The 61,303-nt window shown below is 37.1% G+C and overlaps 2 protein-coding genes across 3 annotated transcripts in view; both read left to right on the top strand.

Annotated features, from left to right (window-relative positions):
- The first annotated feature begins 5,169 nt into the window (after positions 1-5,169).
- gse1a (Gse1 coiled-coil protein a) lies at positions 5,170-38,466 on the top strand. 2 transcript variants are annotated; one of them, XM_079810108.1, is made up of 14 exons: positions 5,170-5,334; positions 11,548-11,711; positions 11,797-11,997; positions 15,366-15,533; positions 17,921-18,249; positions 23,220-23,529; positions 23,757-24,238; positions 25,554-25,666; positions 26,119-26,392; positions 30,990-31,103; positions 31,756-32,076; positions 32,190-32,453; positions 35,597-35,700; positions 35,966-38,466. In XM_079810108.1, the coding sequence occupies exons 1-14, from the start codon at positions 5,236-5,238 to the stop codon at positions 36,101-36,103; spliced, it is 3,081 nt and encodes a 1,026-aa protein (XP_079666234.1). In that variant the 5' UTR covers positions 5,170-5,235; the 3' UTR covers positions 36,104-38,466. The 2 variants fall into 2 exon arrangements, with proteins under 2 accessions (XP_079666234.1, XP_079666235.1); XM_079810109.1 differs by lacking the exon at positions 30,990-31,103 and having other exon boundaries at positions 35,966-38,465.
- An 8,633-nt stretch (positions 38,467-47,099) lies between these two features.
- sigirr (single immunoglobulin and toll-interleukin 1 receptor (TIR) domain) overlaps positions 47,100-61,303 on the top strand; it is a 15,213-nt gene continuing 1,009 nt past the window's right edge. Inside the window, exons 1-8 of the mRNA XM_079810107.1 lie at positions 47,100-47,754; positions 50,967-51,171; positions 56,215-56,342; positions 56,425-56,565; positions 56,658-56,801; positions 58,296-58,398; positions 59,292-59,442; positions 59,523-59,700. Of these exons, the coding sequence (XP_079666233.1) occupies positions 47,697-47,754; positions 50,967-51,171; positions 56,215-56,342; positions 56,425-56,565; positions 56,658-56,801; positions 58,296-58,398; positions 59,292-59,442; positions 59,523-59,700 (1,108 nt within the window). The 5' untranslated portion in view covers positions 47,100-47,696. The remainder of the gene's footprint in view (positions 47,755-50,966; positions 51,172-56,214; positions 56,343-56,424; positions 56,566-56,657; positions 56,802-58,295; positions 58,399-59,291; positions 59,443-59,522; positions 59,701-61,303) is intronic.

Here is a 61,303-nt window from a genome sequence, read left to right as displayed (position 1 = left end):
GTGTACATGGTCTGCAACAATGCTTCGGTAGGTGGTAAGTGTCAAAGTAACATCCACATGGATGGCAGGACCCAAGGTTTCCCAGCAGAACATTGCCCAAAGCATCACACTGCCTCCGCCGGCTTGCCTTTTACCCATAGTGCATCCTGGTGCCATGTGTTCCCCAGGTAAGCGACGCACACACACCCGGCCATCCATGTGATGTAAAATAAAACATGATTCGGCAGACCAGGCCACCTTCTTCCATTGCTCCGTGGTCCAGTTCTGATTAGCGTGACCACCATCAAACAAACCAAATGTGGGACAATTACTAAGTTTGTGTGGGACAATGTGGGACATGTTACCGACACTAAAACATAACCTGAAACCGTTACACAATGTCTATCTAACTTAATAAAAACATATGTATTCTGCCTTTCAGATGATAAAAATACTTTGTTCTTTAGTCCCTTCCAGAAAACACCATTACATCACAATGTAATATTTTACATGTCATTTAAATTCAACATCACTGAGCCCAAAAGCAGCAGGCATCAGATCTGACCAAGTCCAATAATGAACAAATAAAATATAAAGCAACATGAAATTAGTTCATTGAAAGTCTTATATATTATATTATATATTAAGAATATAACCATTTTACCGAATTATCCATTCGTTTTCTAAATGGAACGAATCCGCTCCACATTTTGATTGACAGCCGTCACAACCTACTAGTGACCGTGTTTACTCCTTTCTTTTCAACCATTGGATAGGATTTTGAAAACGGCTGTTGTTGTACTTGTGAAAGGCGGGATGTTACGTTTGACGAAGCGCTGTTAAATATGTCTAGGTGAAAAACGATGCCGCAAAAAGAATAAATGAAATGCTTTCTTAAAAAGGCAAAAGAACGCATGCATGTTTTCTTATGATAATTAAAAACCAACAGACTGATGAAAATGCGGGACATTTTCAAAGCGGGACGGGTGGTCACCCTAGTTCTGATGCTCATGTGCCCACTGTTGGTGCTTTCGGCAGTGGACAGCATGGGCACCCTGACTGGTCTGAAAAACTGTGACTGTGTATTCTGACACCTTTCTATCAGAACCAGCATTAACTTCTTGAGCAATTTGAGCTACAGTAGCTCGTCTGTTTGATCGCACCACATGGGACAGCCTTCGGTCCCCAAGTGCATCAATGAGCCTTGGCCGCCTATGACCCTGTCGCCGGTTCACCACTGTTCCTTCCTTGGCCCACTTTAGATGACACTGACCACTGCAGACCGGCAACACCCCACAAGAGCTGCAGTTTTGGAGATGCTCTGACCCAGTCATCTAGCCATCACAATTGGGCCCTTGTCAAACTTGTTCAAATCCTTACGCTTGCCCATTTTTCCTGCTTCTAACACATCAACTTTGAGGACAAAATGTTCACTTGCTGCCTAATATATCCCACTCACTAACAGGTGCCGTGATGAAGAGATAATCAGTGTTATTCACTTCACACGTCATAATGGTCACGAGTCACACTTTCAATGTAAGTTTTGGGTATTTTTCACCTGTTTTATATTGCTTACAAAGTAAACAATGTGGATTTTTGAGCTACAAGAAGTCCACGATATGAGGTATCATACATCTCTGTAGCATAAACTGTGTCTTAACCATAAGTTTTGGCAATAGTAAAAGCGGCGTTTCCCTTTGTATAAACCATTTATTATTAGTTGTCAGTGCTTTCTAGGTATAAATCTACATGTATGTAAAAGAGTAAAGTAAAATTTAACACAAAAGGAGCGAAGTACTACAAAACCAGGAGTATTGACTTCTTATCAGCTCTCTGGCAGACACAAGCGCTCTGAGGAGGGCTGACCTACTTTACTCTTTGTGTTGGGTGTCTTATATAGATACTGCTTTTAGCGGCAATGGGTTTTTTCTGTGCTTGTGTGGTTTTTCAAGCCTTGTGTAGGTTTCTGTCTTAATGAGGAAAGTCATTTCTCACACACACTCGCTGCAATCGAAACCACAAGAAGTGCATATTGTGGAAGGGATCATGTACAGTCAGCCGTTCATTATTGCAAGGGTGACCAGATCTTGTATCGTACTGTACATTATTATCCTGCTTATTAGACTGCTATAGTTGCCATTGCCAAATAGATAAAAATACATGGATTTTAACTATTGAGTTGAGCTTAAATTATTTAATTATCTACCTCCTCACTTTTAAAATCCCAATTTAACCATCATTACAATGCAAGAAGTAATCTGCCTAGCAACAATATTGAAAGTGACTTTTTTGTTTGATTGCTTCTAGTCATCTCTCAAAAGTTCATCTCATGAAATAAATACCGGAGTCCTCCAGGGCTGTTTTTACTGCAGCAATTAATTATATAACTTGATTTGTTATGGAAATAGACTGTAGAATGATATGAGAGATATTAAAGTAAACGTACCATGCAGTATGTTGCCATTGAAACACTTTGGAAATATTATTTAGCAGACATTATACAAACGTATTTGATTGCTCAATGCTGATATTGACCAATCAGAATTGATGTAAAGTTTCTCTCTTTATACATTTTGTTGTGAGACACAAAGAATGTCTTTGTTTTGGATTTTGGCGTGTCTTAGACCACTCAGATATATGTATGTGTGCATGCTTACACACACACACACACACACACACAAAATGTCTTTGATCACAGTAAAGCGCTGCATTACCACGGTGGGGGTTTAGAGGAATGAGTGCATGTTCATGTGTGTTTACCGCAGGGAGATGGCAGTGTTTGTTTCTTTATCTCTTTAAACTGGCATCTGATCTGACAGCCCAACGGGACTTTGATAGCGGCGAGGTTGGCACTCAGGGAAGTGATGATGTATGTTCACTTCATCTGACAAGTTGTTAGTTCTGTCTGGCATGCACACACATACAAATACATCCCCCTTTCTTCGCCTCTTCTACTTGTCTAGATAGCCTGTTGTTGCCTCTGATGTTATTATACAGTACGTCTCTCTCAGTTCGCAGAACGTCGCACTTTAGTCAGAAACTTGCGTTATTGAGCTGTGGAAGATTCAGGATTGTTTAATTTAAATTATGAAAGTAATTTATTTATTTAATAAATGAATTGTATTTTATAATGTATCAATATAAAGTTTGGTTTTGTTTGTGTGTGTAATACATATGCATATCCATGCATGCATACATACATACATGCATACATTTACAAACTATTATGTTATGCAATTAATTGTGATTATTCCATTTGACAGCACTAATATATAATCATAACTGACAAAAAATTGTACACACACACACACACACACACACACACACACACACACACACACACACACACGCATACACACACATTTATAATATATTTACAAACTTTTATGTTAGATGTGATTAATTGTGATTAATCTATTTGAAGGCACTAATATATAATCATAACTGACATAAAAAAATTGTACACACACACACACACACACATTTATAATATATTTACAAACTTTTATGTGAGATGCGATTAATCGATTTGACAGCACTAATATATAATCACACATAACATAAAAGTTTGTACGCATACATATAGATATATATATTTATTATATATTTACAAACTTATGTTAGATGCGATTAATCGTGATTAATCTATTTGACAGCACTAATATATAATCATAACTGACATTTTACACACACAAAAACATTTTACACACACACACACACACACACACACACACACACACACACACACACACACACACACACACACACACACACACACACACACACACACACACACACACACACACACACACACACACACACACACACACACACACACACACACACACACACACACACACACACACACACACACACACACACACACACACACACACACACACACACACACACACACACACACACACACACACACACACACACACACACACACACACACACACACACACACACATATATATTTATAATATATTTGCAAACTTTTATGTTAGATGTGATTAATCGATTTGACAGCCATAATATATAATCACACCTAACAAAAGTTTGTAGACGCACACATTTTTAACAGATTTTTATGTTAGATGCGATTAATCACGATTATCGATTTGACAGCACTAATATATAATCATAACTAACATAAAAATTTGTACACACACACACACACACACTTATATATTTACAGACTTTTATGTTAGATGCGATTAATCGCGATTAATCAATTTGACAGCACTAATATATAATCACACCTAACATAAGTTTACACACACACACACACACACACACACACACACACACACACGCGCACACACGCGCACACACGCGCACACACGCGCACACACGCGCACACACGCGCACACACTCACTCTCACAAACTCACACACACACACACACACAAGTAACCTATTTTACAGCTCTAATATATAATCACACCCATGGGTGTCGGAACCATTGTATGTGGGTGGGACAAGACCCTCCCACTTTTTACGATCAATGATATTGGACCTACTCACTTTAATGGTCTCTAATTCAGCACATGTCTGTTTACCTATCCCTAACTGATAAACATTTCTTATTAAACACATAGACGCTTTATTTCCACTTTTCTAATATTTTCTAAATAAATAAATGCCTTTCCGATCCGATATGTGATGGGAAAAGGGAGTAGAGTGAGTTCGGCAAAAGGCGGATTCGAACCTTGCGTCAACTTGATGCCGTGCGTCTTACCCTTACACTATTGACGCTCTCAATGAAACAGTGATTTCCGTAATTTTGTCTTGCCCAACCAGACGTTTAGCAAACAAGGCAGGATATTTGTACTTAATGTAAATGGCATCTACTCCAGTAAAATGTTTCTGAGACAGGACCCACCCACATGTTTTTTTGCTCCGACGCCCATGATCACACCTAACAAAAGTTTGTACACACACACATATATTTTTTAACAGACTTTTATGTTTGATTGGATTAATCTTGATTTATCTGTTTGAAAGCACTAATATATAATCACACCTAACATAAAAGTAAATATTCAACGTATTCAAATATGCAAATCAAATATTCAAATTATATTAAAATAAGATTTTAAAAAAATCCCTATATGTTATATATTTAATGCTATATCTCAAGAATCTCTCATCTGCCTTCTCTTTTTCAGGTTCTATTAGTGGCGAGTCATCGCATGTTTCCTCCCCGGTGACCAATCACATTTCTCCGGTCAGTACGCCTAAGCGAGTTGCCATGGGTACCAACCTGGGCCCGCCCACAGGCACCCCGCCTGTGGTCACCATCGCCCCAACTAAAACAGTCAATGGATTCTGGAGGTCTGAAGGACGTCAGGTATGACGGAATTAAGTTTTTGTGAAAAATATAATTTTAGTCCATGTCTGTTAGCTCTGAGTTCCTCTGTATATGCCAGTGTATTCCTAAAAGTTGACAAAACAAACTGAAATACCCCTTGAAAATTTCACACAGAAACCCGAAAATTATACAGTTAATGTGGATTATTTGCACAAGTTACGTTGGGATATGCAAAAAAGAGGTAGAACTATGAAATTGTCCGGCAAGTCCATTTTATTTCGACCAAAACTGATGATGAAAAAGGCTTTCATACGTATTCAAATCTTCTGAGATTTTCAGGTGTCCAAAAATCTTAGAATTGATGTTTTGTGCTTTTATTCATGTTTTATTTTCATTCAAATAAACTATTATCTGACATGAGCACAAAAGAACTGTAACTAGTCCAGCACGAGTGAGGTCATTCATTTGGTTGTGAAAATTAGAACCGTATGTTTATGACGGCGACTTTTTCTTTCCCTTCTTTCCCTTTATCCTTGCCAATCAATACAAACAGAAACATCTCTCCAGACCTCTTGATCCACAGGGCTGATATTATGTTTGTGTGGTCAGGAGGGCTTGACCGCAGGCTTCCGCTCTGAAGAGGGATTGAGGTCCTGATGGGGTCGCAGGGTTTAAATTGGGCTGGATTAGTGCAAATGGGCTGATCTGTGGGTGTCCTACATGTCCATTATTTCGGTGACTCTCAGGCGCGACCGCAAGATCAGGCCAGAATGTGTGTGTGTGTGTGTGGATTCGGATGGAAGGTTTGTTCAGCTCTCGTTCTGTGTGGCTTTGAGTTTATTTAGCACTACAGTCAGGGGACATCAGGAGAGACAATAGGCACTTTCCCCTGATCAAACTACCCTCTCTCTGTTTACACAAAGAGTCTTCTGTAGCTCTGCCCGGAGAGAGAGAGAGAGAGAGAGAGAGAGACAGGATAGAGGGACCAATGCTCTGGATCCTCAGTCAGCTTTAAGCCATGCTGTCTCTCTTCTTTGTGCCTGTCTCGACCACACACACACACTTGCTGTTTCATCTATAGACTCTATATTTGGCACTATTTGAAATTGAATTGAGTTGCTTGTAAAATAAATACATACTATGTTTATATACAGTGCATCCGGAAAGTATTCACAGCGCTTCACTTTTTCCACATTTTATGCTACAGCCTTATTCCAAAATGGATTAAATTAACCCCCCCCCCCCCCACCCCCATACCCCTTAATGTCAATGTGAAAGAAGTTTGTTTGAAATCTTTGCAAATTTATTAAAAATAAAAAACAAAAAAGATCCCTAATATATCTGCTGATAGATGCCTGCTTTCAAACGCTCCCGTTTATGCGCATCTTGAAGTTTTCATCCAGAGTTTTTTGTGCAACATCCCAAAATTGGCATAAGAATAGGTGGATGGAAACATAGCTAATGAAGTGAATGAAATGAAGGGAAAAAAATCTAGTAAAAGATATAAATATAATTTTTATTTATTTATTTATTTTTTATGAAAAAATAAGGATTATATAATTTAAAAGAGTTTGTCAACATGCAGGACAAAAAAAAACATGGATATGATGGAATGTTTCCTAAAAATGTCAGATCATTTTTATGACATGGCAAAGTTAGTTCAGGATGAAAATTAAAACCTTTTTTGAAAATAATGATCAAGATGTGCATATTCGCATGTATTCTAGTTTTTCAAAACCGTATTAAACCAACATGAATACAAAAGTAACGTTTCTAAGAAATTTGAAAAAATAGTTTTCTTTTCTTTATCTTGGACACTCTTATTTGTCATTCACTCAAATGCACAATTCAGTCCCAAACACTGACTGTGTGAATGCAGTCGTATATCCATTTACATTAATTCTCACTTTGCCCAGCAATACATAGCACCTTATATATTAAATCAGTATGGCTACAGCATATGTGATATGTGTTCAGTATTTACTAATGCAGATCTGCTGTATACTGACAGTTTTTTTTTTTACTTGCTAATTGAATTATTTTTTTTAACTTACTAATTGAAATCATTAATTTTTATAAAATAAGTCAATAACACCAAAAAGTGTTGCAAAGGAAAAGGACTCTGATACTTTGTGTATGCACCGAAACAAATATTATCTCACTCACTTACTCACTCACTCACTTACTCACTCACTCACTCACTCACTCACTCACTCACTTACTCACTTACTCACTCACTCACTCACTCACTCACTCACTCACTCACTCACTCACTCACTCACTCACTCACTCACTAACTTAAAACTCACTCACTCACTCACTTATTCACTTACTCACTACTCACTCACTTACTTATTCACTCACTCACTTATTCACTAACTTAAAAATTACTCACTCACTCACTTATCTACTTACTCACTCACTCACTCACTCACTCACTCACTCACTCACTCACTCACTTTCTCACTTATTTACTCACTCACTACTCACTCACTTACTTATTCATTCACTCACTCACTCACCTTCTCACTCACTCACTCACTCACTCACTCACTCACTCACTCACTCACTCACTCACTCACTCACTCACTCACTCACTCACTCACTCACTCACTCACTTATTCACTAACTTAAAACTCATTCACTCACTCACTCACTTATGCACTTACTCACTCACTTACTTATTCACTCACTCACTACGCACTCACTTATTCACTAACTTAAAAATCACTCACTCACTCATTCACTTACTCACTACTCACTCACTCACTCACTCACTCACTACTCACTCACTCACTCACTCACTCACTCACTCACTCACTCACTCACTCACTCACTCACTCACTCACTCACTCACTCACTCACTCACTTTCTCACTTTTCAATTCAATTCAATTCAAATTTGCTTTATTAGCATGACTGTGTATCACAATGTTGCCAAAGCATTAACATATTATATATAGATAATAAAAACAAACAAACATATATATACTATATATGTACAGATCATGTCACATGCAGCACAGTAAACTTACACACACACTTACTCACTACTCACTCACTTACTTATTCACTCACTCACTCACTTTCTCACTTATTTACTTATTTACTCACTCACTCACTACTCAATTCAATTCATTTCAATTTTGCTTTATTGGCATGACATACGTGGGTACATAATGCCAAAGCATTTCACAAAGCAAAACAAAAACATACATAAAACACATTCACATTTATATTTATACATACATATATTAATAATATTACTAATCTGGACGTGTTCACTCAGTACATCTTAATTTGTGGCATTTATAGATATGCACTCACTTATTTACTCACTCACTTGCTTACTTATTCACTCAGTCACTGTCACTCACTCACTCACTCGGTCACTCACTCACTCACTCACTCACTCACTCACTCACTCACTCACTCACTCACTTATTCACTAACTTAAAACTCACTCACTCACTCACTCACTTATGCACTTACTCACTCACTTACTTATTCACTCACTCACTACGCACTCACTTATTCACTAACTTAAAAATCACTCACTCACTCATTCACTTACTCACTACTCACTCACTCACTCACTACTCACTCACTCACTCACTCACTCACTCACTCACTCACTCACTCACTCACTCACTCACTCACTCACTCACTCACTCACTCACTTTCTCACTTTTCAATTCAATTCAATTCAAATTTGCTTTATTAGCATGACTGTGTATCACAATGTTGCCAAAGCATTAACATATTATATATAGATAATAAAAACAAACAAACATATATATACTATATATGTACAGATCATGTCACATGCAGCACAGTAAACTTACACACACACTTACTCACTACTCACTCACTTACTTATTCACTCACTCACTCACTTTCTCACTTATTTACTTATTTACTCACTCACTCACTACTCAATTCAATTCATTTCAATTTTGCTTTATTGGCATGACATACGTGGGTACATAATGCCAAAGCATTTCACAAAGCAAAACAAAAACATACATAAAACACATTCACATTTATATTTATACATACATATATTAATAATATTACTAATCTGGACGTGTTCACTCAGTACATCTTAATTTGTGGCATTTATAGATATGCACTCACTTATTTACTCACTCACTTGCTTACTTATTCACTCAGTCACTGTCACTCACTCACTCACTCGGTCACTCACTCACTCACTCACTCACTCACTCACTCACTCACTCACTCACTCACTCACTCACTCACTCACTCACTCACTCACTCACTTATTCACTCATCCACTCACTCACTCACTCATTCACTCACTTTCTCACTTATTTACTCACTCACTCACTCACGCACTTATTTACTCACTCACTCACTTTCTCACTTATTTACTCATCCACTCACTCACTCACTTATTTACTCACTCGCTCACTCACTCGCTCACTCACTCGCTCACTCGCTCACTCACTCACTCACTCACTCACTCACTCACTCACTCACTCACTCACTTACTCACTACTCACTCACTTATTTACTCTTACTCACTCACTCACTCACTCACTCACTCACTCACTCACTCACTCACTCACTCACTCACTCACTCACTCACTCACTCACTCACTCACTCACTCACTTACTTACTCACTTATTAACTCACTTACTCACTCACTCACTCACTACTCACTCACTTATTTACTCACTCACTTTCTCACTTATTCACTCACTCACTCACTCACTCACTCACTCACTCACTCACTCACTCACTCACTCACTCACTCACTCACTCACTTATTTCCTCACAACTCACTCACTTATTCACTCACTTATTCACTCACTTATTCACTCACTCACTCACTCACTCACTCACTCACTTACTTACTCACTTATTTACTCACTTACTCACTCACTCACTACTCACTCACTTATTTACTCACTCACTTTCTCACTTATTCACTCACTTACTTACTCACTCACTCACTCACTCACTTATTTACTCACAACTCACTCACTTATTCACTCACTCACTCACTCACTCACTCACTCACTCACTCACTCACTTATTTACTCACAACTCACTCACTTATTCACTCACTCACTCACTCACTCACTCACTCACTCACTCACTCACTCACTCACTCACTCACTCACACCTACTTATTCACTCACTTATTCACTCACTTATTCACTCACTCACTCACTCACTCACTCACTCACTCACTCACTCACTCACTCACTCCCTCACTCACTCCCTCAGATGATTATGAAATTGCAAAGGCTGTGATAATTTGTTTATGTGCAGTTTGTCAGTGCAGGACAGCTCTGTGATCAGTAGTAAATGCTGCTCCATCTGAAATCACTGCGAGTTTGAGTCTCTTATAACGTGCTTTTGAAAAAGCAACACACGACAAACATGACAAGCATTTAGTCATGTTTAATCAATCAAAGCGTTTCAAACTTCTGTTTATTCAGCTCACCGCTAGTATAATGTTCATAGGGATTTCCTGGAATGATGCAGGCTATTGTACTTCTGCGGCACATATTTGGAGTACCTTGTGCGAGAGCGCCCTCTGACGTGCAGATGGAGCAGCATTTACTACTGATCACAGCCGAGCTTCACTGAGAAGCTGCGCATTAAATAATCGCAGCCTTTGCCAAACCGCATGCGGTTTAATTGTGATTTAATTGCTCACTTTTTCGCTCACTCGCTACTCACTCCCTTATTCACTCACTTACTCACTCACTCACTCACGCACTACTCACTCGCTCACGCACTACTCAGTTACTCCCTTGTTCAATCACTTACTCACTCCTCACTCACTCACGCACTACTCACTCCTCACTCACTCACGCACTACTCACTCGCTCCCTTACTACTCACTTACTCCCTTGTTCAATCACTTACTCACTCGCTCACTTACTACTCACTCCCTTGTTCACTCACTCACACCCTTATTCACTCCCGTATTGACTCACTTGCTACTCACTCGCTCACTCACTTGCTACTCATCATTCACTCACTTACTAACTTACTCACTCATTCACCATAGGGAATTATATAGTTAATAAAACGTATAGCAGCTAAACCGGCCTATTTAATTTTTCTGTTCAGTGAGAGGGTGGAAAATGGTCATATACCTTTACATTATGCAGCATAAACGCATACAATTATTGATTTGTGTACAATGGAATTAATATATCTGCAAGAAAATTCCCATGGTGCCCTAACCATTAATGTTTTTTCCCCTTTTAGGCTGATGCAGCATTGAGAGTGTCCGGCCAAGAGCGTTTGGCCCCGGATCGGCCTTTACCATCCCAGGAGAAGACCTCCCTCTCTCTCCCTCCGTACCTCGGCCCATCCCACCCTTTCAGCATGAACCCTAGTGCTCTCATTCAAGACCCTCGTCTTCAAACGCAGTCAGTACCTCACACTTTCTCACGCACCTGCACATCTTACAGCTTTCAGTCTTTTTTTTCTCATTTGCTGTTCTTTCTCTCTCAGCCTGTCCAGGCAGATTCCTAATATGCTGCTGGCAGGGGCTCCACAGGAGGAGTATCTTCGCGATGGCTTTCGTCCGTACGCCTCCGCTGAAGAAATGCGCATGCCTTTGCTCCCTCTAGGGCTCAGTCCAGGAAACGCAGCCGACACTCTTGCGTACTTTCACTCAGGATATTTGCCCCACCACTCACTTGCTTCATACAGGTGTGTGGTGTATTTTTCATGGTTCTTTTAAATATATAGTACCTTCCTATATTAGGCCCAAAAAACCTTGCTGATTTTCATTAGTTCTTAAAGGGTCAGTTCACCCAAAAATGAAAATGATGTCCCCATTACTCACACATATGTCATTCCAAACCCATAAGTCTTTCATCTTCGAAACACAAATGATACTATTTTTCATGAAATCTGAGCCTCCACTGAAAGACTTCAAAATGTTCATAAAGAGATCATAAAATAAATCCACATGAATTGAGAGGTTTAATCCAAGTCTGCTGAAGAGACACAGTCGCGTTTTATGATGAACCGATTTAATTTAGGCTTTTATTCACGTATAAACATTGATCAGCGAACATAAACAGAATGTATAGACTTTCAATGGAGGGACCGAAATCTCTCAGATTTTATTAAAAATATTGTGAAGATGAAGTCTTATGGGTTTGGAATGACATGAAGGTGAGTAATTGATGACAGAATTTAAATTTTGGGGTGAAGTGGTGAACTATCCCTTTACTATCCCAAATATTCATGCTATGCTAAATTACGTCCACTGTATGCATACCCATGCCAAATTAGCCTATACTTTGGGCTTTAGTAGCTTTGGTTGGGTCATGGGCCTTAATGTCACCTCATACAGGCCATTTGTTTCTCCAGAATCCAGTTTATGCTGATTTAATAACCAATATTACTCTATATTCACACAAATAAAGGTTTACACGATGAAATGCACCTCAAAAACATACAGTATTTGGCTGCTGTGAGTTCGCCAAGGTCCTTCCCAGAGTTAAAAATGTGTACCTTGAATGCAATGTAAGTCACTGTGGCTAAAAGTTTCTGTAAATGTTTATCTCAATAACTATATTTCTATTTGTCCTCTGATCTGGTAGTTGCTTATATTACAGCCCAATTATTACATTGCTGATAGATGATTCAAATGTTTGGTTACCAGCCCAGTTTTTTCTTTTCTTTGCTAATGCTCATCTCCTCTCCTCTCGACACGTAGTTTATTTGAACCACCAGATTATAATGAAATTGCATGAAGTATTAAAAATGTTATTAATATATTTGTTGAATATGAACCATTAGATCAGCTCGGCTGTTCTCTATGTGAATGTTTGGCATATTTTCTTTTTTGTCTCCTGAACATGATTTAATGGCTTTAATGAGGGAAGTGAACCTCAGGCTTAGACGCACACACACGTTTGGTTTTATGGGGACATTTCGTAGACATAATGATTTTTATACTGTACAAACTGTACTTTCTATTCCCTAACCCTACCCATCAAAGTACACTTTCTGCATTTTTACATTTTCAAAAAACATCGCTTAGTATGATTTATAGGCTATCAAAAGATTTCAGATATTCCCATCTTTGTGTGGACATTTTGTCCCTATTAGTGTAGGGTTTACCTGAACCACACACACATCTGAACACAGACACATATGCTGTATCGCATGTGCAAATAGTTTATTAAATATAATAAATTATATTAATTCTGTATTTATACCTGTTTTTTATTAATTTATGATTCATTTTAATAAATGTTTATATATATAATATAGCAGCCTATTCATTATTTTTAACCCTATATATATTAAATATAATATAATTAATATATTTATTCTATATAACAAATGTAAGTTTTTTTATTTGCTATTAAATTATGTGATGCATTTGAATAATTGTAAATAATTTTGTATGTGAATTAAATTAAATTAAATTAATTGCATATAATTATTCAATAATTTGCATATTACCTGACCATGTACCTAAGAATGAAATGGGCTGTCTAATCAGCATCTTACCAGTGAGGTGGATGGATTATCTCGGCAAAGGAGAAGTGCTCACTAACACAGATTTAGTCAGATTTGAAGTAGGCCTTTTGTGGACATAGAAAAAGTCTTAGATCTTTGAGTTCAGCTCATGAAAAATGGGGGCAAAAACAAAGGTGTTGCGTTTATAATTTTGTTCAGTGTATATGTATGTGTGTGTGTGTGTGTGTGTGTGTGTGTGTGTGTGTGTGTGTGTGTGTGTGTGTGTGTGTGTGTGTGTGTGTGTGTGTGTGTGTGTGTGTGTGTGTGTGTGTGTATATGAATTTCTATATATGACCATTTTCCACTCTCTCACTGAACCTATTAACTAGCTGATTTTGTTAGTGTACCTTTTAAATCTTAAAGGGTTAGTTCACCCAAAAATGAAAATTCTGTCATTAATGACTTACCCTCATGTCGTTCGACACTCCGATCTTCGCAACAGAAATGAAGATGTTTTAGTTGAAATCCGATGGCTCTGAAAGGCCTCCATTGGCACAATGCACGGTACACTCTCAAGATCCATAAAAGGTACTAAAGACGTCGTTACAAAGTCCATCTCACTACAGTGGTTCTACAATAACTTTATAAAGCGACGAGAATAGTTTTTGTGCGCAAAAAAACCCCTAAATAATGACTTATATAGTGATGACCGATTTCAAAACACGGCATCATCAAGCTTCGAAGCGTTATGAATCAGTGAGTCGATTCAGCGGTTTGGATCGCCAAAGTCACGTATCCGAATCATGATTCGACTCGCTGATTCATAACGCTTCGAAGCTTCATGATGCCGTGTTTTGAAATCGTCATCACTATATAAGTCGTTATTTCGTTTTTTTTGCGCACAAAAACTATTCCCGTCGCTTCATAAAGTTATTGTAGAACCACTGTAGTGAGATGGACATTGTAACAACGTCTTTAGTACCTTTTATGGGTCTTGAGAGTGAACGGTGCCATTGAGCCAATGGAGGCCTTTCAGAGCCATCGGATTAAAAATATATCATAAAATATCTTCATTTGTGTTCCAGAGATGAACGGAGGTCTTACGGGTGTCGAACGACATGAGGGGAAGTAATTAATGACAGAATTTTCATTTTTGGGTGAACTAACCCTTTAACTCTGAATAATGAATATAAATTGATATGTAAAAGTTGGCCATCATATGTTAATATTTCTCATGATTCTGACGTCCCTACATTGCGATTTCTAAGCGAGTTAATTTTGTAGTTTCCATATTTGATCTGGATGGATTGGTCTTTGTTTGTTTGTCTGCGTAGAGCAAGGAATATCGTGTTCCCACATATTCCACGGGGACACATTCTCGGTTTGATCCTCTTTTGTCATCTCTCTCTCATTCTGTATAAATAACCCCCTCAGCATGTCTCTTTGCGGGACTGAGCGTGAGGTGAGACAGCAGTGACAGAAATAGGCAGTGATGTTCATGTCGCAGGGCCAGAGAGCAGAGGTTAATGAACAAGCGAGTTATTTATAGAGGCACTAATTAGCTGCTCTCTCTGTCTCTGCTTCCTGTGGCTGATCAGGATGGAGGATTACTACAATCTGTCCGCCCTGCGCTCGCATTACTACCCGCTTCCAGAGGGGGGAGCCCTGCCAGCCCTCCACCCATCTGCTGTTCATCTGCCCATGCCGGGTGTCTTTTACCCTCCTGACATCACACACCAGTCTCTGTCAGCGCTGCACTCTGAGAGGTACACACACACACACACACACACACTACACATATAATGGATGTTCACATATAATGGAATTAATAATTAAAATGGTTGCAAGGCAATCATTGAATTGAAATCCCATATGATTTATGTTATTTGTAATTTTCTTTAGACTTCATTCAGACTTTGTTTTGTGGATACTTTTTTGTCTTAACATTTTATTGTTTAATTTAATTTCATTTTTTTATTCAATTCAACTCAAATCAATTCTATTCTATTTTTATTATATTATATTATATTAATTCTATTTATTTTATTTGTGTGTTTGTTTATAATATTTATGTAATACTTAATAACATTTTAATATTAAATTATTTAATATATTCATTTTATTTTATTATACTATGTTGTTAGATATGAATTATATGTTGTTATTGTATATAGATTAATTTAATTAAATGAATTACATATAATTATTAATTTTAATATATTCATGTGTATGTTTGTACTGCATAATATTTAACCATTTTCCACCCTCTCACTGAATCTAATTGGCTGTTTTAGATATGGCACCTTTTATTAAATATAATATATTTATTCTATATTCATACCAGTGTTTTATTTATTTATAAATTGATTAATTATGATAATTATATATAATTATGAAGAAATAAAATGTTATTACATATAATGTCTAAGATGGAAGTTAATAATTATAGTGGTTGCAAGGCAAGCAATGTATTGAAATATAATTTATTATAATAAATAATATATAAAATATAATTCTTTATAATTTCTTCTGTTATTCACCATCTTCACCAACAGATTACCGACTTCAGACTCTTTTTATTCATTTTATTGCCTTGACTATTTAATTTTTATTTATTATATACTTATTTTTTATGTAATATTAAAAACATTGAAATATTACATTTTACATAATAATATAGTACCTAAAATGTACACATTTTTAGAAAATAATAATAAAATATTTTAATGTAATTTACTGTAATTATTGATGTAATAGTTTTAAAATTGTTCCATGTGAAGTTAGACTTTTAACTAGGAAATTCAGGTCAAAACTTTTACAAACAATAATAACGTTTACATCGCACAAACATGGATGAACATGCATGAGTGAATACATTTCATTTTTCTATATTGGATGATTATAAACCTGTTAAGCAAACTTTTGTAATAATCTGCTGGTGACAACGATTTATTTATATAAATATTTCTTGATATATTGTGTAGCCTGCTGAAAACCATCCTAAGCTAGTTTACCGGTTTTAGCTGGTCTCCCAGACTTTGGCCACTTTTCAGCTTGTCAGGGTAAGAGACCAGTGGAAAACCAACTTGCCAAGTAGAAACCAGCATAAACTAGATAAGACCAGCAAAACATCTAAGGCTGGCTTTTCTTTTTTTTTTATCAGCAGAGGGTTGAAAGTTAAAGATATCATAAATATGACACCGCCAGAAATGTTGGTATCCAAAATCGAACTGACCACAATATCTTTTTTTCCCCTATATTTCTATTGAATGTTACTTTGAATCTGCAGTCTTTCTTTTTCCCTTTTTTTTAACCAACATTTTACCAAAAACCTCACCACAATTTGGTTACTGCTTTGCAAGCGCCCATATATGCAAATCTCGTTGCATTATCTATGCAAATCAGGTGAATGCACTCCTATTGGCAGTTGCCATGTCACAGAGATGCTCATTTGCATACCGTTAAAGGGATAGTTCACCCAAAAATGAAAATTAGCCCATAATTTACTCACCCTCAAGCCATCCTAGGTGTATATGACATTCTTCTTTCAGACAAACACAATCAGAGTTATATTAAAAATGTCCTGGCTCTTCCAAGCTTTATAATAGAAGTGAATGGGAGTCCAAAATTTGAAGCTCAAAAACGTGCATTCATCCATTATAAAAGTAATCCATACGGCTCCAGGGGTTAATAAAGGCCGGAAGCTAGATATTTTACTTCATAACGTGTTAAATATGGATATTTTTCTTACACAAACCCATCGATTCGCTTCAGAAGGCCTTTATTATATGTAACGTCAGAGTCATACACACCTAGGATGGCTTGAGGGTGAGTAAATCATGGGCTAATTTTCATTTTTAGGTGAGCTATCCCTTTAAACTCTACTCAATGCTTCTTTAAAGGACAATTTTCCAGGTGTTTAGTGAGTAAATACGACCCTTCCGTCATCAACATAAGATATTCTCCCATATATCTCACGCACATGTCACCTTGACACACACAAACACGCCGTCTTCCCCGTGCTCTGAAGCAAACATCATCAACACTCTCCTGTGTTCCTGCGGCCTCTCGCTGGCTGTATTCTTCTTGTTCCTGTTGAGAGTGTTGCATCTCACACCATTTGTGTGCGTGTGTGTGTTTCGACCCTCCGCAGGCTGCAGATGGAAGAGGAACTTCGCCAGCAGGAGAGGGAACGGGAACGAGAGAAAGAGAGAGCGCGTGAAATCGAACGCGAAAGGCAGTGGGAGCAGGAGGTGCAGAGAGAGAAGGGCCGAGAACGAGAGAAGGAAAGGGAGGTCGAGATTAAGAAAGAGCGAGGGAGAGAGATCCAGGCGGTCAAGGCCATGGAGAAACGCCACCTGAGCCACGAGCCGCCGGCGAACCAACACTTGATCTCTCACTCGCAGTCTCATCCGTATGCACACCGGCAGCCCATGAAGGAAAGAGCCAAGCTGGAGGAAAGACTCGCCGCTAACAGACCGGGTATGATGGTGAAAAACCTGAAGCAACAACACAATATTAACAAGAAGCCATATTATGCCCTTTTACGAAGTCACTACTAGAATTGGTTTTCATGCTTGAATGTTCATAAACACATCACTCGGTTTAGTTCCTGTCTCTATGAAGCCCCGCCTTCTGATTGGTCAGCTGCATCAGTGTTGTGATTGGTCAACCACTTCGCGTGTTTGGGAAATGTCCCGCCCCTGACCATAACCACAAGATTCAACACACTACTAGCTCAACCTGGCCCCGCCCCTTTATTTTGCATATGCCCTCGGCGGGAATTATTTAAAGGGATAGTTCACCCAAAAATATTTCTTTCATTGATTTCCATTGTAGGGAAAAAAAATACTATGGCTACCGTCAACTGTCTGGTTACCAACATTCTTCAAAATCTTCTTTTGTGTTCAACAGAAGAAAGAAACTCATACAGGTTTGGAACAACTGTAAATAAAGACAGAATTTTCATTTTTGGGTGAACTATCCCTTTAAATAAGGAATATTGCAGACATTTTTCATACTCAAACGGCAACATTACACAGTAAAGAAAGCTGAAAACGTAAAAAAGCACCCAAAAAGTAACATTTGATCATCATTTGTCATGTCTTTCTTCTTCTGTAAAACACTAATTAGGATATTTTGGCTGTTTTTGTCCATACAATGAAAGTCAATGGGGTCCAAAATTTTCAAGCTCCAAAAAAGACCTAAAAATGAGTTTATATGACCTGTGCACTATATTCCAAGTCGAATGAATTTATTTGTATGAGGAACAGATTAAAATGTAAACTATTCAAAATTTGAGCATTTCACAAGATATGAATATGACCCCTGAAGAAGAACAAAGTGAGTAAATTATTATTTTAATAACATTATTATTATTTTTTAATTATCCATTTTACCATCTGTACTTTTATTCCTCTATCCTCCAATGAGGATGTAAATGTTAATTGTGCAATTGCATTATAATAATGCCAAAGTATTTTGAATATTATTATTATATATTAATATTAGTGCTCTCAAATCGATTAATCGCGATTAATCACATCCAATATAAAAGTTTGTGTTATATAATATATGTATGTGTATATATATGTATATATATATATATATATATATATATATATATATATATATATATATATATATATATATATATTATGGCTGTCAAAAGATTAATCGCGATTAATCACATCCAAAATAAAAGTTTGTGTTTACATAATATATGTGTGTGTACTCTGTTAATTATTATTTATATATAAATACACACAGAAACATGTATATATTTAATAAAAAAATATTATTTTTATATATAAAACATTTATATTTATATATATTATAGATTATATAAATGTATATACAGTATATACATGCAAATATTTCTTAAATATATACATGAATGTGTGTGTATTTATATATAAATAATAATTAACAGAGTACACACACATATATTATGTAAACACAAACTTTTATTTTGGATGCAATTAATCGCGTTTAATCTTTTGACAGCCCTAATATAAATAAAAAAAAAATAATAATATATATATATATATATATATATATATATATATATATATATATATATATATATATATATATATATATATATATATATATATATATATATATATATATATATATATATATATATATATATATATATATATATATATATATATATATATACATACATAATAATTATACACTGTACACACGCATATATTATAGAAACACAAAATTTTATTTTGGATGTGATTAATCGATTTGAGAGCACTTATTAATAATCAAATTATAGTATAATGGAAAATGTGCAATACCGTTCCAAATTTGTGGGCCGTAATATTTTTTGAAAAAAATCGCTTTTGCTCACCAAGGCTGCATTTATTCAATCAAAAATAGTAAAAACAGAAATATTGTAAAATATTATTTCAATTTAAAATGACTCTTTTCTATTTGAATATACTTTAAAATGTAATGTATTCCTGTGATGTCAAAGCTGAATTTTCAACATCATTACTCCAGTCTTCAGTGTCACATGATCCTTCATTTGACGTTCAAAAGAACTGTTAATTTGAAATATAAGTCTTTTACAACATTTTAAATATCTTTACTGTCACTTTTGATCAATTTATTACGTCCTTGCTGAATAAAAGCCTCAAAACTGACCCCAAACTTTTGAATGGTAGTGTATAGGCCGATGTATATTGTATAGCTTTTTTAAGACATCATCCACATTATTTGCTTCTCAACTTAAGTTACTTATTGTACATATAATGCAGCTGGCTTTATGAATATTCAGCATTTAAATTACGATTGATCGTTCACTGTGAGAGATACTACCTGCAGCTTCAGAAACTGAGGCCTTTTTGCATTGCTCATGGGTAATCAGAAATGAATATAGTCTGATGAATCTGGATTACGTCTATGTTTGGAAAAACCCAAAGGATGCCTTCAACGCATTATGTCCGCTGCCAGCTGTTAAACACGGTTTGGCACAATCTCATAGAAGTCAGAAGGTTTTATGGTTGCTCTCTATAATTGTATAATAGCAAATGAATGAGAGCCTTCATGTGAATCCCATGATCCATGATGAAAACACCCTCACGCTCACAGATAAATCACTTAAAAGGGTTTCAGGATCCATTTAGATGGCCTCTTTCCAAAGCCTTCATCTCTCAAACACCTGGAGAACTTCTCTTCTGACGACAAATATGCTCAGTGTCTCAGCAGAGCCGTATCTGAAGCATTTGAGGATAGTGTTGTTATTGTTCACCAAAACTATAAAAACTATAAAAAACAGTTTTCGTTAATTGAACTTAAACTAAAAAATACATGGAAATTAGAAATGTTTTCATGGCAGCTAAGTGAAATAAATACGTTTATATTAAGAACTAACATTACTAAAACTAAAACTGAAATAAAAATAAGTAAAAATGTTTGAGTAATATATCCAAAAACCACTAGGCCAGTGTTATATATTTTGTTCAGTTGAGTACTTACACTATCCCAAATGTTTCCAACTATTTGTAAATCGTGAGAAATTGCTATTTTAACCAAGGAACTGGGACGTGTGAGGGAGTCGCCTGTCAATCGTGTCATATCTGCGTTACCATCGGTTTCCGGTTTTATTTAGCAGAACCGCTTTACTCTCACTGCAGTGTGAACAAGTGTCATAGCAGCCGCTGAGCGAAGGCACAGAGTAACATCATAACATAATTTAACACACTCAGATGTATCTAATAAGATAAACAGAGCCGCGCTACCTCATACTCATGACCGGAAAAGCAGAAGTGGAGCCGGCGACTGTGACATAATAAATGTCCCGCCGCTCTTCTTATTAACAATCGCTCCAGTGGCTTTGCTCAGCTCCACAGCACTCGGTCCTGCTGTGCTTCATACTACAGTAACGTTAATAATCACATCCATGAACATGATTTCTGCCCGAGTCCTATCCTGATTCTTTTCCACCGGCTGTGAGGTGAAGACCACATGTCCCAAGATTCTGTGCTCAAACGTGGCGTCATCAAACTACACCTTTGTTTTGAACAGGCGACCTCTAGTGGATGGAAAAGTTACATAGAGCACCTTTAAAGCTAAATAGAAATATTAAAAAAGAAACACAAACTAATAAAAATGACAAATGTTGAAAATAAAATAATATATTTATATTTCTTTATTTAAATTTTAGTATTAATAGCTAATGAATAAATATTTTTGAAAAATAAACAAAAACTAATAAAAATGACAATTTGCCAACCTTTTTTAATAAAATAAGTTGTTAGTTGCCAATGAAGCTGAAATAAATGTGCTTACGTTATTGTACTAAAATTACTAAAACTGAAAAAAAAATTAAGCTAAATAGAAATATTAAAAAAGAAACAAAAACTAATACAAATTACAAAAGTTGAAAACTTAAAAAAAAAAAAAAAAATTTTTAATTGCCTCCGAAACTAATGAGCTTAAGTTATAAAAATGTACTCAAATTAATTCATTTTTATTTTTATTTTTAGTTATAGTTATTTTAGTATTTTAATTTAAGCTTGTTTATTTCAAAGGCAACCAACAACTTATTTTTTTAACAACTTATTGTTTATTTAAAAATATATATATTTTCAGCTTTAATTTATTTAAAAAAAAATGCGTTAATAAAGCTAAATAGTAATATGTTTAAAAAACAAACAAAAAAACAAACAAATAAATACATGGAAATTAAAAATAAGTTTAATACTAAAAAAGGACTTAAAACAATACAAATAGAAATATTTTACAATGAAAAATTAGTTATTAGATGCCTTGGAAACTAACTGAAATCAATGAGCTACTATTTTTTTGTTGTTGTTTTCAGTTTTTTCCCCCAGTAATTTTAGTACTTTAATTTAATAACTTTAGTTTATATCAGTTAGAACAGTTATTTCAGTACTACAACTTATTTTATTTAAAAATATTTATATTTATCTTTAATAAATGAGCTTAAGTTTTAAAATGAACAAAAATGTATGTATTTGTATTTCAATTGTAGTAATTTTAGTACTTTAATTTAAGCGTATTTATTACAAAGGCAACCAACAACACTTACTTTTATATATATATATATATATATATATATATATATATATATATATATATATATATATATTTATTTATTTATTTATTTTTAGCTTTAATTTATTTTAATTTTAGTTTTAGTAAAACTTAAAAATTAAAGCTAAATAGAAATATAATAAAAGAAAAACAAATAAAAATGAACAAAATAAAATTAAAAACAGCAAAATTACTAAAACTTAAAAGGAAAACTGAAAATAAACAAATAAAAACTAATAGTACTAGAAAATAAGATTGTTTCTGAAGACAAAATATGTTCCTCTATCACTATATCATGTAGATATTAATGATATATTTACAGTTGCTCCACTGTGAGAAGAACATGTTTATTCATCTCTCATCTCTCAATACAGACAAAACCAAAGAAGCGTCGCTGCTCATGCCACAGTCTGGTCCATACTCGTCCCCAGGAGGTCCTTCCTCCATCTCCACCTCAGGCCTTGGCCTTTCTTCAAGCGTCCAGTTTGGGAAAAGCCACAGGCCCATGGTAACTCCCATGATGCTCCAGCGGCAGGAGGAGGACGACAGATGGCTTGCCAGACAGAGAGCAGCGCTGAAGGTGGAGAAAGCGGACAGACACGGCCAGGAGTTTCATCAGCAAGAGAGGCACCAGGATGCTGGTCGGCCCGCTGAACCAACAGACCCACAGAGGGAGACACACAGGTGGGTCACAGTAAAGGGAAACTCCAGACAAATATTTGATTTCACTGATCATCACTGATTTCAATTGATTAGCAACAGCCTATAATGTCTTATTATTCTAATGAAATATATTGATTAAACGTAAGAATTTGACATAACAGATGATGCATGCATCTAGTAAGGGTAGAAAACACTGCCCCATACTGCCCTCTTCTGGCACACTCTAGAAATGCTTTCTGGTGTTTTAGGTACAGCGCACACCATAATGATGTGGGTGTCAGAGACTTACCTCAACCCTTGGGGGCGCCACCTCCTCTCATCACCCCCAAACCTCTTCCTCGGGACCATCACCCTTCTCCCTCCACTCCCAGCAGTCTTTGGAACCCCGTCTCCCTCCTCAACTCGTCCTCAGACCGGCCTCTATCCCACATCCATCCTTTCTCAGGCCACACCAGACCAAAAGCTCTTGAAGAGGAGGTCAGACGGGTGAACAACCACCCAGAGCCTGGGAAATACCTGGCGGATCTGGAGAAATCCACCCGGAGCTTTCTGAACCAGCAGAGGGCCACCTTCTCCCAATCTGGACCTGTGGACAACAGGCAGCCGCAGGCTCCGGCTCTGGAGAGGACCGACCCCATGATGGTGTACGATCAGGCCCTGCAGCAGCACAGGAGGCTCATCAGCAAACTAGACCTGGAGGAGAAGAAACGCAGAGAAGCCAGAGAGAAAGGTATGAAGTGCTAGAGTGGAAAATGTCAAAATGTCTTTTATTTATTTGTTTGTTTGCCCGACAAACATCTACAGTATCCATCCATATCTGTCTGTCTGTCTGTCTCTCTCTATCTATTATTCCATCCATCAACTCTATCTATCTATCTATCTATCTATCTATCTATCTATCTATCTATCTATCTATCTATCTATCTATCTGTCTATCTGTCTATCTGTCTGTCTGTCTGTCTGTCTGTCTGTCCGTCATCTATCTATCTATTCCATCCATCAACTCTATCCATCTATCCGTCTGTCTGTCTGTCTGTCTGTCTGTCTGTCTGTCTGTCTATTTATCTATCTATCTATCTATCTATCTATCTATCTATCTATCTATCTATCTATCTATCTATCTATCTATCTATCTATCTATCTATCTATCTATCTATCTATCTATCTATCTATCTATCTATCTATCTATCTATCTATCTATCTATCTATCTATCTATCTATCTATCTATCTATCTGTCTATCTGTCTGTCTGTCATCTATCTATCTATTCCATCCATCAACTCTATCTATCCACCTGTCTGTCTGTCCGTCCGTCATCTATCTATCTATCTATCTATCTATCTATCTATCTATCTATCTATCTATCTATCTATCTATCTATCTATCTATCTATCTATCTATCTATCTATCTATCTATCTATCTATCTATCTATCTATCTATCTATCTATCTATCTATCTATCTATCTATCTATCTATCTATCTATCTATCTATCTGTGTCTGTCTGTCTGTCTGTCTTTCTGTGTCTGTCTGTCTGTCTGTCTTTCTGTCCGTCATCTATCTATCTATTCCATCCATCAACTCTATCCATCTATCCGTCTGTCTGTCTGTCTGTCTGTCTGTCTGTCTATCTATCTATCTATCTATCTATCTATCTATCTATCTATCTATCTATCTATCTATCTATCTATCTATCTGTCTATCTGTCTATCTGTCTGTCTGTCTGTCTGTCTGTCTATTGTTTTACATCCATCAACTCTCTGCCATCCATCCATCCATCCATCCATCCATCCATCGAGTTTGCATAAAAATAGTTCTTCATTATTTGATTATATTTAGCTGATATTAAATCATGATATGATTTTGAAGTGATTTTGGGCATCACAACATTGTAATGAACAGTAAGAAAACTGCACTATAAACCAATGTCAACCATCGACCAGTGTTTGTTTATATATAAATGTATATGCATGCAGTCAGGTTTTTCTTTCACCCATCCATATTGTGTCTTTCACATGTTATGTTATGATCTTCTGCCTGTTTCAGGTCATTACTATGACTTGGAGGACTCTTATGATGAGAGCGATGAGGAGGAAGTTCGAGCTCATCTGAGAAGAGTCGCTCAGCAGCCTCCTCTCAAACTAGATGCATCTCCAGAGGTACAGTGACACATTTCAGCTGTGGTCCTCAAATGTCAATGTCAGCTTGATACAAAAATCATAAAAAGAGCAGCAAACACAACTAAATCAACAACTACAATCTATAAGCTACCACGAGTATAATAATGCAACCATACTGGCATTCATGCTGGGAACACCAACCGTGAAACGCTAGTATTTTATACTGCTAGCTGGTTAGTGCCGCGGACATCGCATCATGTGAATCTAATAGATCAAATCTCTCACAATAGCTGTTTCCATCCAAAGTTGCGAATTTAACTTGTGTGAGTTTTTTGTTGCGCATCAAGGGATTTATTCTGTAAATGTGTTTCCATCGTAGTTCATGCACATATCTATAAAAAAATCAAATTTTTTGAATTTATGCGCATCTATCCTGAAAAGCGCTTACAAATATGTGGATGGAAACATGCCTGTTTCTTTTCTCTCTGCAGAAGACCGAGTTTCTGGGTTTGTTTGGACTGTCAACTCTCTCTAAGCGAGATGAGCTTGTGGAGATGAAGAGGAGGAAGAGGAGGAGGATGATGCAGGAGAGAATCCCTTCGCCCTCAGCAGTGCAGAGTAAACGGAAGACTCCCTCTCCTCCCCAGCCTCCCCTCACCACACGTTTCACCCCAGAGGAGATGGACCGCACTGCTGAACTCGACGACAAGAAACACTTCCTCAGCATGTTCGACCTGAACCACGTCAGTCTGGACGAAAGAAGAAGTATGTACAGCACACACACCAACACACCCAAGTTAGGACAAATACTGTCAAAAGCCCTATTCGGACGGGATTAGTTTTAGGGTAGATGATGTAATTTTACAACAGGACATCTGTAATATTAATGGACAATTCACATGGGATAAGAGATCTCCGTAAAACTAGCAGAAGTGGGAGGGGTAACTCGATTTACGCACCTCGCTTCCTGATATCACGTGCACAAACACACAACCTATATAAATAGTTAGGTATGGTCGAACGATTCTGAGTGGATTCTGTTTCGTGCCTCTGACAAATGCTTTTGATCTTCTTTTGGATCTGAATGGCATGTGGAAAACACTTGAGGTTTGCCACAGACTTGTCCAACCACCTAGAACGCAGAATGCTTCTTCAAGCGCATCTATACTTGAAAACCCGACAGGAAACGACAGAATATTTACGTACATGTTTACAGCGGGTCTATTTCGCACAGGATTAGCATTACCTGAGGTCATTTTTCCCGACCTTTTTACAGAAGGTAAAAGTCGCTGTAATCTTTAAACTCTTTAAAATCTGTAAACTGACATTGGGCCTCATTCATGAAACACGTTCAGAATGAATTTGTGTGTATATAATAGTTTTTTTTTTAACTGTTCAACTTTGGGTAATAGGCAGCGCTCCTCACTGTCACTTTTTACTCAGCCGTCCAATCACAGTGGAGGGGGGGCGGGACAAATACTACACCGACCAATCGTCCTACTTGTACAACGACTGAACAACAATGGAGAAGTTAATATTGCTGGTCACTGCATTTTTATTTCCAGTAATATTCTTCCAAATGAGATACAAGTAACACATTACTGCCATGGATATTCTGTATCATGGCAACCAAAGTATCTCAGCTGGAAAAACGCTGCGCTTGCAAAGCGCTTTCAAGCGCCTTCAAGCGCCACCGCTGGTCGTTTTCAGAAGAGCACCAGACATTTTTTAGCTGGCTTAAAATTGAATATTTATTGCTAGGCTTATGGCCAGTTGGTCTCTTTAGCATTTATGCAAAATACTGGAGCTAAACATGAGAAGGAAGTCCAGAAGATTCCACTGCGTTTGACACGTCATTTGCAGTTGTAACTCAGGGGCGGAGATTATGCTAATTATGAATGAGCGTGCAAGCGCCCTATTTACGAATGTTTGGAATTCATTAACCTAATCCGTAATATACGAAGCGTTTGTGAATGGTAAAGGTCCATTTTAAGTGCAAATTACTCCGCATTTTCTCATATAATTACTAGGGCTGTTAAAATTAACGTGTTAATATGGCATTACCGCAAATTAATTTTAACGGCACTAATTTTATTCACGCGCAATTAACGCAGCACGCATTTTCTGTTTGATCCGTGGCCTAGCCCGTAGTTGGAGAAATTGAGAGCACCATAGATGTAAAGGATGCAGCAGCAAACAGAAATGGGGAAAGAAAAGGGTTAACATTAACATTACTTTTCTGAAACTAGTGACATTATAGCCTACGTAAGCTACCATTTTTTTCTGTTTAATTTTTATTAGACTTCAGGTCAAAATAAAAGAAAATAGCGTTTTTACGCACGCGTTTTCTGCATTCCAAGTACGAGCGCGATAGTTCTCGGTTTCCCCCGCATCACTGGTCAACTTGATTCTATTGAACCCTGGGACATTTCAGGCCCGCAAACGCAAGCAAAAGCACCCTCAGTTGATACTGTAATATTGGCGAGACAGATTTGACAGATTTGCACATTTGTTTCCTCTGGAGAGCGTCAAATGCATCTATTTACAGCGTGTTTTTGCAGCGGTGAGTAATGTAGCCAATCACAGATAGTTGATGATTTCTCGAACGCGATCAGAATCTCACCGCTCAAAACGGCAGCGTTTTTAGGCAATTCAGTGCTGAGTTAATGCAGGCTCGTGTAATCTCTCATTAACCAGACACGATCTAAGTAAGATATTTATTGTTGACAACTTAATTTTTATAACGGAACTTTGTGAGATGGCGATGAACTGACAAAGCAACAGCATTTTAGTGATCGTAACGATCTTGGCTCACTGTCGAGGCTACAGTCTAACATTCATTGAATAAAACTATTATTGCTAAGAGGAACGATGGCCAATCGCATGCTGCAAAGTTTAGGAAGTGAACTTTATATCTAAATATAAATGCTACTCTGCATGAGACAGAAATATCCTCCTGAGACCCAGAATAGAGGTTTTAATGATATTTTAGCGAATTTCTCTGACAACATGCACAGTTTTAAGTCTGAAATATTTATACTTATGAAATATGAGACATTCTTATGAAAATATTATTACACGTCTTTTTACATATGGTCCCAAAACACATTAATATGCAAATTATATACAGTGTATAGATGCATTGCATAGAATGGGAATGGCATATGGCCATGTTTACACACATATTGCATAGTAAAATGGTATATCAAATTATTATTTTATATCTTTCATTACATTGAGAATCATCTTTATACAAAGTTTGGATAAAAAAAGCTTGAAGCATAAAAATTGACTGGTGAATGTAAAAAAAAAATCCCATTGTTTTTTTCTATTCATGGTTCTGGTGTCCTCTACGGAGCAGAGGATTTAGCATATAACATAGGATTTTTTTTTATATACCCATTTGTTTTTTTTTATGCTCCAAACAATGTAATGACCTAAAAAAAAAATCTAAATTCACAAAACCTTTTTTTTTCTGTTTCTCAGGAAGATGATGCGTTAAAATACTAGTAACGCATTAAAGCAATGTAAAGGCAGACTAATACATTAATAGACTATTTGTAGCAAAATATTTGGAAATTCCAATTATTAGTAAAAGTGAATAGTAAATAAATAATTATACATTTCTCACTTTACACTGCTATGGTGGAGCACATTTACTAGAGCACCCTCAGTAATTTCAGAAGTACCCTCAGTGATTTCATTCTGGAACCGGGCTGGGGCATTTGCGTGTATCTTACATAATCACAAACATGCACAGGGTATGATAGAAAACAGAACGCGGGTCAATATATTGGATGAAGGGGGCTTTCTGTTGCATTCTTGCAAAGGGGCTTGCGATGCGCGAATACACTGCAAGCTCGCTCTCGCTCATATCCAAGGTAAATCATTAACACCATCACCACTTGTGTGTTTTATTGAACTGCACATTACAATCGGCTAAAACGAATGCGTGTTTCTCACACTGTTCACGTGAATCGCGGCACAGTTCTCAGAGCACCTCCTCCAGTTCTCGGGTGTGGTACCATTCTTAAACTAAACTGCCAGTGTAAAAACGCCCTTTATTTCTATTTTTAAAATGAGAAGAATCACTGCTTATTCTGAATTTTTAAGCTTAGGCTTAAGAGACATAAACAAGTTCTTTGAAAAACATCTATGAACTTTGATACATATCTCCATGCTCTGTCGAGTATGGTTTCACTAATAATAAACATACATTTGCAAAAAAAAACTTGAAAAATATTAATTTAAGGTATATTTAGAACGGATAAAAATGTGTGATTAAGTTGCGATTTAATCGTGAGTTAACTCACGACAATCATGCGATTAATCGCATTAATATTTAATTAAATATTTTAATCGATTGACAGCCCTAATAATTACGAAAGTTTCATGAATGAGGCCCATTGTCCGTAATGATTACTGAGATGGAACATTCAAACGGGAATAAAATCACTCAAAAGCCACTTTATTTAAAAATAATCCTGTCCGAAAAGGGCTAAAGTCGCTATTATCTAATCATTTGTACATCAATATTAATAAATACAAAAGTTAAATACCAATGAATAAATATTATTTGTATTTATTGTAACAATATACACTACCAGCGTCAGTCTTTTTTTTCTTTCTTTTATTGAAATAAATTAATACTTTTATTATTAAGTAAAGATTTTACAATGTTAGGAAAGATTTCTATTTTGAATAAATGCTGCTCTTTTAAACTTTTGATTCATCAAAGAATCCTGAAAAAAGTATCACAGGTTATAAAAAATATAAAGCAGCACAACTGTTTCCAACATTGATAATAAATCATCATATTAGAATGATTTCTGAAGGATCATGTGACACTGAAGACTGGAGTAATGATGCTGAAAACTCAGCTTTGATCAAAGAAATAAAATATATTTTAAAGTATATTAAAATAGAAAGCCATTATTTATCAATTGTAATAATATATCACAATATTACTTTTTTTTCTGTATTTTTGATCAAATAAATTTAGCCTTGGTGAACATGAGATACTTGTTTCAAAAACACTAAAATAGGAATGGTTCCAAACTTTTGACATGTATAAAACCATAAGATGCATACAAGTTTTTCATTATTATCATGCATATCTTTTTGCTTATACATTTATTTATATATATATATATATATATATATATATATATATATATATATATATATATATATATATATATATATATATATATATATATATATATATGATTTGCTAAACATTAATTGGAGAGAGAGAGACAAGAATGATTTTTATTAACCAGATTCAGATTTTTAAAGGCTGAGTGCATCAAAAAACAGTGATGGTCCAAGTAATTATTATTATTTATTTTTTTTACCTCAGAGAATAAGAAGATTGAGGACTTGCTGGAAGCCATCAAACAGAAAACTGTTACTTTGGACACCCTCAGATACGCCTCAGATACACACTTTTCTAGCCCGTCTGCTTCAGTGTCTGGTAAGATCGACAGATACAGCTTTAAGTCTGTATGTCCACCAAAGAGTTTTTTTCACGCGGCTGGCGTATTCAATTGTTTTCAATGGGAGCGCCGCATTTTTAGAACGCCATGAGCATAACGAGGCGCTGAGCGAGTATTACACGCTCAAGTGCTGAGCGTTTTTTACTGGTCGCCGAGAGTTGAAGAATGTTCAACTTTTGAGTAAATCCCAGCGCTCATTTCACTTTTCACCCAGCCGTCCAATCACAGTGGAGGGGATATAACACTGAACAACCGCCACATTCTGCTTGTACAACATCATCAGATGAAAACAAGCAGCATAATAATTTAAAATAAGAGCCAGAGCAAATACTTTACATTGTAGCGGCATTTTATATAGAATCAATGCAGAGACAAACTATCTGTGAATGAGATACTAGTAACTCTTCCGCGGATATTCCGTATCATAACAAGCAAAAGAGTCTCAACTGAAAAAAACGCTGCGCTGCCAAAATGCTGTAATGCGCTCACAGCAAGGCGTTTTCAACAGAGCGCCTAGCGTTTTCAGCCGGCTAAAAACGCTTCAGTGGACACGCGGCCTAACCAAACGAACAAGTTTTGTCATTATTCTTGGATTTCTAAGTCCTGTTCTATGCTTTTCCCATCATACAGCTGTCTCACATCTCAATCAGTCAGTCGGTAATGTTCACCCTGAACTCCAAAATCACTCACCCGAAAACCCTCCACCTCAAGACCCCCCGCCACTGGCTCCTCTCCAGGCTCAAGGCCAGCCCAAGATGTCCTCCCCGAGCAGAAGAGCTCCGAGCCTGCAGGCCAGCGCCCGGCATCTCCTCGCCCGGCCGAAGGACCAGCCTCCTGGGCTCAATGGATTAAAACTCCAGGCCTGGGAGCGAAGAAACCCTGAGGAGTTCGCACAGCACTTCCATCAGTCTGTGCTGCAGTCTACTCAAATATCCCAGCAGAAACAGAAAGGTGACAATGGCTACCCTATACTTATATTTGAGATAATGTGTGTATGTATGTATGTACATATATACATATTAGCGGTATATCCTGCTTGACATTTTTTGCGTGTATTCCAACAGGTGCCGCTATTGGAGCGAATGAGCAGTTTGACCCCCCTGCACATCCACCTCCAGGCCTCCAGAGGGCGGTCAACAAACTCCCTAATGGACAGACCAATGGTCACAACTGCCATTTACCAGCCCACCACAACTCTCCTGGGGTGAGGAATGACCTTTCAGCTGGGGAGGGCATCAGTTCAGAAGAAGACGAGGAAGAGGAGTCTTTTAGTCCTAGGTGGAAAGGGATTGAATCTATATTCGAGGCGTACACGGAGTACCTGGAGGGTGAGTTTACAGCATATTGAGATTCAAACTTACATTATTTGGATAAATATGTGAACATGAGGAGCGTTTAGCAAGTTGAAAATGCAACTGAGCAGATCATTGAATTTGTTGTGTTATGGTATGGTCCATTTCAGGAAAATTTTACTTTCTTTTTCAGTCTATTTTCAATAACGTGTAGAGATGTATGAAGCACAGCTCACACAGAAGTCACTTTCAAACCAAACAGCTTTCCTTTGGTCAATGTGGCGAATCTGCGTGACCACCAACTTGAACCCGTTGCAAAATCTGCATGGGGAAATCTTTAACCCTCCTGTGAATTTCCCAATCGTGTGAATTCTTATTGAAATGACTGGATTTCGTCTTGAAAATTTGCCAAACAACAGTAAATGTGAGAGCGCCTTTAGATTAGGGCTGTGCAATAAATCGTATTTTGATTAAGATTTAGGCTTCCAATGATTATGATAATTGAGGTAAAAATGATTATTGTGCCGCTGCCGCATTCCATCCAGCATATCTTCCTTTCCTTCACATCTGCGTGCTGAATAATTGAGTGATGTAAAATGCAGTCTACTGTTGCTAAACTGTGGGACGTGCTTGTTATTAAAAGGTGTTATTAAAAACGCATTAAGAGGCGAAAGGCGGCCTCCTGTGTGCGTGCTCCGAGATGGGACAGAACGCGCATAAGCAAAGTATACTGTGGGCTTCGAATACGTGCCTAAATGGTCAATTAGCCTACACACAAATATGTAAAAATGCCATTACAGTAGCGGCCATTTTGAAAAGTACAGTAGTCATTGTTTTTGCTGCTCCTCGTTTCAAATTTGTGAAATTTTGTCCAAAATTTTATCAGATGATCTTTGGCTCATGCCGCATAGAAATGACTGAACAGATTTTTTTTATTCATCTTTGTTCAAAAGTTATGCCGTCGCGAATTTAACGAGGTCGACCCAAAATTGTTTCAGAGGCTGTATCTCGGCCAAACTTTGATTAATCGAAAAGAAAATGTGTACGCTTTATCGGAACCATGATCTGAGGGTCCATGCCAAATTTGGGAATAGTGCCACCTACAGGTCATGAGATCAGAAAAATGGCTATTTTTGCGTATAACTTTAGAACAGTTTATGTCTATGGATTCGGTGCGTCGTGCCGAATACGAGGATACCGATTTTGCCAGGATATTTTTCATTGTCATAAATTGCAATGTGTTTTAAACGATTTGACATATCAGCACAAAATTGGGTAGGTATCATCATTGGCATGTCCTGAAGGTACCTGAGAAGTTTGAACATAGTGCCACCAAGTGTTCCAGAGATATAAGTATTTTTTGCAAAAACGCATTTTTTTGAAAACATACTGTAGTTCAAAATTTGATTTGATACTCTTTGTCATTATGTCCCTTTATTTATGCCGATTCCGACGATATCTCATTTACCAACAATGTTACTGTCCGTCATATTGAAGCAAATTAAACTATTTTTTCAATATTCCTACAAATTTTGCCCAATTTTGCCCAAAATCGTCTCAGATGATATTTGGACTGAGCCACACAGAAATGACTTAACAGATTTTTTTTATATTCACTACTGTTCCTGAGAAATACGTCTCAGAATTTGACCTTGTTTGTTGTCTTGTGCTAGGTTAGCTTAGCATGCTAATTGGTTATTTGTAAAAGTTGCTTCTGTTTCAGACATTGAGTCTTTCTGAGATTGTTCTGATCTAAACTAATTAAATATAACATGCGCTTCATTTACATAAGAATTCTTAATTTTGGGCTGATTCTCACTTGAACTACTAAAATTCGACATCTGAATGAACACAAGTCTTCCTAGTGGCGCAACAAGATAAACAGCAGGCACCAGACACAGAGATTGTGGGTTCGAGTCCCGTGTGGGACAATTTTATAAAACTGTGTGTAATGTTGTCATTTCAATTTCTGCCCCCTTTAAGGTCTTGGCCCTGTATCACTGCTTGCAGCTATATTTTTGTCGATTTTGTTTGCAATTAGTATCTTTTTTATTGTATTGCTGTTTATTTGTCTTCTGTAACTGATTTGAGGACTTTTTACTTGCTTTAATTAATCTAGTAGGCTATTAGTTTTTGCTGAAGTATTGATAATTGTGAAATTTCACTGGCATTTAAAATTACTCATGTCATATCACCAATAACAGTGTTAAAGGGATAGTTCACCCAAAAATGAAAATTAGCCCATAATTTACTCACCCTCAAGTCATCCTAGGTGTATATGACATTCTTCTTTCAGATTAATAAAATCTGAGTTATATTACAAAAGTCCAGGCTAATCCAAGCATTAGAATTGGATTCATAGTTGCTCTGTTTTTTGAAGTCCATAAAAAGTGCATCTGTCCGTCAAATAACTGCTCCACGCGGCTCTGGGGTGTTAATAAAGGCCTTCTGAAGTGAATCGATGCGTTTGTGTAAGAAAAATATCCATATTTAAAACTTTATCAAGTAAAATTTCGGCCCACCGCCTTCCATGGAAAAGTGTTGAATGTTGAAAGTTGAAAGTGAAACTCAAGATGCGTACATGACGAGCGGACCTGGTCGCGTTAGTCTTTCGATCAACAGGGGAACTTTCAACAATTTTTCCATAAATTGAACAGGGAAGGCGGTCGGCCGAAAGTTTACTTGATAAAGTTTTAAATATGTATATTTTTCTTACACAAACGCATCGATTCGCTTCAGAAGGCCTTTATTAACACCCCGGAGCCGCGTGGAGTACGTTATTTGACGGACAGATGCACTTTATATGGACTTCAAAAACAGAGCAACTATGAATCCAATTCTAATGCTTGGATTAGCCTGGACTCTTGTAATTTAACTCAGATTTTATTCGTCTGAAAGAAGAATGTCATGTACACCTAGGATGACTTGAGGTTGAGTAAATTATGGGCTAATTTTCATTTTTGGGTGAACTATCCCTTTAAATAATCGTGATTTCAGTATTGACCAAAATAATCGCGATTATGATTTTCGCCATAATCGAGCAGCCCTACTTTAGACGCCATTGATTTGTCTGTGGTTGCAGGCGTCTGTGGACAGAATATTGTCTTGTTTGTTTTTCTACTGTATGGTTATAGTGCATTGCTAATCTGTCTCTCTCTCTTTCCCCGTCTGTCTCTCAGAGAGAAGTATAGAGCACCAGGTTCTCCAGAGCGAGTGTAGACGCCTAGAGACGCAGCATTACAATCTCACTCTGACCGCCGAACAGCTTTCTCATAGCATGAGGGTAAGTATATATTATTTTGGTATTACTTCTATAGAATATAAACATTTAGTTTTATTATTTTTGACACAGAAAAGGTTACCATGTATTTTTCCACACTAAATTTGGACACATTTGGACTTGGTGTAGGGGGAGTGTTATAGATTTCCATCCATACAACAACCTACACCAACTTCGCCACTCTTACGTTACAAATAAGATGATAAGTATGGAAGTAGGCATATTCGGATGCAGGGCATGACTTTTTCTCTCTTTCCCCCATAATTAGGATCTGTTGGCACAGAAGCACAATCTGGCGCTGAAGAGAGATCGTATGCAGGCCGAACTGGAGCACTTCAAGAAATGCTTGGCATTGCCGCTGCTACACTGGCACAGAGGATACTACAAGAGGCCTTCGCCGAGGTGACCTCACTCGCCTTTACGATGGATGTGCTGATGAAGAGCGGCTGGTCAGTGTAATAGCTGGGTCAATGTGGCCTCACATGAGAACTTAAATGACTAAACATGTGATTTCAGCTTTGGCATGTGAAGATAGACAAAGCTATCGGTCATTGTCTGGTGCCAATGTCTGACGCCTCACTGTGACTCATTGCACTACAATTCCAACCCCTATTACAGGATCTAATCTCTGAACAAAACAGCCATTCGGCATATCCATTACTTGACTAAAGGACTCGATCTGATGGGACGTTTGAAAGACCAATGCCAAGAGGTGCAGAAAACCAACCCGGAGCTGCTCACATGCAGATGGCTCCTGGAAACGAGCTAATGTGGAATCTAGTTCAAATGTTTTAATATTTATACAGTTTTTAAAGGAATATGATTATGTAAAATACTGTCAAAACGCATTTTGTATGTTTTTATTATTAAGGATTAATTATAAAAAAGGACTGTCATTTGGAAAATAAATATTTTAATGCTTTTTGCAGGGGAAAAAACGTGTTGATAAGGTACTGCTGGTCAGAAATGTTGGTGAAAGACAGAAATGAAGTGGCGGGACTTGAGTTCTCATTTCAAAATCTCAAAGGTTTCAGTTTAAAGTGCCCCTGTTATGCTCTTTTAAAGGTTCCTACTTTTATTTTGGAGGTCTGCTACAACAGGTTTACATGGATCAAAGGTCAAAAAACACTTTAATTTTCTCATAATATAGATTGCACATCACCACATTCTCAATGATTCTCAAACGACTCGTCCGAAGATTCAGTCTCTCTAAATCTCTCCTTTCCGAGACATACTCTGCTCTGATTGGTCAGATGGCCCAGTCTGTTGGGATTGAACCTATGAAGTCCATAGGCGGGCATTACACAAATGTGTCACCGCGTTACATATGCAGGTCACAGGAGTGAGACTGGAATTCCTGACGACTCATTTAGGCGATTCAGATTTGATTCTTTCTTTTGGGAGACAATAACTTTATTATATCGTTCATTTTCGACTTAATAACTTTGCAGACCGTTTACATTCGCAGACAGCTATATTACAAAATGCGTAAAAGAGAATATATTAGAAATACCATAATAGGGGCACGTTAATTGTAATTGTAAGAATGTCATGAAAGTGGTTGTCTAGTACTCTTTTAACAGTGTTCCTGTATGTTTTGTTATTCTCTCTTCGTCACCCATTAAACCAAAAGTTCTATTACTGATCAGTACATGGCTGTTCGAAGATGGACACTAAAATAAACCAATCCGATGTGGGTATCACTTTATAATCACTTTCATTAATGAGTGTTAATAACAAACGGCAGACCAGCAGTTCATGTATATTCAGTATGAATGTACTGAAAATACATGAATCATGAGGACGTTTGTGTATATTAATTATTATGGAGGACCATTTGTGCTAAGTCAAGCAATCGATCATTTTCGATGAAAAACATTTATTTAAAAAAATCTGTTAATAAATATAAATAAAATGAATGAATCAACACATGCATACAATATAAATGAGAATATATAAATAATTAAATAATACGAATAATCAATTGAATATAGTATTTTCTGTTTAATTCATAATATAGAGTCACTTTATGAAATGGCACAAATGGGCTCCTATAAATTAACATTATATGATGATCATTTAATACTGTTTGTTACAAACTTATTAAATCATGAAAATAGTTATAAAGTGTCACCCAAATGTTTGTTTGTATGACTTGGCCATATAATAAATTTTTCAACCTAGCTGCCATGAGAACAGTCATTTAGTTTGTGCATTTTATACAGACTTTAGTGCCACAGTTTTGTACAGCAGCGGCTGTTGAAAAATCACAAATGAGCTGTCGCTGTTTTATTAATTATGACATAAAACCACACTTCATGTGTTGAATTTGAAAGAAATGTCCAATGCTACACGTAGCTAAGTGTCTGTCTCAAGATGTTTATTCTCTATTTTTTCTTTATGACACTTAAACGGCAGACCTAAAGGCCTGTAGTTATCATTGTATGTTGTTTAAAACAAGAATGGCGAATGGAAATCTGTGTATCTGTTTGTAAGAAATGGAATGGCCATTATGGTTATGGCAGGGGGGGGGGATTCAATGTTTTTAGTTGTCATTTTTAGTGGAATGAAATGTGAGTTAATATATTATTTGTTGAAGGTAGAAATACTTATTTATGGATATATAGGTGTATATGCTGATAAAATAATTTTTTGCCATATTTTGTTTACAAAAACTCTTAAGAAAGTAATGGACATGATTCATTCACATATGTAACATGATCTTTCAGTTGTTTCTTGACACTCGCAAAATAAACAACTCAATATTTAAACGATTTCTGGTCTTATTCTGATAATATATATATATACAATTGTGATCATAATTATTGGCACCCCTGGTAAATATGATCCAAGATGTCTGTAAAAGTAAATCTGCATTGTTTATACTTTTGATCTTTCATTCAAAATATTCCCAAAACTCTAACCTTTCAATGAAGTAAACGAATCGAATTGAATTATGAAATAAATGTTTTTTCTCCAAGACATTTTCACACACAGAACTGCTGCTCACTGTTAAACCCTAGAGATGGTTGTGTGCAGTGCCGGTCCTCCATATACACAAGCTGCATAGGGCCCCCGATTCCCTGAACCACCAGGGGGCCCATGCTCTCAAGAATGATTTAGGGCTGTGTTTTAGTTTTGTTTTTGAATTTGGCTTCCAACAATTATGAAATTATTAAAACTTTAATTTAAAGCAGTGCGCTGTCACATCACATACCATCCAAATCAGTCGAATCATGTAACGTCACATGCAAAACCGTTTTGAGCTGCGAAAGAGATGCTGTTCAACTGCGTAATATCAAAGTTCCTTGATTATTACGCAGGAATGAGAGGATAGTTCCTAGACATATCGGCCTAGAAAATCGCGTCTTAGTACACAATGTAACTACAGAAGAGTCCAGTTTTAAATAGGAAAAATATCAAAACTCTTTGGTCGTTTTTGAGCGAGATGCTAACGGTCTAATCAGATTCAATGATCTATGCTAAGCTATGCTAAAAGTGCTACTGCCAGACCCGGAGATCGGCTGAATGGATTCAAAAATGGTAAAACTCAACTGTTTAACTTGAGAAAATTAGCCTATTTTCAAAAAAAGTGAAGTGTTCCTTTAAACCCATTTAGTTATTTATTATTTTAGTAAATTATTTATTTATTTTATTTATTTCGGTCCTTACAGATGATTTTTCATAATAAAAAAAACAAAACAAAAAAATATACACGATAACCGAAAAAGGTGTAGGCTGAAGCCACTGCTTATTATGCCTACCCTTTATACATATTTATCTAATGAGCATATTGTTTTTTTTTCTAATGGATTAGATTAGTACAAGATAAACAATAGAGTTACATAAGACATTTTCCAAAATGTACATGGATAAATTAGGGTGAAAGATCATACAACCCCAAATCAGAAAAAGTTGGGACAGTATGGAAAACGCAAAAAAAAAAAAAAAAGTGATTTCTAAATTTACTTTGACTTGTATTTCATTGCAGACAATATGAACAAAAATATTTCATGTTTTGTCTGGTCAACTTCATGTCATTTGTAAATATGCATCCTTTCCTGTCATTCAGACCTGCAACACATTTAAAAAAAAGTTGGGACAGGAGCAATTTAGGGCTAGTAATGAGGTAAAATGGTTAAATAATGATGTGATTTGAAACAGGTGATGTCAACAGGTGATTGTAATTATGATTTGGTACAAAAGCAGCATCCAAGAAAGGTCTAATCCTTTAGGAGCAAAGATGGGCCGAGGATCGCCAGTTTGCCAACAAATACGTGAGAAAATTATTGAAATGTTTAAAAACAATGTTCCTCAAAGAAAGATAGGAAGAGATTTGGATATTTCACATTCAACAGTACATAACATTAGCCTGGCTCCGCCCTCCTACGTACTTCCGCTCAATTTTCATTTTCCTTCAGTACTCCGTCTGGGACTGCTGTATATGCTTAGGTTTTCGCCCAAACAATTTTTTACCGGTCCAATCACCGAACAGAGGGAGTGGCTGAGAGCGATGACGATGTCGTGCGCTAGTTTGAGTTGTAGTTCAGTAATGGCAGTAATCGACTGCTTTTGACAAACACCAAGGTCGTGTGGTAATGTAACTTAATTGCTCTCCGAATCCACATCTCTGAGTTTTCAAGAATATATCACTTCAAAACTCACTGTTTATATCCTTTATAGACCCCTGCAGAGCACCGTGCGGTTGCGTGAGCTGTAATTTGCATTTCTAGACTTGTATTTCTTTAAATACTGGCAAGTGTTTACAAGAGCAAAATATTTCATCACCGCTCAAAAAATAAAAGAAGGAAAGCACGTAAACATTTGAATTGGGCTGTTATTCACGGCAGCATTTATTCTTATCATACCAAGCATATGACATGTTATTTACAGCATATACAATCATGTTATGATTGCACGAGATATGCACCACGTGAGCAGCGCGTTCCGATCACAAAACTCTCCTCTCCACCGTGAATAAATCACAATCCGAATGCACAAGGTTTTATCACTGACACTGAGGTGGTGTGCTCAGTTAATGTGAGAATCAAAGGCGAACGGCGCGTGACATACGTCACAACCAAACGTTAGCGATTGGTTAGGCAGATTCAGAGTGACTCTTGGCGGATCCAATAGTTTTAAACTTCAACAGAGGACCCGCCTTCAAGGAAGTAAACGCTTGTCAATGGAGAGTGGCCAGACTCTATGTACAAATGAAATGTACGAGAGTCTGGTAAAACCAGGCTAGCATAACATAATTAAAAGATTCAAGGAATCTGGAGGAATTTCAGTGCGTAAAGGACAAGGGCGCAAGCTAAAGCTGAACAACCGTGATCTCAGATCCCTCAGGCGGCACTGCATCAAGAATCATCATTCATCTATAAGCGATATCACCACATGGGCTCAGGACTACTTTGGCAAACCTTTGTCAAGTACCACAATACGTAGTTACATCCACAAATGCCAGTTAAAACTGTACTGTGCCAAAAGGAAGCCCTATGTTAACAGTGTCCAGAAGCGCCGTCGACTTCTCTGGGCTCGGAGGCATCTGGGATGGACCATCACACAGTGGAAACGTGTACTGTGGTCAGATGAATCAGTATTTGAGGTATTTTTTGGGAGGAATGGACGCCGTGTGCTCCGGACCAAAGAAGAAAAGGATCATCCAGACTGTTACCAGCAACAAGTCCAAAAGCCAGGGTCTGTCATGGTATGGGGTTGTGTCAGTGCCCTTGGCAAAGGTAACTTGCACTTCTGTGAAGGCACCATTAATGCTGAACAGTACATAGAGATTTTGGAGCATAATATGCTGCCTTCAAGAAGACATCTTTTCCAGGAACGTCCGTGCATATTTCAACAAGACAATGCAAAACCACATTCTGCACACATTACAAAGTCCTGGCTGCAGAGGAAGAGGGTACGGGTACTTGACTGGCCTGCCTGCAGTCCCGACCTGTCTCCAATAGAGAATGTGTGGCGCATTTTGAAGCGCAAAATGCGACAACGAAGACCCCGTACTGTTGCCCACCTTAAGACTTGTTTGCAGGAAGAATGGGACAAAATTACACCTGAAACACTTCATCACTTGGTGTCTTCAGTCCCTAAACGTCTTTTAAGTGTTGTGAAAAGGAATGGCAACATTACAAAGTGGTAAATGCTTTACTGTCCCAACTTTTTTTTAAATGTGTTGCAGGTCTGAATGACAGGAAAGGATGCATATTTACAAATGACATGAAGTTGACCAGACAAAACATGAAATATTTTGTGTTCATATTTTCTGCAATGAAATACAAATCAAAGTAAATTTAGAAATCACTTCTTTTTTTTTTTTTGCGTTTTCCATACTGTCCCAACTTTTTCTGATTTGGGGTTGTATATAAATGTACACATTTCTGATATTAATACAATAGATTAAGTATTGTATACACCAATTATTTATATTGTGATATATCATTATTTATCACCTTTTTTTAATTTACAAAATGAATTACACAGTTTTAATTCCTTCTCAAAATTATTCCATTGTTTTATATTTCAAACAGCTTCTGAATAAAATTATGAATTAGATTATTATAGACTTTATACATTGTCTGTGCAGTATAAAATCAACTAAATCAACACATTTTTAAAGCTTGTAAATTAATAAACAATTTATTTGTTGGTATAGTCAACGTGTTTTATAATCCTCATTGCTCTTTTTTGTAACGTATATATTGGATTTAAATTGTTTTTATATGTATTGCCCCACACCTCCACACAATAAGACCAAGGCCAAGGCTCATTGATGCACGTGGGGAGCGAAGGCTGGCCCGTGTGGTCCGATCAAACAGACGAGCTACTGTAGCTCAAATTGCTCAAGAAGTTAATGCTGGTTCTGATAGAAAGGTGTCAGAATACACAGTGCATCGCAGTTTGTTACATATGGGGCTGCATAGCTGCAGACCAGTCAGGGTGCCCATGCTGACCCATGTCCACTGCCAAGCACCAGAACTGGACCACGGAGCAATGGAAGAAGGTGGCCTGGTCTGATGAATCACGTTTTCTTTTACATCACGTGGATGGCTGGGTGTGTGGGCGTCGCTTACCTGGGTAACACATGGCACCAGGATGCACTATGGGAAGAAGGAAAGCCGGCGGAGGCAGTGTGATGCTTTGGGCAATGTTCTGCTGGGAAACCTTGGGTCCTGCCATCCATGTGGATGTTACTTTGACACGTACCACCTACCTAAGCATTGTTGCAGACCATGTTCACCCTTTCATGGAAACGGTATTCCCTGGTGGCTGTGGCCTCTTTCACAGGATAATGCGCCTGCCACAAAGCAAAAATGGTTCGGGAATGGTTTGAGGAGCACAACAACGAGTTTGGCCTCCAAATTCCCCAGTTCTCAATCTAATCTCAATCTGTGGGATGTGCTGAACAAACAAGTCTGATCCATGGAGGCCCCACCTCTCAACTTACAGGACTTAAAGGATCTGCTGCTAACATCTTGGTGCCAGATTCCACAGCACACCTACTGGGGTCTAGTAGAGTCAGTGCCTCGACGGGTCAGGGCTGTTTTGGCAGCAAAAGGGAGATATCGCAATATTAGGTAATTAGGTCATAATGTTATGCCTGATGGATCGGTGTATATACAAAATGAATAGAAGTTATTAAGAATGATGTGGTTTGGAAATTGGTCAAATGTGCTTATTTTTAAAACAGTTGAGTTGGACTGCAGTGCACCCTCAAAGTAAATGAAAGTAACTTGCAGTCGGTTTGTGTTTGCTGTTAGCTAATGAAAGCTAGCAGGCTGTATTTATCTCACTCCTCCTCTGCTTCACATTGTTCTGTTGAAGCTTATACTCCAGTTTGTCCCCCGTAGCGTTTTTCATCACAATGCATCTTCTTCAGCATTGCGTGTGTTCAGTCCTTCAGTCTCAGACCTGAAGGCCACCTTCATCTTGTTTAGCAGGTTATTCAGGTCCTTTTTGAACCACAGCTTGGAAACAGTACACAGGGGGCCTGTACCATGATGGTAGTTTAACAAACTCAGGGTTACAGGATTAGTTTCGAGTTGACAAAACCAAACCAATCTATTCAGGCTTTTTTGGTCCCATGATGCTGATCATCAGCTTTCTCTGTAAACTCAGGCTTTGATCCTGAGTTTAGGATTTTAGCTGTGACATCAGTAGTGAACAGCCAATCACATGCTGTAGATCAGTGAAACTGAGATTTACTTCTCGCGAGAAAAGCAGCGAAATTGATTTCTATCTTCTGCAGAATATTACATGATTGAAAAATATCAAGAATTTGAAACAAATTTACACAGGAAGAAGAAAAGAGCTGTCTATGAAAGTGGACAACTTTAAGAAAGTGCAAGTAAAGGTTGTGAAGTTAGTTTAGTTGATATATAGAGATAATTGAACATTTAGCTCACATGTAGTAATTTGTATAGCTTTATTTATTGATTTTAAAGCTTATTTGTATGACCTTTATATAGGCTATTTATATTCATTTTAACTATGTGCCTATTAATGATTGATTAACTAAAATGATACATGTGTAATTGATTAAGGGTATAATAATTACAAAAATTATATCTAAGTCATTCAATATTATTATTATAATAAATAAGCATTGTTAAAAGCCAGACACTTTAGTCTTTAAAAACCATTTGCTATATAGTGACCTTTAATTTGGAGTAGAAAAAGTGGGAGTGACTTCATTGCATCAGAGGTGTGTCAGTTTGCTCACAGCTGATTGGTCAAATTTCAGTTTGAGAACTCTTATCCAGAACATAAACTGCCCTGGAGCAGGTTAGCCGTGGATCTTAAGTTACTATGGAGATGAACACTGCTAAAAGCCAAACCACTTTAATGGTACCAAAAACCCAGGATTGGCACAAACTAAGCTTAAACATATCTGGCTAGCCAGCTAAACCGGCTTCATGGTATAGGCCCCCACTGTGATGTCTTTGCAGAGACTTTTACTTAAAGTAATTTCATCAACGTTATTTGCTGGAATGTTTATAGGCCTATGCTTCTAGCACATAATAGGTCTGTTAAACTACAAGTTGAAGGGATAGACAGTTTATCTTTTACCCTCATCTCATTTCCAAACCTCTATAACGTTCTTTCTTCCATGGAAGGAATATATGAAGAATTTATAAAAGTGAATGTGGACTGGGGCAGTTGAGGTTATCAATCTTTTCCATAAATCTACAAATCATTCATTCAGGAATTCAGTCAGAACTGCAACAGTCCACAGTAATTGCTGTAAACAATTGTATACATTAACGTTTAAAACGTGACTTGCCCTGAAATTTATGAAAAATACTCGCCCTGAGAACACGGGCTACTTTTAAATACAATCTAGAGCGTGTATCTGGGTTAAAAATAAAAAACATTTGGGTAAAAAAAATCACATGGATGTACTTTGTAGTTACATTGTAGTCATTCTTTTGAGGCTACTCCGGTTCTTGAGTTCATCCGGATTTAGTCGCGTGAAATGGTAGTTGCGATAATCTTTCCTTTTCTAATGTGATGTATATCTGAACAACAAGTCCAGTTGTTTTTGCTGTTTTTTTGTTGATAAAACCATAGGAAAGTAGGAGGAAATGTGATGCTACCAAGCCGACCAATCATCTTGCGGTCTTCGACGTTGTGATGTGTAGTTACATTTTTGGGCAGGTGCGCGTCAGGGTACGGCGTAGGGTACACAACTATGCATAGGCTATGCCGTACCTACTGCGTACACTCAACACAGAAGTATAAATCGGGCTTAAATGTGACTTTAAAGGGATAGTTCACCCAAAAATTAAAATAATCCCATGATTTACTCTTCCTCAAGCCATATATGACATTCTCTTCCAGACTAACACAATCGGAGTTATATTAAAAAATAGCATTGCTCTTCCAAGCATTATAATGGCAGTGAAGGGGAGCCCTGATTTTGAAGTCCAAAAAAGTGCATCCATCCATCATAAACGTACTCCACATGGGATGCATGGGAATTCTGAAGCGAAGTGATGCATTTAAGTAAGATATGTCTAAAAGAGTGACCGCACAACCTAACGCGGAGTTCGTTGTAACACACATGGTTTAACACTTTCCAAACATGCCAGGATGACGAAACTTAGTGTATTTACTAGTTGCCATATCAACATTATTTAGAGAAAAATAGCGGCAAAATTTAAAAGTAAATTTCTTACTTAAGTTTCTTTTTCATCTCTGTTTTTTGTGTTTATTTAAAACAAGACAAATCTGATATTATTTGGTATAATATATATCTTATATCTGTTATTTAACAGTTGAGATCGTTCTTTAATGCTGATCTAACAGCAGAAGACACGAGCCAGGTTTAAATCCTATTTGCGCAGATGGGGTGCGTTGTAACACTGCGTACAATGAGCCCCTATTAGAACTACGCTATTATATTCTATACTTTTATGAATTCTTTTGAGAAACCATGAGAAAAGGGTGAATAAAGACTGAGAGTCAATGTTCAGAAGTTATTAATTATTATTATGTGTTTAACTATGCTGTTTAGTATGTAGCGATGTGTTTGTTGTCAAACTCAAAAATTAGTATATTTTTAATGATTAAAAAATGGCATTATTTTATATTTAATAATTATATTTTATTGACAAAATATTTTAATTTTTTTTATTATATCAGGTAACATTTTAAGCTGTCATTTGGTCATGTTACAATGTACCCCACCTACGGGGCATGTTGTCACATTTCACTTCCATTCTTTCGGGGTAAATCAAGAAAAAAGTATACACTGTGTTAATGAAACAAAACCACATAATTGTACTAGACATGTGGGAAATTAATGTGGGAAAAAACAAATACTCTGAACCCCAAGTGAATTTACACAAACTGAGACAGTCAAAAAGCGTTAGGTTGTGCCCCGCTCTCCCCTAATGTGTCCCGTAGGTCAAACAAATAGGGCTGGGCAACGAACTGAAGCTCCTCTGACATTTCGCTTGAAAATTTCTCGTTTTACTTCTAATCTGTTACCAGTGTTTTATTTTGCTCTATCCACGTTTCCGCATTTGTGATTACGTCATGCGTCAGGTCAGAGGTCACTCTTTTGCCGTAAAATTGATGTGATATTTTATATTATAAAGTTTTTTAAAATATGGATATTTTTCTTACACAAACGCATCGCTTTGCTTCAAAAAGATTACTTTTATGATGGATGGATGCACTTTTTGGGCTTGAAAATCTGAACACCCATTCACTGCCATTATAAAGCTTGGAAGAGCAATTTTTTTTTTTTTAATAAATCTCCGATTGTGTTCATCTGAAGAAGTCATATTACGCCTAGGATGGCTTGAGGGTGAGTAAATCATGGGGTCATTTTCATTTTGGAGTGAAATATCCCTTTAAGAACCCACTGATGTTTTAATTTCCATAGGCCAATGCAAGTGAATATTTAAGCTGGTCACCATTTTCCACCCCAAAAACTTAAGTGAACTCACTGCTTCTTGTCAGATAGATAGGCTAGCCTACTCTCACAGATCACCCACATCTGCAGATGAACGCGTTCTTGCGTCCTGTCGTCGATATTTTTCATCTGTGTGGCTACAAATGCGTCGCGTTTTGCAGTTGTTGACGCGTCTATGGATTGCGTGTCTGGTTAAAAATAGTTAAACCTTTAAAACGCACCTCGAGACTCTTGTACTCTGCGTTTGGGTCCATTTCATTGCCCCCTTACAGGCAATGGTTTATACTCTTATATAAACGCCCGTTTACCTGCTCAAAGAGACGCGCAGGTGAACAGGATCACGTGACCCTGTATTCTCCGTACAGTACAGATTCAAGGCGACAGTCAGACTCGGTGGAACCGATGCGAACCTTCCGCGTTTATGCAGCTGGTCAGCGAGACATGACACGCGCTGCTGGCAACATCTACAGTCTCTGTTTCACGGTTAAAGTGCGTTTGTGAACTTCTTGACTAACTGTTTTACACGTACACTCTTTCATGAAAGGATTTATCAGAAGACTGCGATATGTGGCGTTGTCATTTGATCCTGTATCTGACATGTCTCGCGTATACTCAGTCAGCGGGTAAGAATATCTATCTATCTATCTATCTATCTATCTATCTATCTATCTATCTATCTATCTATCTATCTATCTATCTATCTATCTATCTATCTATCTATCTATCTATCTATCTATCTATCTATCTATCTATCTATCTATCTATCTATCTATCTATCTATCTATCTATCTATCTATCTATCTATCTATCTATCTATCTAGCTTTTACTCTGGTGAATATGAGTGTATTTTAATGTATAGATAAACTTTAAAGTTTCTATCTACACAATTACATTTTGTACTTTACTTGTGTACATTTTGTACTGATATTGTCCCTCCTGTAAAACATTTTTTAACACATTGACTTTTTGTGGGTAAGTTGTCACATTGAAAACCTATTAAGGCTTTAGTAGTAAAACAATTAACCTATATACATGTGACATGAAAATACTCTCACTCATGACAATACACGCTTCAACCTTTATGTATCACTGTAGGGTTATTGTCTTCACTTGTTTATGCAACACAAATATAATGATGTCCTGATGACCCCTTATGTTGAAGCTGTTTTTCCGGTTAATATTGCTCATGACGTCCATGCAAGCATTCATCCAGCACCTTGTTTGTCTACCAGAATAAAAAAAAAACGGGAACTTTGTACCTGGTAACGGCCTGTTTAACACAGCCGCTCCTGATTAATGATTGAATGAAGTTTCGGGCTTCAGTGCAGAACAATAATCTTACTCTAACATTACACAGATCTTAATACTGGAGACATAGTGATTATTACAGTATTGACGGATCAATTCTTATAACCAAAGGCATTAATAATCAACCAGAACATAATGAATTAGTAATAAACCTGTTATAACCTAAATGATCAGTTATTTCGAGTTTAAAGTTCTATCAAGCGCATTCAAACAGAATTATGCTTTTGTCAAACCTGTTATCAATATGATTCACAAACCACTCTTCCACCTATATGAACGTACAGCATGTTGACTTTGTGTGTGTGTGTGTGTGTGTGTGTGTGTGTGTGTGTGTGTGTGTGTGTGTGTGTGTGTGTGTGTGTGTGTGTGTGTGTGTGTGTGTGTGTGTGTGTGTAAAAGCACCTCATGACCCTCATATGATTCACCTGCACGGGTAAAAGTGGCCATAAAAAAGAGCAATCCAGTGTAAATTTGTTCTGGAACAGTCAATATTTGCTCTCATAACATTGTTGTTTTCCCCCTCTGCCGTTCTTTTCCTCCCTAACTTTCAATCATTAGTATTTACGTTTAGTTTACTTTACATTTTTGACTAAAGCTAGTGTATAATAGATATGTATATCACTGTGTGAATTGCCTGGGAATTGAATCCTTGACAATAGCAACGAGCTCTACCAGTCGAGTTACAGGAACTAGTAATTCCTGCCTGCTTTGAATACACACAAATTTAGTTCTACACTATTATTTTCATGCTTAGCTGCATATCATATGAAGAACTGTTGAATGTCGGCTCTAAGAATTGGTTGAAGGTGGAAACAAATTTCACAATGGATGTACAAAGGACTTCGCATTTTATATTCCCTACAGAAACCATTTTTATTCGATTATTTTCTAGAGCAATTGTCAGGCCTGAAACTCAAGTACACAAGTATGCAAATGCTGTGTTGGCACATTGCAAGAGCCGGCCCCATTCTACATACTTAACCTACTAAACCTAGTGTACTAGTAAATAGGGATGCAATGATGAGAGTATGACAAACAGAAAATCCTTTCAGGATCCCTGGAATCAGTGTTGCAATACCTCAGGCACGGCATTTTTGTAGCATAAACACCATCAAACCAATGAGAGCTACGGATTGTCCAATGTTTCTCTATGGCGCTGAAACCTAAAGATGAAACCGGTCCCACCGCAACTGATACTCAACTGCCATTGGCTCATCAGGGTTCGAGGGGAGGGGCTTACCGATAGGTCAATTGGATAGTCCTTCAACCAATCAGACCACAAGAGGCGTGATCAACGGGCAACGACCCGTCGCTTCTCTATCCGTCATCATGTCAAACCCTCCAATAGCGCGCCAGGTGGATAAGCCAGACTGTGATTGGTTCCCGCAAAAGTCTGACAGAAGCAGTAGAAATGAATGTACAGGTTTCCAGACTGAGCTGCAGGACGAAATCCAATCGCCGGCTGGGTTTACCCAGTCTAGGATTTAGCTAAAACCGTGTTCAGTTTTATCCGAAACAGATGAACATGAATAACGTTTTATTACATTGGTTGTTGTACATATCACAGCAGTTTAGGAATGAAATGTGTTGTTTATGCTAATATACTGACCTTCGGGCTCATTGGATTTGTTATTAAACAGCTCATTTTGGAGGTCTGGGCTAAATTTCCCCTCACTTCCCTTTTCAAAGGCATTTCTTGGAAAGGTGTTTTCCATCACGTCACAGATGAACAACTGTCTTGCGTACCTCGAATCCTCTAAGATTGTATACAGTTAGTGGACTCCAGAAAAAGTGTTTGGTAAAGGTCAAACCAAATGATCTGACATAATTATCTAGCTTGTGACTACCACAGCATGCCCAAAGTTTGTTGGTTGAAGGATTTATGGACCTACTCCCAAACTCTGCCCACATTGGAGTCTTCCAACCGTTTCCCCGGAAATCTACACTTACAATATTTATGTAGGCTTTGATTTCAATTAAACATCAGTGTCCTTAATGGACTCGTCACCAGCCGAGCTTTCAAAAATAACTCTTCATAATGAAGGCCCATTAAATTAACTTTTTATGAACCCGCTTCCATTTTATAGCATAAAATGCCATATCCATGTAGGCAAATGAAGAACATTTTACTCAAACATGATGGGAATATGAAACCGTGCTGATGAGAAAAGCCTCACCTGTGCATCAGACTGGAGTTTCACTCATCTCTCTTGAGATTAGATATCCTCCACAAGACTCAAGCAAGGTTACGCTAATAAAGAAGTCATTGTTTTTAGCGGAGCGCCTTTCATAGCAGCTCTAACTGTATTAAGAATCTAGCTGTTTAGTTGTGACGCAGCTTAAAAAAAGTCACGTTTTATTCATTGTAAAGGCCATTCACACTAAGGACTAACAGATTGATGTTGTGCATTGGTGTGGATGCAAATATAGTTATCATTATAGATATCTTTACAGTTATTGTCCTTGGTATGAACAGGCCCTATGCTCACATATTTCTCATTTTTCTCATCTTCTCTCAAAACAAAGATCCGCTTTGTAGCAGCGCTCCAGAGTTCAAGCATGATCAAACTCAGGCGGCTTTTGGGACGCTTGGCCACATTGTGGTCTTAAAATGCGAAGCCTCCATGGGTTCGACCCGCAAAGATTCAGACTGTGAAGACCACATGGAGTGGATGAAAAATGGCACGCCGCTTACCAACTTCACCATCTACCCTCAAAATATAAAAGACTGGTGGGTATATGATGCAATATAATGCCCAACACTGAGTACTTGTAGCGTATCAGTTATTAATATTGAAAATATTGTAATGTTGCACTGACTGAAAATATATGAAAGAGATTTAGATACTTTAGAATGAGATTAATCTCTATGACTGTGTTTTAGCATTCTGTGCAGGATACACTATATAATTTAGTGCATACTTTTTAAAAAGATTATATGTGTAGGTTTGAAATCAGATTACTATTTTCAAGTAACTAGTAAAGTAACGCATTACTTTTAAATGTACAACATTTTACTTTTTTAAAAAAGTAACGCAAGTTACTTTCTTTTCCTATTTATCGAATGACAGCTCTCTTGTCCCCATGTTGAGAGAAATCGGGAGTAAGTGCAGAGGCATTGCGTGAACATGATGGTTACATGAATATGAACTGTGTGTCGTTATCTGGATGATCCATGACTGTTTTGTGATGGTTGTACTTGAGTCCCTTGTTTGTCTTTGTTGTCTCAGAAAAATCCTTCAAGTCTTGCAAATTCTTCCGTTTTCCAGCATCTTTTGCATATTTTAACTCTTTCCAGCAGTGACTGCATGGTTTTGAGATCCAATTTGAATTTGAAGATCAAGGTAAATTGTACTTAATTTGTCTTCCAGAAAACATGCAAGTATCTTCTTTTGCTTTCGAAGGGCAGTACTAAATGAAAAAAAAAGAAGATTTTTAAACAAATTAAGAAAAAGTGGACATCATCCTGTTCAAAAGTCCCCTGAAGCTCTGCACCCCCCCCCCCCACCGACCATATTGCATCATCATAATCATTTAATACAAATCTAAAAGTTGTGCAGCACAAAACTAGACACATAAGGTATCTTTTGAAAGATTAGAACCTCAGCTTGCTTCTTGATAACCCAATCACTTTTGCATTTATGTTACATAAAAGAAGATAATCAGGTCTGAATTCGACCCCCACCTTATATATATATGTGTTTTTTGTTTTTTTTGTTTTCAAAATGTAGGCTATTTAATTGAGGTAGCCTATATATATACACGTCAATCTCAATTAAATAGCCTACATTTTGAAAATAAAAAATATAAACGAATAATATATTTAACGAATATATAACGAATTTATATATATAATATAGGCTATATAAAAAAAAAATATATATAGGCGTGCGTGCGTGTATAGCCGCCACCCCAACCACCGCGGCACTGCACAGTTGCACTGCCGTGTTATATTTCGTTCTCCCTTCTCTTTCTTTAATATTAAATGCTGTTTGAATTTCCAAGATAGAAACGATTTCTTGCCCTGGCTCTGTTGTTCTGGCTCCATCTCTATCTCTAGCTCCCGCTGCTCCTCTCCGACTCCTGATCACGCAAACTGTGCATTTTTTCGTTTTCATATTGGGGCGTTCTGAGAAATGCATTGAGTTGCCTTAATTTATTTAGAGAGCAAATAAACTCATGAAACAGAGAAGTATGGTTAATGTTATCCATTGATTTCAACAATGTAACTGTATTCTAAATATCAACTATTTAAATTGTAACTGTAACGGAATAAAGTTACTCATAATATGTATTCTGAATACGTAATGCCGGTACATGTATTCCGTTAATGCCCAACACTGAAAACGAACTATTAAAGCACTAAGACATGGGAGCAGTATAGCTAACATTCACATTTGATTATTTATCGCAAGTCATATCGTCATCGCAATATTAAACAATGTTATCGCACATCGCAGCTTTTCCTCATATCGTGCAGCCCTAGTCATATTCCTGTTCGGATTACTACCTCGTTGTGGAGCTACTACCCTCAAAGACCATACCAGCTCGTTCCTTAGGCTGTTTTCTTCAAAATGAGACTATTTTCACGTGTCTATGAGCAAGCATGGCCAAACGACACTGTAATTTGTCACCGATGTCCAGATCAAAACATGTAATGCGGACAAATAGTCTTATTATCCTTAGTTTTGATCTTCTTTGTTCGCTGCGATTTTTTAATGACGTCATCACGTATTGCGTCATACTTCCAAAAAGCTATCTTGCTATCTTGCGATCATGCTTCTAGACCAATCAGAGCCCGAGATCTCCCTTTTTGGAAGGAGATATCAAGACAATTATTTTCCCCCTGTTTAATGCCAACTAGTGGAATCAACAGAAACTTTCTGAAGGGATATAGACCAAACAGATTAAAAATGATACATTTTCAAATAACAAATTAATTAAAAAATAAATCAAAATTTGACCTTTTTATATATGTTTATCATAAAATTGTGAATAAATACAATAGAATATATGCAATATTCCACCACTGTGTTAAAATGTAGAGTGTTTTCTATAAAATGAGAATTTTTTTTTATCAATCTACTCCAATGTATGTTAGTAGGGTGCTCTTTTAAATTCAGATATGTCTAATTCTCAAAAAAATTAAAAATATGCTGCAGAGCTGAAGTGGTTAATGCATCGTGTTTCCTCCTGGAGCATCAGTGAACGTTTGAAACTTTTTTAATAGTTGTGTTTGAGTCCCTCAGTGTGAAAAGATGGATCTCAAAATCATACAGTCCCTGCTGGAGAGGGTTCAAATATGCAAAAGATGCTGAAAAACTGAACACTTTGCAGGACCTGAAGGATTTTTCTGAAGAACATTGGGCAGTTTAACTGCTCAGGACAAACAAGAGACTCGGAGAACAACCATCACAAAACAAAACAAAAAATATGGACGTAGTATCCATGACGTCACCCATAGGTTTCTGAAGAGAGTTTTTGAACCCTCAAGTTGGCCATTGCCATCTTGGCAGTGCGTTGGTTGTTGTTTTTTGTTTTTATCGTTAACACTCCAGAAATGTACTTCAGCATATGATATATAGCTTAATCATCCACAATTTAGGATACAGTATTAAAAAATTGTTATATCAAGTTGTTTCCTAACTGGCTGTCTACCGAGTCCGACACATTGGCGTAACATTTTAATCATATCAGTTTTGATCAGAACAATGCACTGTGGCTTTAAAGGGTTAGTTCAACCAAATTCTGTCATTAATTACTCACCCTCATGTCGTTCGACACCCGTAAGAACTCCGTTCATCTTTGGAACACAAATGAAGATATTTTTGTTGAAAGCTGATGGCAGAGAAAGGCTTCAGACAGGCCTCCATTGGCATTCAGTACATTTACACTCACAAGACCCATAAAAGGCACTTAAAACGTTGTTACAAAGTCCATCTCACCACAGTGACTCTACAATAATTTTACGATGCGACAATAGTTTTTGTGCGCAAAAAAAATCTAAATAACGACTTTATTCAACCTCTTCTTGTCTTCCGTGTGTGCCTCCACGACGCATGCACGAGAATATGATGTAGCGCCGGGGTTCGGGAATCCATGAAATGCACACTTTAACCCCATTTTGAGAACTACGCCGAGACCTAAAGCACGATCAATGTAGAATTCAACAGCTTAGATACGCGCGTCTTCCTCTGATTGTAAACAAATCACTTCTGGGTCATGTGTCCGAACGCCGGATCTGCATCATATTCTCGCGCATGCGTCGTGGAGGCACACACGGAAGACAAGAAGAGGTTGGATAAAGGTGTTATTTAGATTTTTTTTTGCGCACAAAAACTATTGTCGCATCGTAAAATTATTGTAGAGCCACTGTGGTGAGATGGACTTTGTAACGACGTTTTAAGTGCCTTTTATGGGTCTTGGGAGTGTAAATGTACTGAATGCCAATGGAGGCCTATCTGAAGCCTTTCTCAGCCATCAGCTTTCAACAAAAATATCTTCATTTGTCTTATGGGTGTCGAACGACATGAGGGTGAGTAATTAATGACAGAATTTTCATTTTTGGGTGAACTAACCCTTTAATTTAGCTGACCTGATTAACAACTTTCACCATGAAGTGTTCCGTGTGTTTCACAATCATCATATGACATCCAGCGCTGTGAAAAAACAACAACACTGCCATAAGTTTTTGCCCAAACTTCAAAGGCATCTTTAAATTATTAAAACTAGAAGCATATCTTAACTTTTAAATGTTACATTTATCATGTGAACTACTTATATACAACATGTTATATGCATGTGTGTATGAGACAGAGGGGAACACGGTCGCATTTGCAGCAGATATGCTACCTATCATAAATCAAAGCATGAGACAGACAGGGGTCGGAGGAGAACACCGGAAAATGTGACAGAATGGACAATATTTGTCTGTATTTGCAATACACGAGCCGTGGTTCAGCTGCGCGAGACAAACGCTGCCTGTGTGTGTATGCGCAACGGGCGCGCGCGGCTCCCGCTCTCCGCACTGCATCTGCCCTGCCTGCTATACGTCGCTGGCGTACAACTCCGGGCAGCCTTCCTTATCTCTCCCACTTGCATTTGTACACGTGACGTGACCTGCAGCACTCCACTTTTACTTTACTGTATGTCCACACACACACACACACACACACACACACACACCTCTTATTTCGCGCAAAAAGGACACCCACTGTCTGAGGTAACATACGGGCACGAGGATACATTGCGCATGCGTTGAACCGTGCGACGCACACACTCCGAACCGAGACAAGCGAACCGAACGGTTCGGTTTTTTTCCATGTACCGTGCCACCCCTAGTATAGACCAAAAACACAATTTGTACCAGGCTGTAAACATGTGTTTTATTCTGCTGTAAAGTTGGGCATTTTAACATGGAGCTCAATGAGATTCTGCTCCCTTCTGGAGCCTGTCTCTAGCGGCCAGTTGATGAATTGCAGTTTTAAGTCACTTCCGTACTGGCTTCAAGAGAAACTGGGCGAGGTTGCCACTTGATGTAAAGCACACAGATATGCTGCTGCTGCAGAAACAAAATCCCATAGCAGATCTAGACAGGTGGAGCTGGGGAAGGTGGAGCAAACACAGCAAACACTGTACCAGACTATTTAAAGGTTGAGCAAGCAATCTCATTGGCTGCAGGACCAGCAGAGGCTTCAGTTTGTGCCATGTGGTAATGATTTGGTAATGGAGCCTGAACCATGTAGAGTTTCATGACTATCCAAACACTTGGCAGGTACACTGATGAGAGTCACATCATTAAGAGCAGTGATCTAACACTGACCCTGAGAGATCGGGCTGATTTTGGTGTGTATTTCTGCGTGGTGAGGAACAGCACGGCGCAATTCAACGTAAAAGAATACAGTAAGAAACAAGCATATAAAGTGTAATTCTTCTCTGCAGTTCTGTGTATATGTTCAATTTTAACCCTTTTTTTAAATCCCAGAATACCCAAGTCACAGCGGAGCAGTGGTTGCGTCGGTGGTCATGTTGGTTGCACTCGCTCTTTCAGGGGTGGTCTATTCCAAGTGCCAACTCAACTTTAAACTGTGGTATAAGAACATTTATGGAGAGTATGAGCTTAACGGTAAGTCTATCTGTATATTGTTCATTAAAGCTTTTTATAATCTTTCATAACATTGCATTTTCATTTCATAAAGATGTTTTGCTGTTTCTCAGATGGCAAAATGTACGACGCCTACATCTCATATGTCAACAATGAGAATGACAGGAAGTTTGTCAATTTTATCCTGAAGCCTCATTTGGAGAACAAGTACAGTCATAAGCTTCTACTCAACGACACAAACATCCTTCCTGGAGCCGGTAAATCTTACAGCTATATTTAGATTTATATAGGCATTGGGTTAAATCATTACTCCAGTCTTCAGTGTCACATGATCCTTCAGAAAACATTCTAATATGATGATTTGCTGCTCAAGAAACATCTCTTTTTCGAGATTCTTGATGAATAGAAAGTCCAAAAGAACAGCATTTATTTGAAACAGAAATCTTTTGTAACATTATCAATGTCTTTACTGTCACTTTTGATCAATTTAATGCGTCCTTGCTGAAAAATGTGTTGATTAATTTATGGATTTGGCAGACACTTTTATGCAAAGTAACTTACACTGCATTCAAGGTGCACATTTTATTAGTTGCCTAGGTAAATGCACTATTTCTTCAACCCTTAAATGCATGAATGTTTTGCCAATCGTTATTATATATTTGGGTCTTTAGCGACCCGGATCTATGTCTAACACGGATGTATCTGATAATATAATGTCGTGATAATATATAAAACTCTCCTGATATTAGAGTAACAATTAAATAAGAATAAATTAAAGCATATTTTGTTACATTTTGGAGCTTGGAAGGGTTCAGTTTGAGCAGATGTTTTATACCATCATCACTGTCCTCGTCAGAGCTCATTTCCCAGTACATTCAGCATCTCACACATATTCTCAAAACTATCATTCTCAACATCTTTAAAATCAATATCTTGATCGCTGACAGCTTCTTCACCTGATCCACCATCAAGTGACAGTGACAGTAATATCTGATTGCGTTCAGTTGCTCTGCAGTAAATCTCTGAAATATTTCAAGTTTTGCTGATGATTCTTCCTATTCTTTTGTTTTCTGCCTGCCTAACTATGAGTGAAACGTCACTTCGTCATTGTGTATCAGACATTGCCACCTTGTGTAATAAAGGTGAATTGCACTTATTCAGTCATCAACGATTCAGGGCCCTATCGTACACCACGCCAGGCACGACACAAGTGTTTTTTGCTAGTTTCAGTTCCGCTCACAAAATCCCCCATGTAAATAGCAAATCCGCCATGGCGCATTGGCTTTTAAAGGGAATGGGAGATAAGACACTGATTGGTTTATTGCATGTTATGCCAAAACACACCCATGAATCATTAAGACACTAGGCACAACCCTTTTGAACCATGCATCTGGCATGTTTTTTTCGTCGCTAAAATAGCAAAAGTGGATCTGACACGCCCTAAGTGCACCTGTGCCATGCGCTCAGATCATTAAAATAGGGCCCTCAGTTATTGTTTTGCAGAAAAATTGACTTACACTGTAACGCCCCTATACAATTTTTACAAAAAATGAATGGGAAAACAGACATTCTTTTATAATTTTTTTTTTCTAGTTATATTGTTTATAATGAATTGATTCAGCAATACTAAGAAGGTTGATATCTAACATTAAAAAATGATGAGGAAAAGGGTTGTAAATGATGTCACTAAAGACCCGAGGCATGCGTTTAAGGGTTAAAAGCACAACGTGTATTGTGTCTTATTTCCTCAGAGCCGTCTGCAGAGCTGCTGATGAACATTAGCCGCTGTCGACGGCTGATTGTGGTGCTTTCTCAGTCATACCTGGAGCAGGAGTGGTGCACGACCAACTTTAGGTATCATTTTACGTGTTTCTTGTTTGGACTTCTTTGGTTTGAGTTAGTTTCCTGTTTCCTGTTTCTGTTTTGTAGTCTTTTGTAGTTGGTTTGGATCCCCTCATTACTACCGATTGTTTGCATCTGTCTTGTTAATCTAGTTTTCCCTGTGTATATAAGCCCCAAGCTGCGTCCAAAATTTACTTTGTGACCGTTAAAAAAGCGTATTCTATATAGCATGAATACGTGAAATATGAGAATAATGTAATATATAATTCAGACTGACATCAGCCATGTTGTCACTGGTGTCGCTTCACTTCCATTCATAAATCCTCTCCCGTGGCCTTATGGGATAGTAAAGTGTCCATTGAATGCACACTTCAGAACCTCTGAACGTAGTTGGTCATTGTAGTTGGTTTTATGAATACTGTGAATTCAGACATTTTCTCCGATATATTGTATGGAAGTAGACATATTCGGATACAGCGCCAGTGTTTGCTGTGTTAGTTGGTCAGATGTTTCTCATACTCTTGTATTCCTGCCCTTCGTGGTCCCTGGTTTTCCTGTTTTATTTAAATAGACATGGTTTGGCTTGCTGCCGTAGTCAGTTACATTACAGTACATAATTTGATTGTTTTAGTGTAAAGAAAAAAAAAATCTGTAACTTTCATCAAAACATAATAATTTTCACTGACTCGGAAACAACTTTTCTGTGCTGCTGATGTAACTAGAGCCATGTGGGCAAGGAAAAATAATATTAACCAGTACATTTGTAATGTAACGCTTCCACCCTCTCACAACCCATGCTATATTTTTATTACATTGTATTTATTTGATGTTATTAAGTATATTTGTTAAAAATATGTTTGCTTGATGATATGAGCTTTACTCTTGTATGCTGTTTTAATGTTCAGACAGGGTCTATGGCACCTGATGGATCTGTCGAGGAGACCCATTTTCATCATATTTCAGTCGCAGCAGAAGCAAATAAGCCAGGACATCAGTCAACAGCTGAGACAACACCAACCTCGAATCACAATCATCACCTGGGGCGCACATTCCATGGTGAGACCCTCACAATGTTCAATAAATCTCTGAGATTTAGGGTAAACAGAAACCTAATCAATCTCTTTCCCTTCTCACAGACCCCCTCTTCAGGGTTCTGGAAGGAGCTTGCGTTGGCAATGCCGCGCAAGCTGACATTTCACAGGGAATCGGCGGGCGATCCGCAGACTTTGTTGCATGGCGATAAAGATCCGATGCTCACGCAGCAGCCCGATTACCTGGACTGCAGACCGGACCCAGATCCAGCAGGAGACCTGGGTATGAAACCTGCTTCTTGAATCAAAAGAGTTTTTCTTGAGTGTCATTCCAACAATGATATATAAAGTCATCATTTAAAATTTAACCAAAATTTCATTCTCTGTCACCATTTATTAATTTACTTTTTTATTCTGTGGAACACAAAATAAGATATATATCAAAAATAGCTTATTTTTGATTGAGCTATCCTTTTAAGACAACTTTACTACAGTTGATAACCCTGTAAAGAAAGCCTACTGTATCATATTTGAGGTACATTTCTAAGGCTTTCAAATTATCAATTAGGATTGATAGTTTATACTTTTTAGCAAGTAAAAGTTATTTTAGTATGATTCTAAAACCTCCACCTTCAGTGTCTTTTTGCTGTAAAATATTTTTATAAAGTAAATTTAAGAATAACTTTTAAAATGTTAGTAATATTTTGAGATGAACACTTGTTGGACTGAAGCAACATTGGTTTACTTGATTATCCATACATAATTCTTTAGAAAAATCATGTTAAAATGTGAGTATCAAATATAACACATCAGACTTTTGAGGAATGTATATTGTTAATTAATATATATATATATATATATATATATATATATATATATATATATATATATATATATATATATATATATATATATATATATATATATATATATATATATATATTAGTGCTGTCAATTGATTTAAAAAAAAACAAATCGCACATTTTTTCTGTAATTAATCGTAATTAAAAACATCATAGTTTTTAATATTTTTATGTTGTAATATTTTCACAGTTACTCTCCAAATTAATGTAAAAACGAATTAAAGACAGTATATTTTAAATATTTGTTGTAATGGCATCTTTTTATGAATGAAGGTCAGTGTAACTTAGTGAAAACTTATCACACAAAACAAATAACATTCATCATTACCAATTATTCAGTTATTTGTATTTACTGAATACCGAATTGTATTCAATGTCACAATATTAGTTTTTTTAGCATGAGACTAATTACAAAAACATTTAAAAATAGTAGTCGAATTTTTTGATAATTTAAAATATAATAGGCCTTTGTAGTGTGCCTTTGTTGCTTACATTCTAAATAAACTAAAACTAAATATGTTTATTTTGTCCTGTTGCTTAGCTCTCTCAGTCACATACCTGAGGCTCATTCATTATGCAGCTCATTATACGGCTCGTTATGCGGTTCTTTTGTCTCTCAGGTGTGATTCACAGCATTATTCATGATCATTCACACCCCTTCGCATACAGCCTTTGTAAAGAAAAAGTATCTTACAAAATGTAAATCAATATATTGTTTTATGTGAATGAGCAGGCACAATGATTCTCACATCAGTTTGAAGCAAAAACTCTAGGCAAATACACCCATAAGTCAAAAGTCTTGTGGACACATATCTATTGTGTGTTGTGTGTTTTGAGGCCTTAATTCAGTGACAGTGATTTTTAGTTTTAAACGTGATTCTCTCAAAAATGCAAGCATGTACATACATGTTGCTCTCATATTATGGTAGCCCAGTTTGTGCTGAACACAAAGTAATGACACTTGTGGTCGGCATTACTGGGAACGCCCACAAAAACGTCATATTCGCCATATGCGGTGAGGGG

Source organism: Gobio gobio (assembly GCF_949357685.1).
Source record: "Gobio gobio genome assembly, chromosome: 25".
Taxonomy (NCBI): domain Eukaryota; kingdom Metazoa; phylum Chordata; class Actinopteri; order Cypriniformes; family Gobionidae; genus Gobio; species Gobio gobio.
This window is presented reverse-complemented; position numbering and strand designations above follow the sequence as displayed.

Bases quoted from the DNA above. Each gene is read 5' to 3' on its own strand.
- gse1a (XM_079810108.1), top strand. From the start codon at position 5,236: ATGGGTACCAACCTGGGCCCGCCCACAGGCACCCCGCCTGTGGTCACC. The intron at 26,393-30,989 runs GTATGTACAGCA...TTTTTACCTCAG, and splicing joins CAGTCTGGACGAAAGAAGAA to AGAATAAGAAGATTGAGGAC. The intron at 35,701-35,965 runs GTAAGTATATAT...CCCCATAATTAG, and splicing joins AGCTTTCTCATAGCATGAGG to GATCTGTTGGCACAGAAGCA.